At 35.2% G+C, this 72,089-nt stretch overlaps 2 protein-coding genes across 5 annotated transcripts; one reads left to right on the top strand and one right to left on the bottom strand.

The window, feature by feature from the left end:
• Window positions 1-24,409: 24,409 nt before the first annotated feature.
• On the bottom strand, window positions 24,410-60,587 carry crfb1 (cytokine receptor family member b1). Of its 4 annotated transcripts, none has more exons than XM_042730586.1 (11): window positions 60,244-60,587; window positions 59,795-59,834; window positions 55,931-56,021; window positions 55,489-55,609; window positions 51,527-51,696; window positions 51,177-51,334; window positions 45,411-45,570; window positions 41,984-42,108; window positions 28,214-28,396; window positions 26,193-26,809; window positions 24,410-24,900 (listed from the first exon to the last, which is right to left on the bottom strand). In XM_042730586.1, the coding sequence occupies exons 3-11, from the start codon at window positions 55,980-55,982 to the stop codon at window positions 24,765-24,767; spliced, it is 1,722 nt and encodes a 573-aa protein (XP_042586520.1). In that variant the 5' UTR covers window positions 55,983-56,021; window positions 59,795-59,834; window positions 60,244-60,587; the 3' UTR covers window positions 24,410-24,764. The 4 variants fall into 4 exon arrangements, with proteins under 4 accessions (XP_042586520.1, XP_042586523.1, XP_042586521.1 ...); XM_042730589.1 differs by lacking the exon at window positions 60,244-60,587 and adding an exon at window positions 60,115-60,133; XM_042730587.1 differs by lacking the exon at window positions 59,795-59,834.
• A 2,503-nt stretch (window positions 60,588-63,090) lies between these two features.
• On the top strand, window positions 63,091-71,811 carry crfb2 (cytokine receptor family member b2). The gene is made up of 7 exons (XM_042730585.1): window positions 63,091-63,391; window positions 65,276-65,408; window positions 66,221-66,393; window positions 66,937-67,085; window positions 67,473-67,623; window positions 68,260-68,369; window positions 70,105-71,811. The coding sequence occupies exons 1-7, from the start codon at window positions 63,343-63,345 to the stop codon at window positions 70,771-70,773; spliced, it is 1,434 nt and encodes a 477-aa protein (XP_042586519.1). The 5' UTR covers window positions 63,091-63,342; the 3' UTR covers window positions 70,774-71,811.
• The last annotated feature ends 278 nt before the right edge of the window (window positions 71,812-72,089 follow it).

Below are 72,089 nucleotides of genomic sequence, written 5' to 3'. Positions count from 1 at the left end.
TAAAGATGTATCTAACATTTTAAATGAAATGTTTCAGCAATGCAGATAACAGATTTCAGTGAGTTACTAGTTTTATCATGAACAAATGTTTGAGCTTCTAAGCATAAAACGCTCAGTTTAGCGCTTCTGTGAACAGTAACACTCTGTTAGTGCAGCTAAGCAAATGAACAGATAGAAAGCCCATAAGTGCTGAAAACCTTCTTTCTCTGTTAGAGAATGATAGTTTGTACAAAGTTAAGACAACAGCTTGCCCACATGACAGATGTTTCTAACATCTTAAATGAAATGTTTTAGCAATGCAGAATACAGATTTCAGCGAGATACTAGTTTTATGATCATGAACATATGTTTGAGCTTCTAAGCATAAAACGCTCAGTTTAGCGCTTCTGTGAACAGTAACACACTGTTAGTGCAACTAATCAACTGAACAGAAAGAAAGCCCACGAGTGCTGAAAACCTTCTTTATCTGTTAGAGAATGGTAGTTTGTACAAAGTTAAAACAAAAGCTTGCCCACATGAAAGATGTTTCTAACATCTTAAATGAAATTGTTTTAGCAGTGCAGAAAACCGATTTCAGTGAGTTACTAGTTTTATGATCTTGAACATATGTTTGAGCTTCTTAGCATAAAACGTTCAGTTTAGCGCTTTTGTGAACATTAACACTCTGTTAGTGCAACTAAGCAAATGAACAGAAAGAGAGCCCATAAGTGCTGAAAACCTTCTTTCTCTGTTAGAGAATGACAGTTTGTACAAAGTAAAGACAAAAGCTTGCCCACATGAAAGATGTTTCTAACATCTTAAATGAAATGTTTTAGCAATGCAGAAAAGAGATTTCAGTGAGTTACTAATTTTATGATCATGAACTTATGTTTGAGTTTCTAAGCATAAAACGCTCAGTTTAGCGCTTCTGTGAACAGTAACACTCTGTTAGTGCAACTAATCAAATGAACAGAAAGAAAGGCCATAAGTGCTGAAAACCTTATTTATCTGTTAGAGGATGATAGTTTTTTACAAAGTTAAAACAAAAGCTTGCCCACATGAAAGATGTTTCTAACATCTTAAATGAAATTGTTTTAGCAGTGCAGAAAACCGATTTCAGTGAGTTACTAGTTTTCTGATCATGAACATATGTTTGCGCTTCTAAGCATAAAAGCTCAGTTTCTTTTGTGAACAGTAACACTCTGTTAGTGCAACTAAGCAAATGAACAGAAAGAGAGCCCATAAGTGCTGAAAACCTTCTTTCTCTGTTAGAGAATGATAGTTTGTACAACGTTACGACTAAAGCTTGCCCACATGAAAGATGTTTCTAACATCTTAAATGAAATGTTTTAGCAATGCAGAAAACAGATTTCAGTGAGTTACTAGTTTTTATGATCATGAACATATGTTTGAGCTTCTAAGCATAAAACGCTCAGTTTAGCGCTTCTGTGAACAGTAACACTCTGTTAGTGCAAACTAAGCAAATGAACAGATAGAAAGCCCATAAGTGCTGAAAACCTTCTTTGTCTGTTAGAGAATGATAGTTTGTACAAAGTTAAGACAAAAGCTTGCCCACATGAAAGATGTTTCTAACATCTTGAATGAAATGTTTTAGCAATGCAGAAAACAGATTTCAGTGAGTTACTAGTTTTATGATCATGAACATATGTTTGAGCTTCTAAGCATAGAAATCTCAGTTTAGCGCTTCTGTGAACAGTAACACTCTGTTAGTGCAACTAAGCAAATGAACAGAAAGAAAGCCCACGACTGCTGAAAACCTTCTTTCTCTGTTAGAGAATGATAGTTTGTACAAAGTTAAAACAAAAGCTTGCCCACATGAAAGATGTTTCTAACATCTTAAATGAAATGTTTTAGCAGTGCAGAAAACAGATTTCAGTGAGTTACTAGTTTTATGATCATGAATATATGTTTGAGTTTCTAAGCATAAAACGCTCAGTTTAGCGCTTCTGTGTACAGTAACACTCTGTTAGTGCAACTAAGCAAATGAACAGAAAGAAAGCCCATAAGTGCTGAGAACCTTCTTTCTCTGTTAGAGAATGATAGATGTACAAAGTAAAGACAAAAGCTTGCCCACATGAAAGATGTTTCTACCATCTTAAATGAAATGTTTTAGCAGTGCAGAAATCATATTTCAGTGAGTTACTAGTTTTATGATCATGAACATATGTTTGAGATTCTAAGCATAAAATGCTCAGTTTAGCGCTTTTGTGAACAGTAACATTCTGTTAGTGCAACTAAGCAAGTGAACAGAAAGAAAGCCCATAAGTGCTGGAAAACCTTCTTTCTCTGTTAGAGAATGATAGTTTGTACAAAGTAAAGACAAAAGCTTGCCCACATGAAAGATGTTTCTAACATCTTAAATGAAATGTTTTAGCAATGCAGAAAAGAGATTTCAGTGAGTTACTAATTTTATGATCATGAACATATGTTTGAGCTTCTTAGCATAAAACGCTCAGTTTAGCGCTTTTTGTGAACAGTAACACTCTGTTTGTGCAACTATGCAAATGAACAGAAAGAAAGCATTCTAGTGCTGAAAACCTTCGTTCTCTGTTAGAGAATGATAGTTTGTACAAAGTAAAGACAAAAGCTTGCCCACATGAAAGTTGTTTCTAACATCTTAAATGAAATGTTTTAGCAGCGCAGAAAACAGATTTCAGTGAGTTACTAGTGTTATGATCATGAACATATGTTTGAGCTTCTAAGCATAAAATGCTCCAGTTTAGCGCTTTTGTGAACAGTAACATTCTGTTAGTGCAACTAAGCAAGTGAACAGAAAGAAAGCCCATAAGTGCTGAAAACCTTCTTTCTCTGTTAGAGAATGATAGTTTGTACAAAGTTAAGACAAAAGCTTGCCCACATTAAAGATGTTTCTAACATCTTAAATGAAATGTTTTAGCAGTGCAGATATCAGATTTCAGTGAGTTACTAGTTTTATGATCATGAACATATGTTTGAGCTTCTTAGCATAAAACGCTCAGTTTAGCGCTTTTGTGAACAGTAACACTCTGTTAGTGCAACTAAGCAAATGAAAAGAAAGAAAGCCCATAAGTGCTGAAAAACCTTCTTTCTCTGTTAGAGAATGATAGTTTGTACAAAGTAAAGACAAAAGCTTGCCCACATTAAAGTTGTTTATAACATCTTAAATGAAATGTTTTAGCAATGCAGAAAACAGATTTCAGTGAGTTACTAGTTTTATGATCATGAACATATGTTTGAGCTTCTAAGCATAAAACGCTCTCAGTTTAGCGGTTTTGTGAACAGTAACACTCTGTTAGTCCAACTAAGCAAATGAACAGAAAGAAAGCAAATAAGTGCTGAAAACCTTCTTTCTCTGTTAGAGAATGATAGTTTGTACAAAGTAAAGACAAAAGCTTGCCCACATGAAAGATGTTTCTAACATCTTAAATGAAATGTTTTAGCAATGCAGAATACAGATTTCATTGAGTTACTAGTTTTATGATCATGAACATATGTTTGAGCTTCTAAGCATAAAACTTTCAGTTTAGCGCTTCTGTGAACACTAACACTCTGTTAGTGCAACTAAGCAAATGAACAGACAGAAAGCCCACAAGTGCTGAAAACCTTCTTTCTCTGTTAGAGAATGATAGTTTGTACAAAGTAAAGACAAAAGCTTGCCCACATGAAAGATGTTTCTAACATCTTAAATGAAATGTTTTAGCAATGCAGAAAAGAGATTTCAGTGAGTTACTATTTTGATGATCATGAACATATGTTTGAGATTTTAAGCATAAAACGCTCAGTTTAGTGCTTTCTGTGAACAGTAACACTCTGTTAGTGCAGCTAAGCAAATGAACAGAAAGAAAGCCCAGAAGTGCTAAAAACCTTCTTTCTCTGATAGAGAATGATAGTTTGTACAAAGTAAAGACAAAAGCTTGCCCACATGAAAGATGTTTCTAACATCTTAAATGCAATGTTTTAGCAATGCAGAAAACAGATTTCAGTGAGTTATTAGTTTTATGATCATGAACATATGTTTGAGCTTCTAAGCATAAAATGCTCAGTTAAGCGTTTTTGTGAACAGGAACACTCTGTTAGTGCAACTAAGCAAACGAACAGAAAGAAAGCCCATAAGTGCTGAAAACCTTCTTTCTCTGTTAGAGAATGATAGTTTGTACAAAGTTAAGACAAAAGCTTGCCCACATGAAAGATGTTTCTAACATCTTAAATGAAATGTTTTTAGCAGTGCAGAAAACAGATTTCAGTGAGTTACTAGTTTTATGATCATGAACATATGTTTTGAGCTTCTAAGCATAAAACGCTCAGTTTAGCGCTTTTGTGAACAGGAACACTCTGTTAGTGCAACTAAGCAAATGAACAGAAAGAAAGCCCATGAGTGCTGAAAACCTTCTTTCTCTTTTAGAGAATGATAGTTTGTACAAAGTAAAGACAAAAGCTTGCCCACATGAAAGATGTTTCTACCATCTTAAATGAAATGTTTTAGCAATGCAGAAAACAGATTTCAGTGAGTTTCTAGTTTTATGATCATGAACATATGTTTGAGCTTCTTAGCATAAAACGTTCAGTTTAGCGCTTTTGTGAACATTAACACTCTGTTAGTGCAACTAAGCAAATGAACAGAAAGAAAGCCCATAAGTGCTGAAAACCTTCTTTCTCTGTTAGAGAATGATAGTTTGTACAAAGTAAAGACAAAAGCTTGCCCACATGAAAGATGTTTCTAACATCTTAAATGAAATGTTTTAGCAATGCAGAAAAGAGATTTCAGTGAGTTACTAATTTTATGTTCATGAACATATGTTTGAGCTTCTAAGCATAAAATGCTCAGTTTAGTGCTTTTGTGAACAGTAACACTCTGTTAGTGCAACTAAGCAAATGAACAGAAAGAAAGCCCATAAGTGCTGAAAACCTTCTTTCTCTGTTAGAGAATGATAGTTTGTACAAAGTAAAGACAAAAGCTTGCCCACATGAAAGATGTTTCTAACATCTTAAATGAAATGTTTTAGCAGTGCAGAAAACAGATTTCAGTGAGTTACTAGTTTTTATGATCATGAACATATGTTTGAGCTTCTAAGCATAAAATGCTCAGTTTAGCGCTTTTGTGAACAGTAACACTCTGTTAGTGCAAACTAAGCAAATGAACAGAAAGAAAGCCCATAAGTGCTGAAAACCTTCTTTCTCTGTTAGAGAATGATAGTTTGTACAAAGTAAAGACAAAAACTTGTCGACATGAAAGATGTTTCTAACATCTTAAATGAAATGTTTTAGCAGTGCAGAAAACATATTTCAGTGAGTTACTAGTTTTATGATCATGAACATATGTTTGAGCTTCTTAGCATAAAACGTTCAGTTTAGCGCTTTTGTGAACATTAACACTCTGTTAGTGCAACTAAGCAAATGAACAGAAAGAAACCCCATAAGTGCTGAAAACCTTCTTTCTCTGTTAGAGAATGATAGTTTGTACAAAGTAAAGACAAAAGCTTGCCCACATTAAAGATGTTTCTAACATTTCAAATGAAATGTTTTAGCATGGCAGAAAACAGATTTCAGTGTGTTACTAGTTTTATGATCATGAACATATGTTTGAGCTTCTAAGCATAAAACGCTCAGTTTAGCGCTTTCTGTGAACAGTAACACTCTGTTAGCTTGCAACTAAGCAAATGAACAGAAAGAAAGCCCAGAAAGTGCTGAAAACCTTCTTTCTCTGTTAGAGAATGATAGTTTGTACAAACTGCTTAAAGACAAAAGCTTGCCACAATGAAAGAGAAGTGTTTCTAACATTCTTAATGAAATGTTTTAGCAGTGCAGAAAACATATTTCAGTGAGTTACTAGTTTTATGATCTTGAACATATGTTTGAGCTTCTAAGCATAAAACGCTCAGTTTAGCGCTTCTGTCAACAGTAACACACTGTTAGTGCAACTAAGCAAATGAACAGAAAGAAAGCCCATAATGCTGAAAACCTTCTTTCTCTGTTAGAGAATGATAGTTTTTGAGAAGTAAAGACAAAAGCTTGCCCACAGTAAAGATGTTTCTAACATCTTAAATGAAATGTTTTAGCATTGCAAGAAAACAGATTTCAGTGAGTTACTAGTTTTATGATCATGAACATATGTTTGAGCCTTCTAAGCATAAAACGCTCAGTTTAGCGCTTCTGTGAAAACAGTACACTCTGTTAGTGCAACTAAGCAAATGAACAGAAAGAAAAGCCCATAAGTGCTGAAAACCTTCCTTTCTCTGTTAGAGAATGATAGTTTGTACAAAGTAAAGACAAAAGCTTGCCAACATGAAAGATGTTTCTAACATCTTAATGAAAACTTGTTTAGCAGTAGGCAGAAAACAGGATTTCAGGTTGAACTGTTACTAGTTTTTATGATCATGGACCTATGTGTTTGAGATTCTAAGCATGAAAAACGCTCAGTTTTAGTCGCTTTTGTGAACAGTATACACTACTGTCTGTAGTGCTTAAACTAAGCAATGAACAGACAAGAAATGCCCCATAAGTGCTGAAAACCTTCTTTCTCTGTTAGAGAATGATAGATGTACAAAATAAAGACAAAAGCTTGCCCACATGAAAGATGTTTCTACCATCTTAAATGAAATGTTTTAGCAATGCAGAAAACAGATTTCAGTGAGTTACTACTTTTATGATCATGAACATATGTGTTGAGCTTCTAAGCATAAAACGCTCAGTTTAGCGCTTCTGTGAAGAGAAACATCCTGTTAGTGCAACTAAGCAAATGAACAGAAAGAAAACCCTTTATGTGCTTGAAAACCTTCTTTCTCTGTAAGAGAATGATCAAGTGCTGTACAAAAGTTAGACCAAACCAACGCTTGCCACACAGGACAAAGATGATCTACATCCTCCTATCTTTAAAACATGTTTTATAGAAATGTCGACACCAGGAGCCAACAGATTATGCCATTTCAGTGAGAGTTTATAAGTTCATCTATGATCATAAGAATCATATTTCTGTGCTGAGCTTTCTAGTTTTTCTGATCCATGCTCATATGTTAGAGGTTTCTGTGAACAGTAACAGACCACGTAATAGTTGCTTCTGGGAACCAGTAAAACGCTCATACGCCCAACTAAGCAAAATGAACAGAAAGAAAGCACTCAATAAGTGCCTGAAAACCTTTGTCTCTGTTAGAATGTAGTAGTTTGTGGCCTCAGTTAAGACAAAAAGCTTGCCCACATGTAACATGTTTCTAACCATTAAATGAAAGTGTTTTAAGCATACGTGCAGAAAAACAGATTTCAGTGAGCGTTACTAGTTTTCATGAACTCACTGCACATATGTTTAGAGCCTGTTTAGCATAAAACGCTCTGGCGTTATTGGAACGCTTTTTTGTGACACAGTAACCCTCTGTTAGTGCAAACCCAAGGTCTACGCAAAATGAACAGAAAGAAGATGGGATACCATAGAGGTGCTTGAAAACCTTCTTTCTCTGTATCGATAATGTATAGTTTGGTCAAGTTAAGACAAAAGCTTGCCCCACATGAATTAAAGATGTCTTCTAACCTCTTAAATCGCAATGTTTTAGACCATTATGCAGAGAAAAGAGATTTTCAGTCGAGTTACTAGCTTTTACTGATCATTCTACGTCATTATGTTTGAGCTTTTAGATTTTAACGCTCAGTTTAGCGCTTTCTGTGAACAGTAACACTCCTCTGTTAGTGCAAACTAAGCAAATTGCAACAGAAAGAAAGGCCACAAGTGCTGATAACCTTATTTGTCTGTTAGAGAATGGTAAGATTTTGGTAAAGTTAAGACAAAAGCTTGCCCACATTAAAGATGTGATTTCTACATCATACACTGGAGAATGTTTTTGCACTTCCTAGAAAACGATTCAGTGAGGTTACTAGTTTTTCTGATCATGTACCCAAGCCCTCGAGCCCCGACCCAAAGCCCGTTCAGGTTTAGCGCTTCAGTGAACATGGTACAAATTCTTGTTAGTGCAACTTTGCAAATGAACAGAAGAGAGGCCCCACGTGCTTAAAAACCTGCCGTTCTCTGTTAGAGAATGAGAGGTTCGTACAAAGTTAAAACCTAAAACGATGCCAAATGAAAGATCCGTTTCTAACATCTTACTCTGAAATGTTGTAGCCTTGCAGAAAAGTGATTTCAGGGAGTTACTAGTTTTTACTTGATTTTTTTTCCATGACATCATGTTTGAGCTTCTAAGCCATAAAACGCTCAGTTTAGCGCTGTCTGTGAACAGAACCACTCTGTTTGTGCCAACTCTGCAAATGACAGAAAGAAAGGCCCAAATCAAGAAAACCTTCTTCGTTCTTCTGTAGAGAATGATAGTTTGTACAAAGTTAAGACAAAGCTTTGCCCATCCATTAACGATGTTTTCTAACATTCTTACATGAAATCTTTTTAGCATGCAGAAAACTTAGTCAGTGAGCTTTCCTAGTTTTCTGATCATCGACCATATTTTTGAGCGTCCTGAGCATAAAACCTGCAGTTAGCGCCTTCTGGGAACATACACTCTGTTAGTGCAACTAAGCAACAAGAAACAGAAGAAAGCCCGAGTGCTGAAAACTTCTGTCTGGCGCCTCTTATAGAAAGATGGTTCTGCACTTTACCTCCTGACTAAAGCCTTGCCCACAGGAAGTTGTTGCTAACATCTTTAAAAGAAATGTTTTAGCAATGCCAAAAACAGATTTCAGTGAGCATACTAGCGTTGGCTGATCAGGACCATATGTTTGATCTTCTAAGCATAAAATGCTCAGCTTAGCGCTTCTGTGAAACAGAAAACTCTCTGGTTCGTGCAAACGAGAAAGGCAAATGATAACGAAGAGAAGGCCCACAAGTGCATGAAAAACCGTTTTCAGAGCTGTTAAGAGTTACAAGAGTTGTACAAAGTTAAGACAAAAGCTTGCCCACATTAAAGATGTGCCCTACATTCTTACATGAAATGTATAAGAAAGGTAGCAGAAAACCAGATTTCGAGTGAGATCTAGCTATTTTTATGATCATGCCCATTGGTTGAACTTCGAAAGCATAAAACGCTCAGGTTAGCGCTTCTGTGAACAGAAACACTCTGTTAGTTGCAACTAAGCAAATGAACAGAAAGCTCCCCGGCCCCAAGTGCTGAAAACCTTCGTCGAGCTGTTGGAGAATGATAGTTTGTACAAGTTAAAACTAAAGCTTGCCCCATGAAAGAAGGTTTTTCTAACATCCTATATAGGAAAGGTGTGAGTAGCAATGCAGAAAACATTTCAGTGAGTTCCTAGTATTTTCAGATCATGCACATATGCTTTTGAGCTTCTAACATGAAAACGCTCAGTGTAGCGCTTCTGTAGAACAGAGCCTCTCGGTTAGTGCAACTGGTGCAAAAGAACAGAAAGAAAGCCCAGGAGTGCTGGAAACCTTCTGGCTCTGCTTGCGGAAGAGAGTTGCTACAAAGTTAAGCACTAAAGCTTGCCCACATTAAAGGGGTTTCTAAAATCTTAAATGAAATGTTTTAGCAATGCCAGAAACCAGATCTCAGTGAGTTACTAGTTTTATGATCATGACACTATGTTTGAGCTTCTAAGAATAAAACGCTCAGTTTAGCGCTTCTGGGAACAGCTAACACTCTGTTAGTGCAACTAAGCAAATGAACAGAAAGAAAGCCCCAGGAGTGCTGAAAACCTTCTGTCTCTGATAGTGCAGAATGATAGTTTTGTACAAAGGTTAAGACTCTCTTTTAATACCCACATTAAAGATGTTTCTAACATCATTAATGAAATGTTTTTGCAATGCTGAAAACAGATTTCAGTGAGTTACTTGTTTTGTGATCATGAACATATGTTTGAGCTTCTAAGCATAAAAACGGCTCAAGCACAAAACTATTAGTTTAGCGCTTCTGAAAACAGAAACATTCTGTTAGTGCAACTATGCAAATGAACAGAAAGAAAGGCCACAAGTTTATATGTTATTGTTTGTTTGTTTGTACAAAGTTAAGACTAAAGCTTGCCCACATAAGAAAGATGTTTCCTGATACAACATCTTTAAATGCAACAATATTTTGAGCACATGCTGAAAACAGATTTCACATGAGTTACTAGTTTTATGATCATAAACATATGTTTGAAGCTTCTGAGCATAAAAACGCTCAGGTGTAGCGCTTCTGTCTGAACAGTAACACTCTGTTTAGTGCAACTACAGCAAAGAACAGAAAGAAAGCCCAGGAGTGCTGAAAACCTTCTGTCTCTGTTATAGAAAGTTGGTTTCTGCACTTTTAGGACTAAAGCTTGCCCACATTAAAGTGGGTTCTAACATCTTAAATGAAATGTTTTTAGCAATGCAGAAAACAGATTTCAGTGAGTTACTAGTTTTATGATCATGAACATATGTTTGATCTTCTAAGAATGAAACGCTCAGTTTAGCGCTTCTGTGAACAGAAACACTCTGTCAGTGCATCTAAGCAAATGAACAGAAAGAAAGCCCACAAGTGCTGAAAACCTTCGTTCTCTGTTATAGAATGATAGTTTGTACAAAGTGAAGACTAAAGCGTGCCCACATTAAAGTTGTTTCTAACATCTTGAATGAAAGGTTTTAGCAATGCAGAAAACAGATTTCAGTGAGTTACTAGTTTTATGATCATGACCATATGTTTGAGCGTCTGAGCATAAAACGCTCAGTTTATTGCTTCTGTGAACATGTAACTCTTCTGTTAAGTGCAACTAAGCAAATGAAACAGAAAGAAAGCCAAAAGTGCTGAAAACCCTTCTTTCTCTGTTAGAGAATGATAGTTTGTACAAAGTTAAGACTAAAGCTTGCCCACATTAAAGATGTTTCTAACATCTTACATGAAATGTTTTAGCAATGCAGAAAACAGATTTCAGTGAGTTACTAGTTTTCTGATCATGACCATATGTTTGAGCTTCTGAGCATAAAACGCTCAATTTAGCGCTTTCTGTGAACAGTAACACTCTGTTAGTGCAACTAAGCAAATGAACAGAAAGAAAGCCCACAAGTGCTGAACTCTTTATCTCTGTTAGAGAATGATGGTTTGTACCAAATTAAGACTAAAGCTTGCCCACATTAAAGTTGTTTCTAACATCATATATGAAATGTTTTAGCAATGCAGAAAACAGATTTCAGTGAGTTAATAGTTTTCTGATCATGACCATATATTTGAGCTTCATAGCATAAAACTCTCAGTTTAGCGCTTCTGAGAACAGATAAACAGTCAGTAACGTGCAACTAAGCAAATGAACAGAAAGAAAGCCCACAATTGCAGAAAACCTTCTTTCTCTGTTAGAGAATGATAGTTTGTAGAGACAGGTTAAGACTAAAGCTTGCCCACATTAAAGATGTTTCTAACATCTTAAATGAAATGTTTTAGCAATGCAGAAAAACAGATTTCAGTGAGTTACTAGTTTTATGATCATGAACTCATATGTTTGAGCTTCTAAGCATAAAACGCTCAGTTTAGCGCTTCTGGAAACAGAAACACTCTCTGAGTGCAACTAAGCAAATGATAACAGAAAAGAAAGCCCAGGAGTGCTGAAAACCTCCTCTTTTCTCTGTTAGAGAAAGTTGGTTTCTGCACTTTTTAGACTAAAGCTTGCCCACATTAAAGTTGTTTCTAACATCTTAAATGAAATGTTTTATCAATGCAGAAAACAGATTTCAGTGTGTTACTAGTTTTCTGATCATGACCATATGTTTGAACTTCTAAGCATAAAACGCTCAGTTTAGCGCTTCTGTGAACAGAAATATTCTGTTAGTGCAATTATGCAAATGAACAGAAAGAAAGGCCACAAGTGCAGAAAACCTTCTTTCTCTGTTACAGAATGATAGTTTGTACAAAGTTAAGACTAAAGCTTGCCCACATTAAAGATGTTTCTTGGCTAACATCTTAACATGAAATGTTTTTTGCAATGCAGAAAACAGATTTCAGTGAGTTCTACTTTCTGATTTCATGACCAGGTCATGTTTGAGCTTTCTGAGCATAAAACTCTCAGTTGTTAGCGGTTTCTGTGAACAGTAACACTTCTGTTATTGCAACTAAGGGCAAAAGAAACGAAAGAAAGCCCAGGAGTGCGAAAACCTTCTGTGTCTGTTATATAGAAAGTTGTTTTCTCTCACTGCACTTTTAAGACTAAAGCTTGCCCACATAACGATGTTTCTAACATCATATATGAAATGTTTTTATCAATGCAGAAAACAGATTTCAGTGAGTTACTAGTTTTCCTGATCATGACCATAATTTTGATCTTCCAAGCATAAAACTGCTCAGTTTAGCGATTCTGTGAACAGAAAACATTTCTGTTAGTGCAATTATGCAAATGAACAGAAAGAAAGGCCACAAAGTGCAGAAAAACTTCTTTCTCTTTTAGAGATGAAAAGAGTTTGTACAAAGTTAAGACTTAAAGCTTGCCCTCATTAAAGATGTTTCTAACATCTATAATGGAATGTTTTAGCACATGCAGAAAACAGATTTCAGTGAGTTATCTACTAGTTTTCTGATCATGACCTATGTTTGAGCTTCTGAGCATAAAACGCTCACGTTTAGCGCATTTCTGGGAACAGTAACACTCTGTTAGTGCAACTAAGCGAAAATGAACGAAAGAAAGCCACAGGAGTGCTGCAAAAAACCTTCTGTCTCTGTTTATAGAAGTTGGCTTAGTTGCACTTTTAGAGACTAAAGCTTGCCCACATTAAAGTTGTTTCTAACATCTTAGAATGAAACTGTTTTAGGCAATTTGACAGAAAACAGATTTCAGTGAGTTACTAGTTTGTTATGATCATGAAGACTCATGTTTGATTCCCTTATAAGCATAAAACGCTCAGTTTTAGCGCATATCTGTGGAACAGAAACATACTGTTAGTGTCTAACTAAGGCAATAGCAACAGAAACGAAAGCCCAGAAGTGCTGAAAACCTTCTTGTTGCATGTGCCCTAGAGTAAGAATGTTTCCTGTTGGTTTTGCACTTTTAAGACTAAAGCTTGCAGAGACTAAAGATGTTGTCTAATAACATCATATAGCAAGTGTTTCGATAGACATCTTGAATCGAACAGTTTTTCAGTGATACTAGCATCTGAGACCAGAATTAAAGTATGAGTATAGTGGTTTTGGATCAAACGCGTCCAGTTGTATTGCGCCCAAACTATGTTGCAAAGCTTAGCAATCTGTTAGAGCGAAGTGCTATTCGGTGCAATGTTTAAGAGCAAAGCTTGCACAGATGAAAGATGATTCTAACATCCGAAAAGAAATGTAGTATGCAGAGCAGAAAGACTGATATTAGTGGACTATAACAACCTTCTTCTATGTGCGAATGTTTGAGGTTTTAAGCTTAAAACCCTCAGTTTAGCAGCCTTCTGCCAACAGTAATGCTGAATTGTACCTAAAGGGAAATAAACCGACAAGAAAGCCCACAATGTTGCAGAAGCTTCTCTTTCATGTGATAGAATGGTTAGTTTTGTACAGAGTTAGGACTAAAGCTTGCCACGATTGCTATCTGTTTAGAATCATCATAAAAAAATGTTTTTATCAACAATGCAGACAAAGGAGAGTTCAGGTGAGTTAGAAGTGCCTCTGTGAACATGAAACAATATATTGTTAGCACTTCAAAGCACAGCCTTGCTCAGTCTTACAGCTTTGAGAACCACTACCATTGCTGGGCAGTCGCTACAGCAAATGAATAGAAAGAAAGCCCACTAGTGCTGCAAAAGCTTCTTTTCTTGTGTAGACTGCTATGCTTGTATACATATGCTGTAAGATAATAGCTTGCCCGCATGGAAATAAAGGTGATTCTAACATTCGAGTAATATGAAATGTCTTTGTTAATCAATGCAGAAAACAGATTTTAATGGAGTTTACGAGTTTGTTCTGATGCCATAAAGTTATGTTTAGAGCTTTCTAATGCACGGCCTTATCAGTTTAGGCGCTTCTGGAAACACCTACATGTGAGTTAGTTGCAACTGGGCAAAAGAATAGAAAGATGATGAGAAAGAAAGCCCACATATGTTGCAAAGCTTCACTCTCAGTGAGAGAATGTTGCTTTTTAAGCATGTTTTGAGAAAATGTTGATTGATTGTGAATTGTTTATGTCTCATGTTTATGAAATGCAGAAGCCTGTTTCTAAATGAGTTAGCCGTTTATGCTCAGAAATTTATGAAACCAGATTTCATGCACAGCCACAGTCAGTTTTACAGAATAACGTGAAACACTAATGTTTGAGTTAGTGTTAAGCAAAATGAAGAGAAAGCCTCAATATGATGCAAAAGCTTCTCTTCAGTGAGAGAAAAGTGCTTTTTTTGCAATGTTAGGATCAACGCTTTGCCAACCATGGAACATTGAGTCTGACTTATGAAAAAGCCATTTTTATTTGCAATGCTGAAAGGACAGACTTTAATGTGGTAAAGCGTCTATGGTTGCGAGACAAGTTCTGTTAGAGTTTTAAATAACCGCACAGCATTGTCAGTTACCAGCCTCGCATCAACTCACTAAGATGATCTGTGTTTCTGGTCAAAATGAAGAGAACACGAAAGCGCACCTGAGAACACTAAAGCTGAGTTAGTGTTTCTGGGCAAATGAAGAGAAAGAAAGCCCACAAATGTTGCAAAGCTTCTCTTTCATTGATTGTAAGTTGTGTTTTTGAAATGTTTTTGCAGAGAAGATTGCAATGATTTTAATGTGTTAACAGTTCTATGGGCGGAATGTGATGTTAGAGCTTCAACACAGTTTACAGCATCTGAAAACACTAATGCTGAATTAGTGCTTCTGGGCAAATGAATAGAATGAAAGCCCACATATGTTGCAAAGCTTCTCTTTCAGTGAGAGAAAGTTGCTTTTTACAATGTTAGGAGCAAAGCTTGCCACGATGCAAATTGATTATGACTCATGAAAAAAAAATGTATTTGCAATGCAGACAGAGAACACGTTTTTTAATGTGTTTAGCAGTTTCTAATGCGCAGAAAGTTATGGTAGAGCTTCACAAGCAAATCCTTGGGTCGTTTACGCTTCTATGTGATACACTTACATGCTGCATTAGTGCCGTCCTGGTCCAATGGAGAGAAGAAAGACCACATATTTGCAAAGCCTTCTCCTTTCAGTGAGAGAAAGTTGCTTTTTGCAATGTTAGGAGCAAAGCTTGAGCTTGACGAGAATTGATTTTGTTTTGTGAAAAGAAATGTTATTTGCAATGTCAGTGAGAGAAAGTTGCTTTTTGCAATGTTAGGAGCAAAGCTTGCCAACACGACAACCCCATGCCCACCGAATTACTTTCCACCCTAATTAATTCACAGAAAAAAATAATATATAAAGCGATACTACATAAACATTCACTAAGGTAAAGATATATTATATATATTTTATATATATATATATAAATGAGAGATATAAAATAAAACCTATAAAAATAAAAGGTTTCAAATTACATCATTGAGGTAACATTGGCTTTTTTTACTATGGTTAAAATTGCCTAAAACGGGGACCCCACTTTTTAAAGTTGATTCGCTGCTTTATCTATTATGATATGTATTTTCAAGAGCAAGATATCAGACATTTCTCTTTAACCCATTGGAAAGAAACTTAGGTCTCAGAAATTGTAGATTTCACGTCAATTGCACTAACAATGTCCCTTTAAACCACTGTATTAAACTGAAAATCTAATTTAACTTCTTTGGTACTCGGGCATTTATGACCATTACTTCAGGATATATATGTAATAAACAACGCTTTTGTTTCAGTGCGAGATAGTTTCTTCCAGCATTTCACAGACCACACCAAGAACATCCTGCCCAGACATGAAAATGTCTGCATTTCTGACTTACATACAACGAAACATCGTCCCAGTTTTCTTTACCATGAAAGACAACCTTCCAGATTGTTTTGAAGGTAATCCCATGTAATTTGACAGAAAGTAATTTGATGTTCTTCATCACAGCCTTGTCCATTTTACCAGCAATCTGAGGAACCCTCCACTAAAAAAGGGGATGAGTTTAGTTGGTTCTGGGCAAATGAAGAGAAGAAAAGAAAAAAAGGGGCTCACAAAATGTTTTGCAAAAGGCTTCTCTTTTTCCATTGAGAGAAAAGTTGCCTTTTTTTACCAACATGTTAGGGAGCAAAGGCTTGCCAAAGGTGGAAAACCAATTGATCATTCCACTTATGGAAAAAAAGAAATGCTATTATTTGCAAAAGGCATTCTGAATAAGGGAATAACTACTTTTAATGGTGGTTAAAAAGTGTTTCTATGGCGGGAATGTATGAGGTTACAGCTTCAAAGGGTCACCTGAGTTTACTCAAGCCATATTCGTTTTGCAACATGTTAATGCCTGAATTAGCCAGCTTTGGGGCCAAAAAATGAAGAAGAAAAAGAAAGCCCACATTGGTTGCCAAAAAGCTTTCTCTTTCAGTGTAGGGAGATGGAAAGTTGCTTTTTTTTGGCAATGTTAGGGGAAGCAAAAGGCCTTTGCCAAGACTGAAAATTTTTGAGTTGGGGGGGGGGGGAAGGGTTAACAAATTTGGGGTTACTGGGCAATGAGCGAAAGGCAGTTTTTAATGTGTTAGAAGTTGGTCATGCGCAGAAAGTTTATGTTTAGTGCTTTTAAAAACCGCACAGCCTTGTCAGTTTACCAAGGCTTCTGAGAAAAACAATAATGGGCTGGGAATTTAGTTGCTTCTGGACCAAATGAAGAAGGAAAACAAGCCCACATCCGTGCCAAATGCTTTCGCTTTAAAGTGAGAGAAAAGTGTTTTGGGCTTTTTGCAATGTGTTAGGAGGCAAAGCTTGCTGCCCAAAGACGACTAAAAATTTGGGATTCTGGACTTATGGAAAAGATCTAATGTTATTTGCAAATGAAGAAAGGGCGTGTTTTTTTTTTTTTAATTTGGTTTATGCTTTTTTTTAATTATTTATTAATTAAAAAACCCCATGGAACACAGAATATATACCTTTCCCACCCATATATTTATATGGTCAACACAGTAAAAAAATTGTTGTAAAAGGCTTATAAATTTTACTAAAAAAACATTTCCAAAAATGTTATATATTGTATAATATATATATGTGGTATTATAAATATTTTGTTGGACTATGTATATATATAATTGGCCTAAAAAAAAAAATAATATTGTTTTAAAAAAAATAAAAAAGTTTCAAAAAATTTTTACAGTTCATCAATTGTAACAAACAGTTGTATTTTTATTTCTAATATTTTTACAAATTGCCTAAAAAAAATGGGGGGAACACATCACTTTTTGGTTTTATGTAAAAAGCTCTATGCTTTATCTCTTACTATGATATGTTTTATTGTTTTTTTCAAGAGGGCAAAAGGTTATCAGAACCCCTTTCTTTAAACAAATTGTGAAAGTAAACATGAACAAGGGTCCTTTGGGATGTTTGGTGTTTTTTCATACTGGTAAAGCAATACACCATTTTTTTTTTAGCTTTTATTTAAAACTGAAATAACTCTATTATTTATTCTTTTTTACTTTGCATTTACTTGACATACTTTTCAGGGGATTATATTGTTAATAACAACAAAGCCTTTTGATTTTCAAATGGACTGTTTTCTCCAGTCAATTCCACAGGACCCCCACCACCAAGAATCCTCCATTTTTCCAGAACCATTTGCAAGCTTCCTACCAACTCTACGTAACAAGGAAAAACAAAATGTACCGTTTGTTTTCATCTTTTACATTTTTGTAAAAACAAAAAACACTATTCCAGAAATGGTTTAGGAAATTTAAACTTTTGCCCATGTTAATTTGAAACAGGGGGAAGTAAATTGTTATTGTCTTCATTTCATTGTTATTTGTATTGTTTTTTTTCATTATTAAAAACATAGGTTATTAATAATTTGTTGGTTTGAAGCTTCAAAAGACAAGACAATGCTCCCATTTTCCTCCCAGGTTATAATTTTTCGCAACTGAAATGTTCTCGTTTCCATGCTGAAAAGGATATTGATTGGGAAAAGGCCTTTTTTTATGTCCAAAGTTTAAATGTCTTATTTAAAAAAAACAAGGGGGATATTTTATTTTTTCCTCTTCTAAAAAAAATAGGAGGTTGGTTCTTCTGAAATAGGTTTTTAAATAATATAATAATTCTTTTTATAAATTTTACTAATTAGAAGTTAATTGTAAAAAAAGTGGTTTATTTTGTGGAAGCTTTTCTTTTTTGTAAAACCAAACTTCTGGAAAGGGTCATGAGTCTTGTACCCTCTTCTTCAATATCAGTTTTGTACCATGTGTTTAATTCCTTTTTTTGTACATTTATTGCCATTTTTGTTTTTTAAAATAAACCCCAATATAAATTTCTCTTCCAGGGTTCATCAAATAGTTTATTGGCCCTATAATCGGTGAGGGGAAAGATTTGAGGGGGATTTGGGTTTATTCTCCCCGCCTCCAAAAAAAAAAAATGGGGAAATGGGTTTCATATGCCAAAAAAAAACTGTTATTCTCTCCGATTTTAAAGTATGTTTCTAAGGGAAGGGATTACACAGTGGATTTTGTAAGGTATTTTAAAAAAACAGGGAAAGGCGTTGTTTTTTTTATAAAATTGTGGTAGGGAAAAAACGGTTTTCTTTGCTCGGGGGAAAAATTTTGTTAGTGCTTTTAATGCCACAGGGGGGCAAATGTCAGTTTTTAAGGCTTCTGTGGAACAATTAAGCTGAGAAGGGGGTTTAGTGCTTTTGGGCTAATGACGGGAAAAAAACAAAGCTTCACACATTTAGCAGTTAAAAAAATGTTTTTTTTCTTCTCACGTGAGGGAGGAAAAGTTGACTTAAATAATTTCACTTGTTGAGCAATTTCTTTCCAACATGGAAAAAGAGTAATTCTTGAACTATGAAATGAAATTTTATTTTGTAATGCTGAAAGACAGATTTTAATGTGTTAGAAGTTCTATGCACAGAAAGTTATGTTACAGCTTTAAAAACGCAACGGGCCCGTGTCAGTTTTACAGGCTTTCTGGGTGAAACACTAATGCTGAGTTAATGCTTCTGGGCAAATGAAGAGAAAGTAAGCCCCCGTATTTTGCAAAGCGTCTCTTTCAGTGATATAAAGTTGCATTATTTAATTTTTAGTTATTTTATTTTAGTTGTGAAAATTATAGTTATGAGTTAAGTTTCTGACTCATGAAAAGAAATGTTATTTTTCCAATGCAGAAAGACTGTTTTTATTGTATTAGAAGTACTATGCATAGAAAGCTATGTTAGTGTTTTTATGATATTGTGCTATGATTGACTAAATATTCCTGCTGGAATAGAACAGTGTTAGTGTTTTGGAATAATAATTTGATTTTGAGACATGTTTGCAGTGTTTTAGTGTATTATTGTATTTTGAAAATTAGTGTTGGAGTTTAGCTTGCAATGTGTGATTTTGAGCATGAAATTAATTGTTTTGTCGATTGGGGTGACATTGTAAGGTTGTGTTTGATTGCATTAAAAGACATTTTAGGAAAATTGTTTAGAAGTATTGTCCAAAAAAAGTTGCCTCCGCGAACCATAGCGGATCGTTACTTAAAAAAAACGTAAATAAATTCTTGCTATCACTGCATGTCAAAATGCTTCAAAGGATAAAAAAAAAACGTATATTTTTTGTTATTTTAATCTTTGTTTTTTTTGTTTTTTTGTTTGTAGCGTGTTGTACTGATTTTGTTTAACGGGGGAAATTCAATGTGTCTGATGAATGAAATGTATATTTTTACTGTGAGAAATGAGAATGTTTGGCCTTATGAATTCTGATATAGTTGGTAAAAACAAGCTTATTTGACACGGGGGGGGTTTACCGCGTTTGAGACAATATGCATAGAGTCCAGCTTACTTTTTTTTTTTTTTTTTGGTGATCCTGAAAAATCCAGTTTTGGAGGTGAGATAAACACATCTGGCACACTGGCCAAGATTCAAGTTGGTCCAACTGCACGCACGACTGTATGAAAACAGCGTGTATAAAAATAACATGCTTGGGTGCTTCAGATATTGAAAAACAACAAAGGCTGTTAGCAAATTGGAAAAAAAATTAAAAAAAATAACAAATAATAAACAAAAATTAAAAACTGTTAAAAGTAAAAAAAAAAAAAAAAAAATAATGTCTTCATACTGCGTCAAGCTACACAACATTCCTCGATGAATTACAGTTTTTTTACACACAACAAAAAATCTTTACTTCAAACAATTTTTGAAACAACTTGAACCCACTCAACACACCACCCCCAACCAACACACCAAATCTGCAAAACCATACACTAATTATCGGCCTTTGACTCAGTTTTCAATTTCGTAAAACACTCTATGTAACACACAAAAATCTAACAGGAATTAATATTGTGGCAAAGGTGTTTGCAAATGTTTGCTTTTAAGATGTGTCTGTGATATTTTGAATGGAGTGCTTCATTTTGCAAGAGATGTGAGTCAATTTGCATTTTGTGTGTGCAATTCTTGAATTTGTGTGTAAAGTTTTGAGAAAAAAAAAGAGGCAAAGTTTTGAGTGAGTCAATTTTGTATAAAGCCACGATGAAACGTGCAAAAAAAAAAATTGTGAAAAAGTCACTCACAAAATTTTTGTTTGTCACTCTTCCCTAAGGTGCTTCCACCCAGATGCTGGTACCTATAGGCCATACAACATGGGGGGAAATTGTTAACTTGGGCTGTACTCAAGGTACACTCTTGGACTGAAACATGAAAGGTGCTTCACAGTGCCATAAGAGTAACAGTATTCCGGCACGAAAAACTTCTTTTTTGCGTCTAAAAAGTGGTTTTCATGCAGGGAAGAAACCTTGAAATCATCATGAATGAAAACTTCTGTACTGTATCTGAATTCACAAAAAACGGGCACGGTTTGCGTATATGGTGGGGCAAAAGAAGTAGGGTTCTTATTCAGGGGTTATGAAAAAAAGGTATAAAAACGATATACAAAGGGAGGTGGATTCTTCTTTAACGAAAAAAGAACCTTTGACTGAATGGTTCTGTTGTGGAACAAAACCCAACATAAAAATGGTCTTCTATGGTACATTGCTAACTCGTGAGAAGGGGGATACTTCTAAGTCTTCTTTGGATAGAGCTTATTGAAAGCATCTTGTTATTTTTTTAAGTAGTCGCTTCATGATTTATCATTTATGAACGTCCAAGACAGACTCAATTACTTGAAAGTATTTTTAGCATGTATTAAAATACTTATTATTAAATCATATTAATGTGAAAAATCTGGGGGGCACCAGCACAAAAAAACAGTCATTTTGTAATGGGGTCAATTTTAACATTTTTTAATTGAGGATCATTATACAGGTATACTGAACAGCGACGGGGAATCATATGCTTAGGCATAAGTAGAACAAATAATTTGGCCGAGCTAGATATACACAACTATTGAAAAAAATATGGAAAAAATCCTGGAAGGGTGGCAAAAGCACAAAAAAAAAAAAAATCAAACTATTAGGCAAAAAAAAAAAAATTGCCTTTTAAAGCATCGTGTCAAGGGAAACTATAGTTCTTAAGAAATATGAGAATAGTTTTACAAAAATCAAAAATGAAGCGTGTTAGTTGATATTTTTACGATAGGAAAAATCGTACAGCAAAAGAAAACAAATTATTGGGGGGCACAACATGATCTTTAAACTTAATATCTTAATTAGTTTTTTTGGCATTAAAAGAAAAAAAATCGATAATTTTGACCCATACCCCCCCAAGTATTGTTTGCCTTTTTTTTGCTACCAAAAAATTTTATAAACTACTTTTATTTTTGTTTTTGCTATTGATATAAATATACCTTAGGTTTTGTTATTATTATAATAAATATAATTATTTTATTTTAATTCTTAATTATTGTTATTGTTATTATGCATGTTCTAGCCTGGCATTCCCAGTTTAGTTTTGAGATTTTGAGGCTTCAAAAGTTTTTTGCATTCCCATTTCGACTGTAATAGATACAACTTTCTTTTGGGTTTTATTATAAAATAAAAAATTTCCACCCAAATGTACAAAGAACATTAAAAAAAAAAAATTCTATCCACATTAATAAAAATAAAAACTTTGTCACAGAATAAGAAATATGTGAATAACTCAATTTTTTGACCAAAAAATGTAAGGGATAGGAACCTTGTAATTTCCAAAAAAGGGGGGGGGGACGAAATATTTATCTTAAAAATTTCTATTTTGTTGCACATTTTTTTCTGTGATTTGGATTTTTACCTGGGTTCCCATGAGTTCCTGCTGTGTTGTGGTTTCTTTCCTTCCTGCTGCTACACACAAAGCTTTCCAGGGGACATTTCTGCTAAACTCTGTTTCAAAATAAAACAAACATGTTTTCCATTTTATAGGGGGAAGAAGCCATGTTTCCTTATAGGAAGAGCTTGATGAGATTGTCTTAGCTTGAACAATCACACAATACGGCCCGTCCACAACTCACGGTCACCACATAGCCAACCATCTATCATGTATGCAGTGTCTATATTGCCACAGGGGGGTGAACAAACCTGTGTCCAGTTCATGAGTGCATGTGAAGAAGGTTCAAGTCTGTTTAGAAGAGTGTGTTTTCAAGAATTTTTCATGCAAGGGAGACATTTTTAACACATGTTGATTTAATGTCAGAGCATGATTTGAACCTTACAAACGTGTTTGCAGCAGTGGACTTGTACATAACAATTGTACAGCTAATTAACAGTGATTTGGAACCTCATAACTGGCAAATGTGTTGCTGAAGACTTAACATTTGAGATATGTATATGGGTCAGTAGTGGAGGTAATTAAGATTATGTTCTTTTTTAACAAAGGGAAAATGGTTTTAAAATTGTCCCAAAATAACATATTCCAAAATTGCATTAAAAAAAAAAAAAAAAATGATGAAACTCTGGATAGTTATCATAATTAAAATGTGGATAGTTGTTATAGTTAAATGTGTGTTCAATGTTTCATTTCTGTAAGCCTTTAAATTGTGTGAATTAAAAAAACCAAGCTAAACAGTGGAATCGTTTCTTTCCCAGAGGGAAAAACAAATATGACACCGTTTTGCAAAAAACCCGAAGAAGAGGGATCAGGTGTTTTGTTAATCTGCTTCTCTAAGGAAAAAATGTACTTTTTTAGGTACTGTACCTGCAAAGTTCTGTTTTTGTACATTCAAATTTCATAAACCGGGTTTAAAATAAGCTATTGATTTCATGACCATTTCTTAGGTGGTTGGTTTTTGGAGTTTTTTTGTGATTTTTTTTTGTTTTTTTTGGATTTTTATTATGAGGATGTGATGTGATGTGGATCTTTTATTTAATTTTATTTATTTTTGTTGGTTTTAGTTATTAGTAGGTGGATTGAATTGGAGCTCAAATGCCACTGCTGTTCCAAAAAACAGTGTATGATGGATCCATGTCCTCAAACAACTCATCTTTTTCCACACCTTCAAAATGAGAATTGCATGATTTTAGGATCGCCCTGTCTGATTCTAACTCATACATTATTCCGAGAAAATCAGTCAACAAGACTTGGTTCTGGGGACACATCCAGAATTGGGATGCCTTTTTCCAGCATTACAGGTGCTATTTTTACCAGGGCAGGTACTTCTCTTTTAGCCAACCAAATGCAATGATTCGGCCAATGCTTTCCCACTCTTATTGACCAAAGTCATGTTAGATAAGGGATAAAAGTCTGCTAGTTGGTTAGATAGTTGACTTATGCCAAGGGTGTCAAACTCAGTTCCCGTAGGGCCACAGTCCTGCACAGTTTCCCACTCTAACCCTTAAAAATTTAAACACACCTGATGCAGCTAATCTAATCATTTAGGCTTATTTGAAAACTACATGATATGTGTGCTGGAGCAGGGTTAGAACTAAACTCTGCCGGGCTACGGCCCTACAGGAACTGAGTTTGACACCCCTGACTTATGCAGTTGTAACCCCTTCTCTTCCGGGTCCAATGTTAAGTGTAAAAATTGCTCACATGAAGCAAGTTTTTAAGTTATGAAATGAAATCTTATTTGCAATGCAGAAAGATCCTTTTCATTGAGTTACAAGTTCTAGTCACAGCAAGTCATGTTAGAGCTTCAATGCACAGCCTGCTTAGTTTAGGACTTCTATGAGCACTAATGTTGTGTTAGTGCTTCTGCGCAAATGAAGTGAAAGCAAGCCCACATATGCTGCAAAGCTTCTTTCCCAGTGAGATGGTTTATGCAATGTTAAACACCTTTTCTTATACGGTTTTATCAGATTATTTCCATCTGATATTCAGCAAACCTTGGATACTTTAACAGGAGCCTGAGTACTACCTAAGTGGGATCATCAGTTACAGGTCAACTCTTAGTTGATTAGTTAGTTAATTGCATTGCCTTTTTTTTGGAATCTTTTCCTTTTTTTTTTTTAATAATTAATGAATTTTTTTGAATGATTTTTATGAGTTGGGTGTAATATATTGTAAGACCTAATATAGGTTAATAATAGAGTATTCATTGATTTTATCTTTTTTATTATTATTATTAAAGAAGTCGAACAGTACATCCTTAAAAAAACAAAGAGAAAACCAGGAGCACATTACGATTAATAACATTGGAAAATTTTATCCAAAATAGCTGTGTGTAAGGAAAATCCCAGAAGATAAATATCAGTTTCATTAGGGGCACCACAAAAAGAGCAGCTTGTATCTATGTCTGATTTTAACCTTTTCAAAATCACTATAGCTGGGTTAGATCTGTGTAATAATTTGAATGATTTCTATTTCAAAGGCAGTGTCCATACTTTTTTCCAATCAATATGATCAACAACAAAGCACCATATATGCTGGGTTTAAGCATCACCATTGGTCCACTAGTTCCAGATTGACAGCTCCTCCTCTAGCCAATCAGTCGAAGGGGGTTTATGTCACTCTAATGGACCTCATTAGCTGCCGATGCTGTGTTCTGTTCACTTGTACAGGTGAAATTGGATAACTGTGAGCTGGGGTAACATCTTTCCCAACAGGACACCGTTATATGCGCCCATCTGTCACTGCTATATGCCCACCTTAAAAGATAATCTGTCACTGCTATATGCCCACCTTAAAAGATAAATGTATTAAATGTGCTTTTCAATGAATGTTATGGTTTTTGTGTGAAAATTATTTAATATGTATAAAACATTGGTTTTAACTGGTAGAACTGTCTCAGTCCTCTCTGGGTGGATCGAACCTGTACAATTATGTGTTCATTGTACAGGTTCGATCCACCTGTTCCTTTCATTCCTTTTCTCAGTAAATGTTATCACAATTAAAGTTTCTTACACTCAAATACCATCATAAATATACAGAAATCAAAGACTTTTACTGAATTAAGTGTAATGTGGAACTGTTTTCTGAAGCATTGAATACGCAGAACTATCAATTCAGAAATTCTGATTCAAGCTAATAAAAATATGACAAGACAAAAAGGGGAAAAAAGCTCATTATTTCAGAACATTCTTTTTTTTTTTTTTGAAGGTCATCTTTGCTAGGCTGATTCAAAATTCATCAATTTCATTTTACATACACTCATTGCCACTTACATTTAGAATTATATAAGACAAAAAGTATGTTAAAAAGTATGTTATATTTAGTTTCCATTTCTTACTCTTCTTTTTCTAACTGTTCCAAAATTTAGGTTCATACCGAGTCAACACTATGTCAAGCTTCAAAGTTACAGATCCAGTACTGGGCTGAGTGACAATACACAATGTAATTACGGAAAAACAAACAAACAAAACAGTAATATTGTGAAACATGATTATGGTTTGAAATATTTTCTATGTGGATTTATTTTAAAATGTAATTTATTCCTGTGATGAAAAGCTGAATTTTCAGCATTACTCCAGAATTCAATTGTCACACAAATAATGATTCTTATTATCATCAATAATAATAATAATAATAATAATAATAATAATAATAATGTTTTTGCTGCTAAATATTTTTTGGAATTTTTTTCAGGATTCTTTGATGAATAGAAAGTTAAAAAGAACAGCATTTATTTGAAATAGAATAATTTGTAACTGCTTTTACTGTCAAATTTGACCAATTCAATGCATATTTGCTGAATAAAAGCATAACATTTCACAATATTAGTGTAAATGCAGCCTTGGTGAGCAGAAGAGACTTGATTAAAAACATTTAAAATAGTAATGTTCCCAAACTTTTCAAAAGTACTGTTTTTTTCTTTTCTCATATACAGTATATGCATATATCAACATTTTATTTTACATTTTACCATTTTTATTATGAACATTTTATAAACATTTTTATTGTGAACATGTTCAACATGTCTTTAAATAAATATTGTCTTTACCGTGACATATAGTCTGTATCACAGTCTGTCCCCTCTGGAAAGGACCTGTTTTGTTCATGCATGTTTCCTGTATGGGTCACCATATATCCTGACATTGTGTCATGCTCAGTCCTCATGTCCAAATCAGAAGAACATAGAAAAAGGAGATCTTGGCTTTCGGATTGCTGTCTCTCCAGTAGACTAATGTGAGAAGTCGATAATTCTTGAACTTCACTTTCCACTAACTTGGGAAAGAGAGGTTTACAGGCCTCCTCATCCAAATCATCCTTTGGTCCCAGAGGCCTCAAAGTGACTGAAAACAAGTTGATGTTCCCTGAGACATCCGCTGAACCATCTTGATTTCCCTTCAATTCTAACTCAGCATTTTTGTCTTCAAGATGGCTGCTTCTATCTGCAGGCATGTGTAATACAAATAGCTTTTTACAATCAAATTCATCATGATGGATTTTTTCCATGGCTATTTCTTTTGTATGGTGGATTCCTGAACTGTTATGGAGAGTCAAAACTGAATCTATAGGCTTCACTTCACTATTATTAGTTTCCCAACCACTTCTGTCATTTACACAATCAGCGTAGTTGCAGTTGCCTTCATCTTCTTCCTCATCCTCTGTATCTGCCTGTGAGAACAACAGTAGGTGAATTTGCAATAGAAAAATGTTTCATGGTGGCAGTGTACATTTTTATAACAAGTTATTGAGTGACTAGAAATAGTCTGTGCCATGGCTGGTGCAAGTAAAGCAACCAGAATTGTAATCAATGTCGTTAATAACTGCTTTCAGATCATTTGTACTTCAAAGCTGAAAAATAATTCACAAGACATTAAAAACTCAAATTTCAAGCAATGTGCATTCATTTGCTCCTATAAGACCTGGTAAATCAGCTCTTCTATACAACCCAACAGATGTTTTTCTTTAAAAAAAAAACAAAAAAAACTTTTCTTTAAATCTTAAAAACTGACCTCTCGGAACATTTTAGATGTCCTCCTGTTCATCGCAAAAGTAATATAACAATTTAAGTCTTAATATTATATATATATATATATATATATATATAATTATATATATATATATATATATATATATTAGTGTTGTCAGTTTAACATGGTAACTTAATTAATTAGTTATGAATACAATGACACGATTAAAATATTTTAATGCAGTTAACGCACTGACCCCGCCCCCAGACCTGCATGTCATCTTATATTTCATACAATTGACTGTTGACAAATATGATGCAAGGCAACGACCCCGTAAACGAAGTCATGCCATAAAATTCAAGATACTAGGACAAAAATGCCCCTTTAAGAGTTTTTGTCTCTTATTTACATTTTACTTATTTACAGCAATGTTAAATCAACGATGAACTGATTTTAAACTGAAAAACTGACTGTTTACTATTGAAATTGTAAACTGTACATTATTATGTAAACACATATGTGCAGCGTGCTGAAGAATGTGTGATCCCCGTCATCCTTGTTACTCTGTCATTAATTTCATAAAATTGTAAAAATTCTATCTGATACAGCCTTCCAGGTTTTTCCATTGTAACTTTAAATATACTTTTTAATATCTCTCTTGTAAAAATATAATTTTTTCTTAATTGATGTGGTCATCCTTAAAATTAGGATGTTTTTGGTTGTCTGAATGACAAATGTAAAAATATATTTTTTAATAATACAAAATTTGAAACAATCCCAGAGTAAAGAGGGACTACAATGCTGCTCATATATGTGAAAACTATCACACAATTCTAATTAAACTATAGTATCTAGTAATGCTTGGGTCGGTAACAGGGTTGACAAAAATACCAAAACATGAAGTTGAAAAATAGTCATAAAATAATAAATTACATAGCCTGAGATGGCACAATACAATTTCTTGTCATTTTAAGGTGTCTTCTTTTCATGTATATTTAAAAAATGCTGATTAAACATTTTATTTTGTTTTATTTTTAAAAGAAAAGGCATTGATTTCATGGAATGACCAATATATATGTTTTGAAACAGGTAACATCAGACAGACCTTGTTGACATAGTTTTCCTCGTCTTCAATTTGCTTGCTTTTTGGATCTTCCACTGCATTCAGTGGGTTGTTGTTTTCGGAGGGATGATTTTTAGATGCAATGATTAACTGTGAATCAGTCAGTAATAATCTCTCAGATAATGTCTGTTCAGGAATCAGAAAGTACGCTTCAGTGATGTTACCCTACATAAGGAAAAAAAGCAATACAGAGAGATACATGAGACATAGTCAAAGAAAAATGGTAACACTTTACAATAAGGTTCCATTAGTTAATGTTAGTTGATGTATTAACTAACATGAACAAACAACAAACAATACATTTGTTACAGTACTTATTAATATTTGTTAATGTTAATGAAAATACAGTCGTTCATGTTAGTTCACAGTGCATTAACTAATGTTAACAAGCACAACCTTTGATTTTAATGATGCATTAGTAAATGTTGTGATTAACTTTACGTAAGATTAATAAATGCTGTAGAAGTGTTGTTCATTCTTAGTTCATGTTAACTAAAGCAGTTAACTAATGAACCTTATTGTAAAGTGTTACCAAAAAAACTCTTACTTGACTTGTTTAATAAAAGGTTTGGACGCACTTGAATGAATATATGGTTTTCATTATGTACACTGCATTTGCTCACATAATATTGTAATAGTTTGTGTTAAAGGGGTCATATGATGCGATTTCAAATTTTTCTTTCTCTTTGGAGTATTACAAGCTCTTGGTGCGTAAAGAAGATCTGTAAAGTTGCAAAGACTAAAGCCTGAAATCCAAAGAGATATTCTTTATAAGAGTTAAGAGTCAACCACACTTACCTAAAACTGCTCATTCTAATGCGCCCCCACATCTCTACATCACTATGTGGGAAGATGGGGGTCAAAACAAGATGGCGACCAAAGCAGACGTATGTTGAAATGCTCTGTAGGGTTTTTGCTTCTATCCTCTTAGAAAAACATATTTTAGTCTATTCTTTTTTATGAAAGAAATCTTGAAATAATTTATATTTAATGTATTTGGTATTTTTGTATTTTATTCTTTTAGTATATTTTTAGATAAGCTGTGATCTAGACAGCCTTAATGGCCTTGCTAACAAGCCAATGATGAGTGCCAAAGATAAACGAAAGAAAGTTATATTAGATCATGTCTTCTCATCTGCTGCCACAGACTCACCTCCTACTGATTCGTCTTCAGGAGACCTACCAATAATTCTCCCTCCAGCTCCTGACACTCCACTAAGCAGCTCCATGCTGAAGAGAAACAAAGGTGAGCCTTCCCTGTCTGAGTTACAGGAAAATATTATTACTGCCCTTACCCTGAAAACTAATCAAAGGGCAGAATCACTCGAGCAAATGATAAATAACAACTCAAACTCAATTGAGGATCTAAAAAAATCTTTAAATCACCTATACGTTGAGATTCAAGATCTTAAAAAAAAAAAAAAAAAAACAAGCTTGCTGAGAAGATTACCAGCAACAACAATCACTTGTCAATCTGGAAGAGCGAATCACTGTTGCTGAACATTACAAAAGATGCTGGTGCCTATGCCTCTATGGTCTCTCTGAACAACCAAACGAAGACATAAAAGTGAAAGTTCTTGAAATTTGCAACGTCGTTTCTCCAGAATCTTGCCGGAAAGGATTTGATGTCATTGACATTGCTCACAGGCTCGGCAAACCACAGCCAGACAGGATTCGTGCTGTCATTATTCTGTTCGCGTTGTGTTCTGTGCGAGATGCCATATGGAGGAATGCCAAAAACAGCGAATTCCTGAAACAACGCAAGCTTCGCTTCGTGGAGGATCTGACCAAAGAAGAAAAGGAAAAACGATCGCTTCTGTGGCCTCATGTGAAGAAAGCATGTGAAGACAACAAGAAAGCCTGCTATATCGGATCCAAAGCTTTCATTGAAGGCATAGAGATCAAGCTTAATGTGGAAGGCCAAAAGATAAACTGAACAATGCGGATGAACTGATCTACATACCCCTTAGAGGCATGCCTACAAACAAATAACTTTATTTCGTTTTGTTTAAATTTAAGTCAACAAAGTTCTTTGTTATTGCTATTGTTCATAACCTATGTTCATAATATGTATATTGAGTTCATATTGTAGGCTAGTAATAATTTATTGAACCTGTTTCAAGAATTACAATGTTAAGACCATCTCTCTTAATGTAAAGGGCATTCGAGATATTGTAAAAAGAAAACCAATATTTTTGTTTTGCAAAGAAATGAAAGCAGATTTATTTTTTTATTTTTTTACAAGAATCCTATGGGATTATTATCCTGCCATGATTCAAAACTGAAAATAAAGTTCTGAAAGGTTGAAACTGTGTTCGAAAACTCAAAATCTTACAAAAAAAAGTTTTGCAAGATCGAAAAATAAGATTTGCAAGCTTGCAAAATGTAAAAAAAATAAAAATATCTCTGCAAACATTGTTGTTTTTTAGATTTCCTTCTTCAGAACTGCAACATTTTTTTTTTCGATGTTGCGCAAAGAATTTCTCAGAGTTTCAAATTTGTCAGTGTTTCTCCGCTGTATTAGTTTGTTTTCCAGGTTTGAAACCTTGTAAATGGTGATCTGAAAACTGGTGTGCGAATGTGTGAAAAAAAGTTTTGCAGGCTTGCAAAGTGGAAAAATAAAAATAAAAATAAAATCTCTCCAAACATAATTTTGTTTTTGAGTTTTCCTTCTTCAGAAGTGCAACACTTTTTTACAGTGTTGTGCAATCATTTTTTCAGAGTTTCGAATTTGTCACTGTTCTCCCAGTGTACAATTTGTTTTCCAGATTTGAAACCTTGTAAATAGTGATCTGAAAACTGGTGTTCGAATAGGTGAAAAAAAGTTTTGAAACTCTGAAAATTGAGGTTCGAAAGGGTGAAACTTATTACATTACATTTGCACTCCTATTGCAGACTATTTTTTCAGAGCCGAGTTTACAACACCCACTTTGCGGAGATACGCCCACACAGTTGCGAGCTTGCGACTTACGTGATTAGTGGCAGCGTTGTCACGCAGCTCTGCTCTGAAACTCAGACTGAGCGAAAATGAAGCTTCGCAACCTTGCAACTAAAAAAAAAAGCCTGGAGGGAGGGCCTTCTATTCGAACACCAGTTTTCAGATCACTATTTACAAGGTTTCAAATCTGGAAAACAAATTGTACACTGGGAGAACAGTGACAAATTCGAAACTCTGAAAAAATGATTGCACAACACCGTAAAAAAGTGTTGCACTTCTGAAGAAGGAAAACTCAAAAACAAAATTATGTTTGCAGAGATTTTATTTTTATTTTTCCACTTTGCAAGCCTGCAAAACTCTGTTTTCAGAGTTTCAAAACCTTTTTTCACACATTCGCACACCAGTTTTCAGATCACCATTTATAAGGTTTCAAACCTGGAAAACAAACTAATACAGCGGGAGAACACTGACAAATTTGAAACTCTGAAAAATTCTTTGCACAACATCGTAAAAAAAATGGTGCAGTTCTGAAGAAGGAAATCTCAAAAACAACAATGTTTGCAGAGATATTTTTTTTTTTTTTTTACATTTTGCAAGCTTCAGATCTTATTTTTCGATCTTGCAAAACTTTTTTTTGTAAGATTTTGAGTTTTCGAACACTTAGTTTCAACCTTTCAGAACTTTATTTTCAGTTTTGAATCATGGCAGGATAATAATCCCATAGAATCCCACTCAAGTGCAGAAGACGTTTTGTTTCGGAAGAACCAGTGGGGTGATAAGCTCTGGTTAGCACATGGAACTAATCATTCAGCTGGTGTAATCACTTTGAAAGGCAGTTTTAGAGGGACAATTCTTTATAACCAATGTGATGTCAAAGGGCATTGGGTAATTTTAGTTATTGAAATCGGCAGTAATATGCTTATATTATGTAACATATATGGATATAATTCTTGTGTTTTGAATCATAATCTGTTGGACACTATAGAGGAAAATGTAAATATTCTCTCAACTAAATTTCCAGTGGCAAAGGTAATTATTGGTGGAGATTTTAATATGGTTCATGATAATGCTCTAGATAGAGAGCAACATACCTCCTGTCTTCACTTAGTGCCCCAAAGGTTATCTGCTCACAAATGGATAAAATACTCTCTAATTTCAAACAAGCCCAATAAAATAAAAGTGTCCTTATTAATAAAAAATAAAATCTGATGGTGGGTTAAATGTTCTTAATTTTACAATTTTCAACCTAATTTAAAAATTTATTGGCTTAAAAACTTTTTTAAAAAAATCAAAGGAGTATTTTCAATATTGTCCCATATCATTTATTTGAAAAACTTGGGGGATTACATTTTTTGTTGCAGTGTCCTTATATAACTGGCAAACTTCCCATTGCTTTGGCCAATTATCACAAACAAGCATTACTAAACTGGTCACTTTTATACAAATACAATTTTTCTCCTAGCAGGTGTTTTATATGGAACAATGGTAATATCACTCATATTAACAAGTCATTGTATATGGAGAATTGGGCTCGGCATAACATATTAATTGTAATATTGACAATAATGGGCAATTATACACTTACCCTAATTTTATTACAAAATATGGCTTTTTTTGTTAATGAAAAAGAATTTAACAAAGTAATCAAGGCTATTCCTAGTGGCATAATAATTTTAACCAAATTCTCTGATGTAAATATTAATAATACAAGCCGACAAAATCTCCAACTTTTTGTAAATGGTCTCTCCTTTTTTGACAAGCGTTTTAATAACAGTTTTATAAGAAACTCCCTTAATGTTGCATCCAATCCTCCATGTAAATCAAAATGGCTTAAACCTCACTGTATATCTTGGCGCAGCATCCGGATGTTACCATATAAATATGTAATTTCTAATAAAGTACTTTACAAAATTATTCACAGATGTTATCCTGTAAATGCAGTTGTTAGTAGATACAGTACAGGTCAAAAGTTTGGAAACATTACTATTTTTAATGTTTTTGAAAGAAGTCTCTTCTGCTCATCAAGCCTGCATTTATTTGATCAAAAATACAGAAAAAACAGTGATATTGTGAAATATTATTACAACTTAAAATAATAGTTTTCTATTTGAATATACTTTAAAAATAATAATTTATTCCTGTGATGCAAAGCTGAATTTTCAGCATCATTACTCCAGCCTTCAGTGTCACATGTAACATCCAGTCTATCACATGATCATTTAGAAATCATTCTAATATTCTGATTTATTATGAGTGTTGGAAACATTTCTGCTGTCTAATATATTTGATGAATAAAAGGTTAAAAAGAACTGCATTTATTCAAAATAAAAAAAAAAATTCTAATAATATATATTCTAATAATATATTTTTTCTTTACTATCACTTTTTATCAATTTAACACATCCTTGCTGAATAAAAGTATTGATTTTATTTTAAAAAAAAAAGAAAGAAAAAAAATGACTGACCCCAAATTACTGACCAGTAGTGTATATTGTTATTACAAAATATTTATATTTTAATTTATATGGTTTTTTTTTTTTTTTTTTACTTTTTATTCATCAAAGTATCCTAAAAAAAGTATCACATGTTCTGAAAAAATATTAAGCAGCAGAACTGTTTCCAACTTTGATAATGAATCATCATATTAGAATGATTTCTAAAGGATCATGTGATAATGATCCTAAAAATTCAGCTTTGCGTCACAGAAATAAATGATAATTTAAAGTATAATAAATTTAAAAACAATTATTTTAAATTGTAATAATATATCACAATATAAAAAAAATTTTCTGTATTTTTGATCAAATAAATGCAGGCTTGATGAGCAGAAGAAACATCTTTCAAAAACTTTAAAAATAGTAATGTTTCCAAACTTTTGACCTGTACTGTATATTCATAGTGTTTGTGATAAATGTACCTTTTGTAATGTATCTGTTGAAGATATTGAACATTTATTTTTCTATTGCCCTTTTTCTATTTCTTTTTGGGTTGACTTTAAAATAGACATTAAAAAAATAACAAAGCCCTTAATTTAGAACCTCATGATATTTTACTTTGTTATCAAAACCCATCTTTTTTGATAAATATATGTATATTATTAATCTGTTAATTACCTTAGCAAAGTTTTATATTCATAAGTCAAATGTAATTCAAAAGAAACCATCATATATTACATTTTGTAACACTGATCTTAAAATATATTTTGAAACCCTTTCTAATATGAGATCACAAAATAAGAAGCTTATAAAAACAATACAAATTCTAAAGCTATTCAAATTTATGTAACTGTCCTAATGTATGCATTTTTTATCCTGTTTTTTTATTATTATTTTTATTGTTTTTGTTTATATGTACTTTTTTTTTTTAAATTTTATCTGTATGTTTGTATTCAGTTTGAATTTTTGTTGCTGCTGTTGTTCTGTTTTTCATTGTTTGAGTTGTGCATTTTTTTGATGGTTTTGAATGGGGGGTGGGGGGGACTATGTGGGAAGATTTGCATAACGCCGCCCAAATGTTCACGCAAAGAAAGAAGGCGTAACTTTTATTCTCGCTGTTGCCACCACTGCCATGTCGTGGAGACGCTGTGTGTTTCCTTGTGAAAGCTAAACTACTTTGTTTGGTCTTCCAAAAGAGGAAACAACTAGAAATCAGTGGTTAAGTTGTATTTGGAATATTGTTCCAGAACAGTTTAACCCAAATATTCAGATATGTGCAGCGCATTTTTATGGAGGACTGCTTCCTGATCCTGGAAGAGAAGACTACAATGCCGGCTGTCCTGACTAACAGTCCTGTAAGTACATTTGCATATTTAAAGGGTTTGCCACTGATGATTCAAACACGAGTTTTGAGCAGTGTAGAGTAGGCTTGTTGTTTGTCATTTCTCCTGTTGATTCTGCCAGACACATGGTTTTATGTTTACGCGGCGCGATGACAACCACGTGGTTAAAAGACAGTATAAGTCAGCGGTTCTCAATTCCAGTTCTCATCCCCCCCTAACAGCTATTACCCGAAGCTTATAAAAACAATACAAATTCTAAAGCTATTCAAATTTATGTAACTGTCCTAATGTATGCATTTTTTATCCTGTTTTTTTATTATTATTTTTATTGTTTTTGTTTATATGTACATGTTTGTATTCAATTTGAATTTTTGTTGCTGCTGTTGTTCTGTTTTGCATGCTTTGAGATGTGCAACTTTTCCCTGTTTACATTGTGCTTTTGTGTGATGGAACTGAATTGTGTTCAGTTTGAATTTTTGTTGCTGCTGTTGTTCTGTTTTGCCAAATGTTCACGCAAAGAAAGAAGGCGTAACTTTTATTCTCGCTGTTGCCGTTGCTGCCATGTTGTGGAGACGCTGTGTGTTTCCTTGTGAAAGCTAAACTACTTTGTTTGGTCTTCCAAAAGAAGAAACAACTAGAAATCAGTGGTTAAGTTGTATTTGGAATATTGTTCCAGAACAGTTTAACCCAAATATTCAGATATGTGCAGCGCATTTTATGGAGGACTGCTTCCTGATCCTGGAAGAGAAGACTACAATGCCGGCTGTCCTGACTAACAGTCTGTAAGTACGTTTGCATATTTAAAGGGTTTGCCACTGATGATTCAAACACGAGTTTTGAGCAGTGTAGAGTAGGCTTGTTGTTTGTCATTTCTCCGATCACAAATGCAGACATGGTTTTATGTTTACGCGGCGCGATGCAACCCGTGGTTAAAAGACAGTATAAGTCAGCGGTTCTCAATTCCAGTTCTCACCCCACTGCTCTGCACATTTTGTGTTTCTCTTTTCGCTTCAGACGTTTGTTCTATTCGAATGTAAGTGCCCTGCGAAGTGGACTTCGCAGTATAATCCGCCATGATTCCAGTTCGAAGCGAACGTATATATTCCATTCAAAGTCCACTGAAGTGTGCAAGATGTGAATTTAATTTATATTTTTTCACAGAGGTATATGATGTCACACACATTTGTCCATGTGTGAGGACGTTGCACAGTGCAAATCTGTGAATGAGTGTTTCGAAGTGAAGTAAACTTCAACAGATTTCCCCTGCTCAGGGAGTAGGGAGCTACGAACACTGTGTAGTAGGGGTGGGAGAAAAAAAAAATATTTTCTGATGCATTGCAATTCTCTTTTCAACGATTCTGAATAGATTCTGAACATTTCAGAATCGATTCTGAGCTTGTTTATTTTTCCTGCATATGGCAATAATAAAGTTAATTTTGCACAAAATAAATTTGATATAAAATTTATATGAAAATGTAGCCATGTGCAATAATATGAAAAACTGAGTATGTGACGCATCGTGATATTGAGTCGATATTGATAATGATAATTGTATCTGAACTGTGAAACCAGTGAAGATTCACACCCCTAGTTTTAAGATGGAAGTACTGACATACAGAAACTCCAACTATAAACAAAAAGCATATAACTGCAATTTTATTTAAAGTGTAAAGTTTTAAAGATGTAATGCTCAGCAGAAGAATTAATTGGGGAAAAAATATAGATCAATAATCGTTTCGGAATTGGATCGTGACTCCCAGAATCGGAATCAGATCGGATCATGAAGAGCCTGAAGATTCCCACCCCTAATAGATGTACAGGATGTATGAAACATTGTGATGCATCAATGCATCGTTAATCGTAATCGAATCGAATCGTGGGCCTCTGAATCGTAATCAAATCGAATCGTGAGATACCCATAGATTCCCACCCCTACTGTGTAGGGACCAAGTCAATCGGAACACAGTTCATGCATGGAGCTCATTTCTAATGAGCTGATTATCTGAATCAGGTGTGTTAACAAAGAGAGACATGCAAAGTATGCAGAGTTGGGGGACACGAGGACTGGAATTGAGAACCGCTGGTATTGTCATTATAATCCGTAATTATGTCCCCACTGGATGCAACAAATGCCTTGTTTATAATGGGTTTTAATGTTTTTTTCTCGGTGCTCCGGGACACACAGTATTAGTAAGGGGCGTAACATTTCTGTCACACGCTTGAGGTATTCGGCCAATCACAACACACTGGATAGCTGGCAAATCAGAGCACACCTCGCTTTTCAGAACGATGAGCTTTGTAAAAATCAATGCGTTTAGAAAGGCAAGGCATAGAGGAGAAACAATAATGTACAGTATGTGGAAAATAATGTGTTTTTTTGAAACTTAAACCGCATAAACCCATTTCATTACACCAAGTACACAAAATAATGTTCTTTTTAGCAGCATCATATGACCCCTTTAAAAATAGTGTAATCAGACTAACTAATAGCCACTAATATGTTCTAACTGAAATTGTGCACAAATGCTGGGGGATATCAAAACATCTTTAGTGTACAAAACAAAACAAAAAAAAAAAACCTTCAGACTCCAGAGGAGACTTTAAAGTGAACTTGCTCACAATCATTACCAACGCAGTTCAACAATTCAGTGTTTCTTGAAATCATAGTTCCAACAAACAAACAAACAGCAGTGCAAAGTTGTGTGGTTGGAATACGGTATGGAATACTCTCGTCCATAGAAGGTTAATTTTATTATTTATAATAAATTCAATTTGCCACAACAAACATTCAGCAGAATTGTGAAGGTGGATCATGAAGGGGTATGTCTCGGTTTACTTGACTGTAACCCTGTTCCCTGAAAAAGTAGGAACAAGATGCTGCATTTCAATAACACTAATTCTTATTTAAAACATTCTTTGTTAGACCGGTTGTGAAGAATGTGTGTCAAACACGCCAAGAATTGGCTTAAATAACCTCGGCAGGTGACATCATTTGATTATGTGCACCTGAGGGTTATAAATAGACATGAAACAGACACATCTTCAGGTTACTCCTTTGTCTGAAGAGACGTCCAGGCATGCCTACAGTGCGGCATTGAGGCGCAGCATCTCATTCCCACTTTTTCAGGGAACAGGGTTACAGTCAAGTAACCTGAGACATTCCCTATCAAAAGCTACTCTTGATGCTGCATTTCAATAATGCTAATGGGAACGAGAATATTATTGTCTCTTTGTTTGATGTGTGTGGGCACTTACAGAGGTGAGGTGTTATTGGTCCTCCATGTCCAGCAGAATTTGCAATTACTGTGTCAACAAATATGTTTGTTTCGGTTTCACGGTAGTGGAGACCACGCCATTGAAATCCAGAGCGTGATACACAAACCATATTCTGTAGCCCTTTCTACAGTCCTTACAACCCAAGAAGAGATTATTTGGCGGTAACTTCTACACTGCCAACTTCTCTGAAAGGGACACTAATCGTGACACTTCGTTTTGCTGGGGGAGATGTTAAATGTTTGGTGTCCTGAAACACGGCAGGCACAACAAAGCATGTAACATTTCACTGGAGACCGCTGCTTCCCAAAACACTGGTGGTGGCGGAGGTTGTACAGTGATCCACTCAGGGTGCCAAGAAGGAGCCCTACTCTTCTGTTGGAATTTTCCGTGGCCCTCCCCGAGGGGACACACCCTTTTTCCTAAGCACAACCTCAGGACCTTTCTTTGGTCGCAATGACCGTTCTTAGGTCCGGCTTCATCTCTGGCTATTAAGTGCTACAAGCTGCTCCCCAGTCTTTACGAGGGGGCGCACGACTTGCCACACTCTCTCTTTGAGCCTCTTGCCCGAGAGGAGCTGGACTGGGTCGGGACTGGGTGGCGGACGCCCCCGACACTTGAGCACAGTGAGTGAGAAACTCATTAAAAGCCTCCTCCTGCAGCTCAGATCCTTCAGAAAATCTGCCTAATATGCATGCATAACCCCCATGGTGTGCAGGGCAGCACCAGTCTGACCCACAGCATGAAACACTTTTCTTCCAAGTGTAGATGTTGCTCCACATGGTTTGGTAGGGAGCACTGGCTCTTTTTTTTTTTTTTTTTTTATGAGCGATGATGCTCCTCTAGGGGAAAGATAGCCAGCTAGCATCTCTTTCGATATCTCATCATGGAGATCACCAAAGAAGGTGAAAGACCATCACTGTAGCCTCTCCCTCTGACCACCTGACAGAAACCTGTCATCTAGTTTGGAGCGTTTTTTTTTTTTTTTTTTTAAACTTTAATCACTTTAAGGCTTAAATTTGGTCACTGCACGAGTAACCACCACAAGTAACACCTCATATGCTTATAATCGCAAGAGGCAGCACTCTCAATCTCCATCTCAACAGAAGCAAGAGCTGCATCATCCTCTGCCCATTCCAAAAAAGGAGGCGAGCGTGAGAACCTTACAATCTGGCAAGAACACAAGAGAGGGGAACACCCAGTTCTTAATCCTCAGCCAGATCAAAGCGTGATCTTAATGAGCTCATATCTGCCGTTCTGGAATGGGCCAGTAGCTTGCTTTTCTCCTAAACACTCTGTCTGGACAGCGAAATTGCTTCCACATTCATATGCCCCAAAATGTAATTGTAAAAAACAGGCTGTTGCGCTGTTTTATGTTTATTTTTTTGGGTTTTATTTGTTACACTGGTGCCAAAACCCGGGAGGAAGGAGGGACGCACTGCTGAAGATCCCTCGCCCCTGGGGTGAATCCGCGGTGCCATCGAGCAGGGCGAAGCAGCCTGCCGCCGTGGACACTCGAGGCAGTGGGCTGGAGTGAGTTGCCGGGGACAGACGAACTCGCTGCCAGCCGCCCGCGATGTGGAGGGGCGGCTGACGTCTGTGAGGGAGCGGAGGAGTCAGCGCCATTCGCCAGGTGGCCGGAGCCTGCTGCCATCCGCCAGAATGGGGAGGAGCAGGGAATGGGGGACTCCTGCCGGCTACCCGAAAGCGGAGGAGCCATCGCCGTCCACCGAGGGCCATCCAGTGCCACCGCCAGGCACCGCGGAAGAGTTCACACAGCTGGTGGGGGGCCAAGCGGCAGCGTTTCTGGGAACCGGAACAATTTTTTTTTTTTTCTCTCCTCTCTCGTCTCTGTTGCTCCTCATCCTTCCATCTCCTTTTCTCTCACCTCGTCTGTCTGTCCTTACCCCCAGGTTCCCGCAGCCACCGTGAGCGATGAACATGCTTCAACATGCTTTCTAACCCCCCCCCACTCCCTCCGGGGGGGGGGATAGAGCGCAGTCTTGTGGGTACCCCCGGCCTGCGAGGGGCGATGGGGTTATGTGACGAGTGGGGCGGAGCCGAGAGGCGTGGGAACGGAGGGAGTGAGGTGGAGTGATTTGGAAATGAGCGACACCTGCTCCACTCACCGGTCTCGAGTCCCACAAAGGAGATCGGAAGGATACAAAAGACGAGCGATGACAGTACAAGGACAAGAGAGGACCAGGCCTGGGTTTTATTTTGTGGTTTGGTTTTTGTTTGTGCACGCCAGTCGTCCGCGAGGGGCTGTCGCACTGTTTTATGTTTATTTGGTTATTAAAGTTTTATTTGAGTGTCCGCCGGTTCCCGCCTCCTCCTTCCCGTGATTATGAAGGGTTTTTATATTGTAAAAAGTTCTCTTCAGAGATTGGCCATGAAGAGCGAGGCACGCATCTCTTAAAGATTCACTCAACAAGAATAGTAAGTTTAAACTTTCACTTTCAACATGCTTTCTTTTGAATGATACTTCTTTCAGCAGCGTGACACACACACACACACACACACACACACATACACACACACACAATGCAGTCTCTGAATATATATCCCTTTCACATCTATTTATAACCCTCAGGTGCACATAATCAAATGACGTCACCTGCTGAGGTTATTTAAGCCCATTCTTGGCGTGTTTGACACATATTCTTCACAACCAGTCGAATAAAGAATGTTTTAAATAAGAATTAGCATTATTGAAACGCAGTATCTCATTCCCCCTTATTTAGGGAACAGGGTTACAGTCAAGTAACCCGAGACATACCCCTTCATGATCCTTGATGAATGTTCTCATTAGCGTTATTGAAACGCAGCATCGAGAGTAGCTTTTGATAGGGAACTTGGTAAAAAGCCAAATTAATAAATATTGTTAAAATATTAATTTTATTAATCAAAATCAATACGTTTTTTTTTTTACTTTTTTATTTTATAACACTTTCTTGTGCTATAATATGTGACCCTGGACCACAAAACTAGTCATAAGGGTAAATTTCTCTAAATTTAGTTTCATACACAGCAATAGCAATACATATTCCTAATCAAAAATTTAGTTTTGATATATTTACGGTAGGAAATTTACAAACTATCTTTTGGAGCATGATCTTTAGTTAATATCCTAATGACCCATACGATGTATTTTTGTCGATTGCTCCAAATATACTTGTGCTAATTAAGACTGTTATTGTGGTCCAGGAACACACATAGTTATGCAATTTTGCAAGTACAATTTTGCCAGACTATCAGCATAATTGCAAATGTGATTTTGAGTTTATACAACAGTTCAATTAACTTGCATTTTAGACACAATATTGTCAATATCTGTTTTTGCTAATGATAAGTTTTGATCAAAACCAAAGTCTCTGATTAACACAGTGGTGTTTCGTTTAAGTAAATGATTCAAACAACATACGGTAAGGTTTAGTAAATGATGACAATTTTTGAGTAAACTATCGCTGTAGCAGAAACTCTTCCAACGGAGGAAGCCTGATGAGCTTTGCATACACATTGCTTTTTGGTACAATGTGAAACAGGTGTCTGAATAAATTTACTGTTATTGTAATTTACTGACATTTATTAGCCAGGCAACCTTACTACTGTATGCTCAGTAACATAATTTCTTGAATATTCTGGGTAAGAAAAGGTAAGGTAAGAAAAACTAATGTTGTAAATAAAGAATTAATGTCAAATTACTAATGATAGCAAATGCAGAATGGGGCAAATGCTGTGTTTGAATGTAGAAAAGGCTTACCAGTGTTTTAGGAAGAGGGGTCTTGGGTTTACATATAGATCCAGTGTAAACCAGACTCACAGCAAGCACCAGCAGACCTAAACCTGACACTGACACTCCCAGTGACCAACTCATTAAATAAAGCACTGCAGAAAGAGAAATGTACAGTACAATCAAAAACATTATACAATATCTATGCAGTAGCTACTGTTTTTTTTTTTTTTTTTCATGGATAAGTGTCCATGGCAGGCCACAGAACCATATGGTAAATAGTTGTCATTTGGCACACTTACTGGGGTGGGACTAAAATTTTGACCTCAGTAGTTTCTCACTAAAACCATACAGCATCACATACAGCTCTAAATTCCATTCTCAATCATTTTTTTTCCATCTAATTTTTGCCTCGTGAATGCTTAATAGTGTTATGAATCCAATTCATGAGCTTGACAAAAATATTTTTACTCAGAATATCCATATGTAGAACAATTTATCTGCATTAAATTTATCAACATGTTTTTGATCACAATAAAGGCAGTATGACTTTTCACTTCTAAAAATTGTCAATTTTTATTATTAAGCTTTGCAACTTGCATTTTTAATATTAACAACTCTGATAATACATCCTTTCTCTTTTCAAATCCACATGGTTTTTCCTAATACTGCTGCTGAGGAACTGTTTTTCACTTTGACATTATTTTCTTATCTGCCATATCTCTTTTGGAAAGTTGTGGAATTACAATAGTGGATTATTAATCTTTTTAATTACACTTACACATGTAATAATGAATTTGCACACACAGGTGCATCTCAATAAATTACAATGTTATGGCCAACTCAAATTGTGAAACTTGTGTATTAAATAAATTCAGTGCACACCGACTGAAATAGTTTAAGTCTTTGGTTCTTTTAATTGTGATGATTTTGGCTCACATTTAACAAAAACCCAACAATTCTCAACAAATTAGAATATGGTGACATGCCAACCAGCTAATCAACTCAAAACACCTGCAAAGGTTTCCTGAGCCTTCAAAATGGTCTCTCAGTTTGGTTCACTAGGCTACACAATCATGGGGAAGACTGCCGATCTGACAGTTGTCCAGAAGACAATCTTTGACACCCTTCACAAAGGAGGGTAACCCACAAACATTCATTGCCTAAGAAGCTGGCTGTTCACAGAGTGCTGTATCCAAGCATGTTAACAGAAAGTTGAATGGAAGGAAAAAGTGTGGAAGAAAAAGATGCACAACCAACAGAGAGAACCGCAGCCTTATGAGAATTGTCAAGCAAAATTGATTCAAGAATTTGAGTGAACTTCATAAGGAATGGACAGAGGCTGGGGTCAAGACCCACCACACACAGACGTGTCAAGGAATTTGGCTACAGTTGTCATATTCCTCTTGTTAAGCCACTCCTGAACCACAGACAACGTCAGAGGCGTCTTACCTGGGCTAAAGGAGAAGAAGAACTGGACTACTGACCAGTGGTCCAAAGTCCTCTTTTCAGATGAGAGCTAGTTTTGTATTTCATTTGGAAACCAAGGTCCTAGAGTCTGGAGGAAGGGAGGAGAAGCTCATAGCCCAAGTTGCTTGTAGTCTAGTGTTAATTTTCCACAGTCTGTGATGATTTGGGGTGCAATGTCATCTGCTGGTGTTGGTCCATTGTGTTTTTTGAAAACCAAAAGTCACTGCACCCGTTTACCAAGAAATTTAGGAGCACTTCATACTTCCTTCTGCTGACCAGCTTTTTGAAGATGCTGATTTAATTTTCCAGCAGGATTTGGCACCTGCCCACACAAAGTTGGTTAAATGACCATGGTGTTGGTGTGCTTGACTGGCCAGCAAACTCTCCAGACCTGAACCCCAGAGAGAATCTATGAGGTATTGTCAAGAGGAAAATGAGAAACAAGAGACCAAAAAATGCAGATGAGCTGAAGGACACTGTCAAAGAAACCTGGGCTTCCATACCACCTCAGCAGTGCCACAAACTGATCACCGCCATGCCACGCTGAATTGAGGCAGTAATTAAAGCAAAAGGAGCGCCTATCAAGTATTGAGTACATGTTAAGTAAATGAACATACTTTCCAGAAGGCCAACAATTCACTAAAAAAAATTTATTTTGCTCTTATGAAGTACTCTGATTTGTTGAAATAGTGAATTGGTGGGTTTTTGTTAAATGTGCGCCAAAATCATCACAATTAAAAGAGCCAAAGACTTATACTACTTCAGCTTGTGTGCATTGAATTTATTTAAAATTTATTTAATTACTGAAATAAATGAACTTTTCCATGACATTCTAATTTATTGAGATGCACCTGTATATAGTGTTTTGTTTTGTTCTCTCTCCGCATTCGTCACTAATCACGTGACACCGACGTCCTAAGTCATCTGCTGGAATGGCTTTTGCATATGACAGATACCGGAAGTTAGAGAAAAGTGTTCATCAAAATTTATTAAAATTGGATATTTTTCATACAAAAACACATGGATTCGCTACAGGAGGCCTTCATTAGAAGCAGCGAGTGTGCCTTCGGCACAGCTGGAAGAGTTAAGAAAGGATTATTATGTTAATTGTTTAATTCATTGAATTAATTGTTAACTGAATTACTTAAATATATACCATAATGAGCCTTTAATATTTAGGTTAGCCTATTCCATGCTCAAGTGCAGGCATGAAGCTTGCCGCAAAGCACTGGCAAAAGTAATGTCTATTAATGAGTCATGGAAGAAAAAATAGTAAGGACATATTTTAATTATTATATTAGAGAACTAGTGCTCTCTGTGTGAGTGTCAGCTGCAAAGATGCAACTGACAATTGGTTTGTTTTAAAGCATTCATATTTTTATAGATACATTCCTCACGTCAGTGAGGCAAGCACCCTGTATGCTATGTTTCAGTTCATTTTTGTGCATATTTTTAAAGTTCTAACTAGTCAGCCCTAGTACTTTCCTTCCTAAATCACAATGAAAAGAATGTATTTATTTTTTTAAATGGTGTCATTCATTACATATTAACAATATGTACTTACTATAGGGTTATGTTTTGGTTTAGGCTTGTTGCTTGTTGACTTGGTTTTATTGACATAATTTTATACAAGAATTAAAAATTTTAGTCTATTTGAGCTTCATAATTCTTCCTAACTCTTTGCTTGACAAGCAAAGTTCAAGTGTTTTCTTTTTAAAGGGACCAGAATTATACCTGTAGACCAGAGGTTTTAGGAGCTACATCCATTTATTTTGGATGATATTTTTGACTTTCATGATGTTTTTTTTATGAACAGAATTTTAAAGTCTGAAAAAAAAAAAGCTGGCATCATACATGGCAAATGTTTAAATGACTGTTAAATTGTTCTGCTGAATTAATTCCAGAGACAATAAAAAAAATAATAATAATAAAATAAGGAGAATATAGCTATATAGAATATAGCTATTGTTAAAGGTATTTTTCTTACTTCCTCTTGGCTCCTTTTTACTAGTGTATTCACACTGCCAAGCAGATGGTTTAGTGTTGCGGTTGAAATTGATTTGGGGAAGTACTTTAACACAGTACTGATTACCAGGCTGAAGATTCTGCAGGACATACTGTTTTCTTGATGTAGAGATCAGGTTGGCCTATATGATTAACAAGACAACAATAAAAGACTTTAGAATTCAGCTGTGATGTTACAAATATACATTTTAACATAATCAAGGAATGTGTAAGCATTAGGTAATCAACAGTAATTAAATTAAATTAAATAGAGTATTAAATATATATATATATATATATATATATATATATATATATATATATATATATATATATATATATATATATATATATATATATATATATATATATTTATACATCAATATATAAATTAAATTGTTGAATTTTTTTGCAATATCTTCAAATCGAGATTAATATGTATTCTTTACAAAGTGATCTCAACCAGTCTAAAGCAACTAATAAATGATTAAATCTCATGAAAACTGTAAAACATAAAATTAATTTGTAAATAAATAAATAAATGTTGGAATAACACACAGTAATTAAGAGGTGTGGTGACCAATGCTGGCCATACAACCTTAACCTTAACACAACAATTTGCAATATCAAGCAGCAAAACAAGCTGTTTTGTACAGCTAAAATAGCTGGAAGTGAATGAGACCAGAAGCAAGACCCATAAAGTTTACCAATGGCTGCGCCCATTTTTAACGGGAAAAATAAGGTGGATATACTTAATGCATCAACACAAGGATAGCACAAATAAAATATTTTTATTCACTAATTGTACAAAATGGATTAATGCATGTCATTGATTTAGGCTTTGATTTGTCAGTGCTGCATTGTCTTTGTTGTCAGCTGATCCCCTTGAAGGACCCCTGAGATTTTCAGCTAATATTACAATATTTTCGATATTTCTTACACTTGTCATCCTTGTGTTGATAATACAGTAAGACGTTATGCGATATCTCACAAATTCTTCAGTTTGTTCAGCTGACAAACTCTCTCCAATTCACATAATTTTTAATCATTCAATAATCCTCCGGGATTGTACTTTACTGTTAAGGTGAAATTGGAGTGGTAAACCTATTTGATTAAAGGATAAATTAATGTTTTATGCCTTCATTTGGTTACCAAATTTGGTTTAAAAAACAGGTCTGTGGCTCTTAATTTCTTTTTATTAATTCACCATTTGTAAACTGATGTTTACTGTTAATTTTTCAGAAATATCAATAGCATTTATATTAAATTTATATTCACTGAAGTTATTTAAAAAAATAGAGAAACAAATCAATAATCGAATCAAATCGAGAGTTTGCAAATCAGAATTGATTGGAATCGGGACATCTGAATCAATACCCAGCCCTAGTGTCCTGACTGAGCCTAGTTTCTCCAAAGGTTTTTCTTTCTTCACCATTTCTGTAACCTGATGTGTTCCTTGCCACTGTCGCAACCTGGCTTGCTTAGTTATGCATATATCGCAAAAACGCTAGCCCGACGTCCCAGGGCTATTGTGTTTTCCAGTCGGGCTACCAAAATGTATCAGCACTCTGCCCGACAGGCTACCTTAAATGAAGATCTCCTGTGAGTCCTTAACTCCTAAAGTGAGTAGTATCAAACTAAAGGGCATAAAAAGCTTAAAATATGTTAAATGGTATAAGAAATGTCTTAATTATAATTTCAAGAGGTCTTACAGTTAGGGACGGAAAGAAAGGAGTCGTGAAACGGCTGGATTAAACTTAAAAAGGCAATGATATCATTGAATAATATGAGCGCTGCACGTTTCAAGTCAAAGCGCGGCATGGATGTCTTTATTTGAATGTGTATGAAGGAAACCGGCTGTACAGCCATTACCAGGGAAACCGCAATATTTCAACCCTCCTAAAGCACCACCTCTTGGCAGAGAATGATTTGGCATTTCCAACAAGCCTTTCTTGCTGTTTATGGTCAGATCAATGCAAATATCAACTGATGTTTTTACACAGCAAACACAGAGTTGTAAATGAGAAAGAAGTTAATGTGCCTTCTAAAAAATAAATGACAATGTTTAAATTGACAATTTATATTCTTGATTTATCCCTTTTCATAAAAATTTCTATATTTAAAAAAAATGTCTTTCTTTTTATTTGGGCTAGTTAAATTAATTTTTGGTCTACCAAACTCTTAAGAGCACCTGCCCGAAGGGCTACCAGGGATTTTGAAATTTTGCGAGCCCTGGAGTGGACCAAAAAATCATGGGAGAAAACAGTCCCACACAGGGCTCTATCATCCATATCAATGCCATCAAAAGCACCTGGTAACGTGTCATGTTAGAAAATACAGGGCTGGTTGCACTGGTGCACCTAACTTTTTTTCTTTGATGCACCAGCACAAAAGTTAGGTGCCTCTAAATTCTCGACTGCATCCCATTTAACACCTCATTATTACAAGTTCACGTTTTTTTTTTTTTTTTTTGAAAGATCGCCTACAGTTTGTACAGACTAGCAATATTGACTTGTAGCCAAAATGATTAACTAACAATCTGGTCAACATAATGTTCTTTATTTGAAGCACAATTCCAGAAGAAAGGTAACTTACTGAAAAAGTGTTGGTACTTAAAGTGCTTTACTGAGCTGAAATTTAAACTTAAAACATCTCAAGATAAATTAAATAAAAAGAAAATCTAAATCAAGTGTTTTAAGGGCTTCAAACTGAACATCTCATGGCTCAATGTCTTATGGACTATACTCCATTGCAGTCACATGCCCCTCGGCTGGCCAACTCCTGTAGTTTGAACGCAGAACTTGTCGGCTGCGCTGACAGCACACACCATACCATTGCTGCGGGACACTAAACACCGTCCAGCCGCTCCTGACAGTCGCGGAAGCACGATCTCGTGTTGTTTCCACCAGCGCGGCAAACAGGTGGGATGCCCGGCCCGAGACTTCAGCTGTTTAGATCAGATCGCGATGCAGAATCAACAGGGAAATCGCGCGACATGAACGGTGGTGTACAGATGTAACTGTGTTAAAGTAGATGTGCTGTTCAGATCTAGAAGTGCTCTGTGTTAACTGCAAGCCATTCTATTCACTGCGGGAGTTTCACTCGTTCATTCTGGTGAGTGTTTACATCCCTCCGCAAGCGACCGTAAGCCTGGCTTTACAGAAACTCGCTGATCAGATCACAGAGAGAGAACAACAACACCCGGACTCTGTTTTAATTATTCTTAGGGACTTTAATAAAGCCAATCTCTCCCGTGAACTGCAAAAATACAGACAGCATGTTACATGTCCCACCAGAGACAGTAACATACTAGATCACTGTTACACCACAATAAAGAATGCATATCACTCTTTTCCATGAGCAGCTTTTGGGTTTTCTGATAATTGCTTGTTTGATCTTATAGAGAGATACAGGCAGAAACTAAAATCAGCTAAACCTGTAGTAAAGACTGTGAAGAGATGGACCAATGAAACAGAGCAGGATTTACAAGCTTGTTTTGACCTCACTGATTGGAGTGTTTTTGAAGCTGCTACCACCGATCTGGACGATTTATATTCTTGATTTATCCCTTTTCATAAAAATTGTCTAAACGCTGAAATGCTGTTGTATAAGATTTTTGTTTTTGTGAAAACCTGTATCTGAACTGTAAAACATGTATTTTATGGCTCAATACTGTGTTACCATGGACATTGTCCAACACCACTCACACGGTGTTCATTTTACTTGTGCAGCTCTTAAAATGGGTCATAAACTGCCTTAAATTTATTTAAAAAAATTCTGCAGATACCCTGTAAATAGTGAAATAAAATTCCTTCCTTCATATTTGTTGATATTTGTGTACTAAAAATATTTTTTATTGACATTTAAACTCCTATCAGAAAGGATTATTGGTGCTCCCCTGCCCACCCTTCAAGAACTGTATACATCCAGAGTGAGGAAAAGGGCTCAGAAAAGAACTCTGGATCCCTCACATCCAGGTTACCCCATCTTTGAACTTTTGCCATCTGGCCGGCGCTTCAGAGCCGCAAATACCAGGACAGTCAGGCACAAGAACAGTTTCTTCCCCCAGGCAATCTACCTCATGAACAGTTAAATGTTCCCCACTTATGCAATAAAAATGTGCAATATCTTTCTGTTTATACAATTTATTTATTTGCATTTTTTTTTTTTTGTCTGTGTTTTTGTTGTCTCTATGTACTGGAAGTTTATGTCACTAAAACAAATTCCTTGTATGCGCAAGCATACTTGGCAATAAAGCTCTTTCTGATTCTGATTCTGATTAAGAATCTTGAATGTGAACTGGCTCCATAGTTGAGTTTCCATAATTAGCCTACTTCTGCCATTTTCTGTTTATCTCTGTGAAGCTGCTTTGACCCAATCTGTTTTGTTTGAAGCACTAAAGAAATAAAGGTGACTTGATTTAGCTAGTGTCCTGTGAAAAAAAAAAAAAAAAGAAAAAAAAAAAAAAAAAAAGAAGGATGGAAACACTGACACTCTCATTAGGACTATAGAAATTGGTAATGGCAACAAAAATACTGATAAGAAAATCTTTTGTCTGTCTGTCTGATTCACTACATCAGAGGTCCCTGACCACTGGGTTGCGACCCAGTACTGGGTTGTGGAAGAGTTGCTACCGGGTCGCATGAACATTCTGTAAAAATGTGTATAGATATGACACTATGTTATTTACTGGGCCTTAATGATTGTTTTAATTATTCTGTATTTTTGTTTGTTGTATGCAATTGCTATGAAGTAGCAATCACACGCATGTGATTCACAGATTCATTTCTCAATTTACACGTTCTGGCGATTTTAAACCACAAGAAGAAACAAAAGAGAACTCTTATTACTCTTGCACTGTTCTCGCACACACCCAAAGCATGCACAAGCATAGAGACGTGTTTCAGACGGCGCTGAAATACTGAGTTTATTCCTCTTTCATGTCTCCCTGCATTTAAGATACATACGCATAAAATTATGTAAAAATAAAATAAAATCCTTCTTGGCTCTCTCATTCTCTGTGCTTTAAATATTTCTTCTTGCTTATCCAAAAAACATCCAATCCGTGACTCAAAAACCACAATATAATCTGTTGTACCACAAAAAAAAAAAAAAAAAAAAAAACACTATATAAATGTTTTTTTTAACCATTTCTTTTTTTACGTAAACTAGTTGGAACTAGTTCAGCAATAGCCAACGATACATAATATGGGTCAAAATTATCGATTTTTCTTTTATGCCAAAAATCATATTAAAACATCATTTTTGTTTGGTAATATGCATTGCTAATAACTTAATTTTGACAACTTTAAAGGCAATTTTTTCAGTATTCAGATTTTTTTGCACCCTCCGATTCCAGATTCAAATAGTTGTATCTCAGGCAATATTGTCCTAACAAATCATACATCAAATGGAAAGCTTATTTATTCAGCTTTCAGATGATGCATGAATCCCAATTTACAAAAAAATTACCCTTATGACTGTTTTGTGCACCAGGGTCACAGATAGATAATAATGGTCCTAAAATATGCCTCAAATTTTTACACCAAAAATCAGATTTTGTGGAGAAACTTGACTTGGACATGTTTTCATGAGATTCACCCATTCACTACACCTCACAGCATTAAACAAGAGAAAGTTTTCATGCTGAGTATCAAGGAAAAAAAACTGTAATTAGCAAAGTCTGCGATAAAGCTTATCTTAATCTGTTTGAGCAGATACAAAAGACTCCTTTTACAGGGATACTTACCTCATTCTCTCCAGCTTCCTTCCAATTTATATCGAAGTTCACAGAATTATAAAACTGATGCAGTTGATCTACTTCACTTGATTCACTGGGTAGAGAGATGCTGATATTCAGACAGTCTCCACAGCCAGACAGAAATATAATGGGTGGACCTATGATTGCTAAAAAAAATAAAAAAATAAATACATACTGTAAATACAATACATAAAATGAAATCCTTTTTATAAAACAAAAACTACAGTAGATCTTGACAGACCTGCACATGCAAACTGACAAAGATATGACTCCGTAAATGCATTAACTGTAAAACTATCTTCACATCACAAACAACACATAGATATTCAAGTACTTACTGTCTTCATATGGTGTAAATCTTTTATTAACTATCGATGATGTCATGTTGTCAACCGATGCCCAAAGAAAGAATGTGCAGGATGTATAGATGTCTTGAAATGTTTCAGAGACATCTACCGTCATATTTCTTATGTTCTTATGCAGACGTTGAGGTTTTTTTTCATTACAGCTATAAAAACAATAAATCAATAAATAAATTCTCTTTAGTAAGATGGTCATAACAGTAAAAAATGCTGAAATAAATGTGTTTGACAGTTTGCACTAGGAGAAACTTCTTCAAATTTGTATGATACTGACAAAAGGAGATTTGTCTTTTACAGTTACAGTGGGTTCAGGAAGCATTCACACCTTTGAAAATGTCGGTGTGAGCTTTGCTTTTTGTGGACTGTGGAATTTAAGCTTCAACATTCCAAACTGAATGGAGAGCACTGGTGGAAAGTGACATCTGAACTCTAATCTAAAATACTGAACTTTCTCTTAGGTCCTGCTGGAAAATGAATCATAGCACTATATCCTAGATCTCTGGCAGTCAGAAACAATGATTCTTCAAGGACACTACTATATTGTGGCTCTATCCAAGTTGCAAACTCTGGGCATAATGTTGCCCCTAGGGATGCACAATATAATAAAATAAAATCAATACTGCAATATGCCTTGTTGCTATGATCAAATCACAAAGGCTGGAATTTAAATAAATAAAAGCACTGTGGGTTTCACAGTGAACTGTGTGCCACACTGTGTTCATTTATAGATGTGCGACTCATGATACAATGTTGAGCATCTCAGAGAAGCTCAGTTCATTTACTGTGAAACGAGCCACTCTGAGTAGATGCCTGGTTAGCAAACAAACTAATTCTCAACCAGTGCTTTTGTGAATTGTTTCAAAGAATTTGCATCTCAAGTTAGCATTTCTTGAGTCAACAGTATACTCAACATATCCTGTCTCTTTCAGACAGGTTATGATACTGAGAACCAATGATTGAGCTGATACCAAGAGCATGAGTGCACCAGGGTTTGACTGACATGTAATGTTCTAATGCATGTAAGCACAATTACAGAAATAAATAAATTGAATAGAAAATATGTTTGTTTATGTCTCGATTGTATGGGACTAATTTATTACTTGAAAGGAAAATTTAATTGGAGGCATTTAAAGAAAACACTACACTGTCATTTGTGTCAAATCAACCAAATTGTCGACTTGTGTGGCTCACTTTTCAGGGGTTCAAGAAATCACACTCTTGGGTCAATATCATAAAGTATCATAAAGTTACTTTTACACAGAGATTGGTAGGTCTGTTAGTAAAATCTGTTGACTTTAGCAATCTTTATTGCTTTATGTTCCAATGGTGACCATTCAAAAATTGGGAAAGAACACTTTTCACGTTTTCTCTCCAAAGTTTGCAGGCCTGTAACTCAAAAAGCATTAAAGATATCTTAACTATCCAAAATGTTAGTATTTACTGTCTGTCTCCAAGATCTGCCTAAAGTAAGCATCAGCGATGTCCATCTTATAGTTGATGCCTGGTGGCTGCTCCAACACGCAAGTGGGGCAAAGGATTCAAGATCTAGGCCTACATATTTGCACATTAACAACTAGTTTAATCTAATGTGTTGTGATGGCAGCTAGCCTTTTTTGTGATAATTGCATAATCCGCTGTATTAACTTTCTCCCCTTTCCCCCCTTCTAATAAAGATCAGGGCACATGTGAAGTCATTGTGCTATACACTGTGCTACAGGTCCATGAGGAAAGCTGAGAAACCACACAGTTCGACTGTATGGTGAAGCGATTGATAAGCCAACAATTATAAGCGTGTTACTTTAATAACCCGCCATTTCTAATGTTCCCAGGGGTTTTGCTAAGGTAATTCATGTTTGATATAACACTTAAATTAGTATGTAATGAAAAGAGTGGCAAAATTGACAGGTGAGTTTACCTTTCTGTTCCCCATTCGGGTTACTGTATGCATTCTTGTTCATGGTATAAGCTTGTTACTTATTATAACCTGGTGTTCCTGATGGTTTCACTCAGGTGGTTAACGGACTCATTTTCCACAGCTGCATTCTCTGGTTTCTCTAATTGTTTCACTCATCCACTTTAACTACCCTGTATATGTATGCGTAAGTGTGTATGTTTGATAGACTAGTTTGCGTTAGTGTTTAGATAATGGATTAGTTGGTGCACAAATTCTGGTTCTGTTATTGCTTGTGGATAATGCCCCCTTAACAATTCCTGATGTTGCTACATGCTCTAATAGTACTATAAGAAAGTTATTTTCTAAGGCCACAAAAATATTATTTTTTTTAGTGTTTAAATTTTTTTAGAGTTTATGTGAATTTACAATGAGTGAAAGTAAGAGGTTAACAGGTATTGGTTACAAGGTCTTAAGAGAAAAGTGACACCTGATATTACTTAGAGACACATTTCATTTTCATTTATTTCATTGCATTACATCTGCACATGCAGACCAACGTGCTGTACCATCAACATACAAATAAATAAAATACAATAAAACAAACAAGATAAGCCAACTAGTGTATCAAATAGTGTAGCCAAATGATACACAAGTTGAGTTATCTTGCATTACAACTTATGAAAATAGATTTTGTTTAACGCAAACATTAAAATTGTTTACAGTTGTGACAGCTGTAATTTTACATGACAGGCCATTCCAGAGCCTCGGACCGGCAACAGCAAAGGCTTGATCCCTTTATAACTTAGGAGCTTATTAGTTTATCTTAAAGACCTAGATGTTTGGCGAAATGTGATAAGCACAGACACATATGCAAGAGGCAAACTATGCGCTGCTTTAAAAACAGAGCAATACCTTATATTTTATCTTAAGGGCAAACGACAGCCATCTAAGTGAAGAGAATAGGAGATGGAGAAAATCAAGTTTCTTTACACTCACAAGCAGCAAGTCCACCATATTCTAAATTAACTGCAAGGATGAAAAAAAAAAGTGTAACAAACATTCGTAGGTCGGGAAGGAGGAGGCGGGAACCAGCGAACATTTAAACAAAACTTTAATAATAAAATAAACACAAAAGTGCGCGACAGCCAGCGGATGACTGTGGCACACAAACAGAACTAAAACACAAAATAAAATCCAGGCCTGGTCCTCTCCCGTCTTACACTATCGTCACTTCTCCTTTTATCCTTCCGGAGCTCCTCTGTGGGACTCGAGACCGGTGAGAGGTCCAGGTGTCGCGTATTAACATCAACTCTATCGGCCCCACCCCTCTTGTCACAAAATGCCTGAGAGGACCCCACACAAAGAACATTACCCCAGCCCCCCCCTGAGAGGACCCCACACATGAAATCAGTTGCTGACAGCTTGGTCCCCCCCCATTAAAAAATACCATCTGTGCCCCTGCGTTAATGCACAACAAACAAAAAAATAATAAGATGCTTTTGAAACACATTGTTAGCAGTACATCACTCTCTAGACTAAAAACCGTACATTTCAGACATGAGTTTGAGCATGCAAAATGTCTAAACTATGGGATGACATTAAAATAACTACTACTTTTTTGAACCGGTTAACTGCAACAAACCATTTGAAAGAACCAGTTTAAATCAACCATCACTTACTCAGATGCACAAACACTGTATCATGAGCTGCATGTGTGCAAACGTACACAGTTTAAAATGCTTGAAAGGAAAGGCTGGAAAGGGTAGTATCAAAGGATTTGTTTGTATCAAACATAATGACACAATGACAAATTCCATCCCTAGTGTTAGAAGTGATCATGCTATGTTTTGCTAACTTTTTACAATGTTTCTAGAAAGATTCAAGACTTGGACAACATAACCTTTTCCAACTGTTTTGACCTTAATTTCATTGTGCAAAATAAAGTAACTTCTTATTCTGTCCTTCACAATGAGGTTTTATCAAAGGTTTTATCTACTTGTTACAGAATTGCTTCCTGACTTATTTGCTCTTTGAGAACACTCACCTTCGATTTACACTGAAAACAGTCTGTGGAGGAGAATTTATTCCAGGGCTCCACTGTAAAATGTGCTTGAAGTTATGAGACAATATTGTAAAGTTGACAGGGGCCGGAATTGTGTGAAGCACTAGAAGAAGAAAACCGTAAAGAAATATGACATACCACAAACAATCAATGTTTATCTTTTACTTTTTGTCTTGTCTCGTCTTGTTTATCAAAAGTACCCACAAGACCTAAAATTGTTGGAAATGAAAAAAAAAAAAAAAAACCTTAAAATGAGAATAAAAGCTTCTGTGGTTTATTTCTGAGCAATTATTCAATCTTTAGTCATGGACTAAAACAGTATCTAGTTCATGATTAAATATCATAAAAAACGACTTTGAGACAAAAGACACTGGCTGCTAGATTTCACACAATGTGCCCCCCCCCCCCCCCCCCCCCATCATACCTGTAAAGTAGAGAGACATGAGGAAGAACTGCTCTGTGCAAATGGTCCTCATTTTGACTGTTGATCATAATTCACAAATAGCAGCCTCACACTGAAATAAAAGTACAAAACAGAAATGATTCAGATGGGCCACCAAGAATATTTGGATACATTTTTTTTTTAATGGTAGTGTAAAACAACATCCTTTTTAACCTGTCAAAATGTTTCACATTTCTCAGTCATGACTTTATGGCCAAGGCCCTAAGTCTATGTTTGCACAAATCATTCATGATCCAGCTTCACCCCACAAAATTAGTAATTACATTCTTTGTCTTCAAAATTCTACATTTCTACCAATAACATACAGTAGTTCTGCTTCTGCCTCACTATTTGACCAAAATCTACATGAAATCACAATTGAAAGTTATTAAAAACATTTAAAGCTTTAAGCCTTCTACACACTGCATGATTTTTGGCTTTCCCAGACGAAAGCCTGGCATGAAACAATGTCTCCTAATTGGTGTTCCTGTGATGTACAGTGAGAGAGCTTCAAAGACCGCTGTTGTCATGATCTTGTGAACAAAGATAGCCTGCAATAATTTCCTGACAATGTCAGAAATACAGCATGATCATCGCACAGTGTGTTCGCTGCTATGACCCACGTTTACTGACCAGCCAATAAAAATGCAACATGAAATTGCATGTTGATCAACGCAACATGGTGCTAAAACATAAAACTGCTTACCTCAAACTCTTTTAACTTCCTCTTTCTGACTAAACTGACTTGAACACACCTAATTTTATATTTTTTTTTGATAAAAGATAAATGTTGTGGCAATACTTCCAATTGCTAAATATAGCTAAGCTTTTCCATCTTTCAAGCTAGTAAGCTAGCAAATCAGTAAGGGTTGAAAAATGCTATTTCATATAGATAGTAACTAATATTGTTAATAAAAGTCTTGAGTACTATGTTACACTACTTGATACTGGGGATAAGCAATTATTATTGTAACATGTTAATAGTAACACATTACTTATTAACACTGGTAATAATAACATTTTGCAAAACAGCAGATGCTCCAGGGTGTATTAATGTTTGCGTTCTGGAGAGTGTCAAAGGTTTTCATTTACAATATGTTTTTTGCAGCATTAAACAATGTAGCCAATCAGAGACATATGTATTTGATTTCGTTAAGAAAATAGCCAATCAGAGGTGTTTAGGTTAGTCAGAATCCTCTCAATACGGCTCAAAAAGCCAGATTTTTCGGGGTTCGATTTTGGGTATCGACAGGGATTGTTGGCAGGGGGGAGTGAATGACCAGCGCTAGGGCTGGGCGATATGACAAAAAAAAATGATCACAACAATGATCAGTCGATATCGATAATTATCACGATAAATGTCAAGTCAAGTTTAAAGCCAGATTTTTGCTCCCAAGTGAGAGTTGTAGAAACCAGACCATTAATTGAAATAATAAATATAAATATCTAAATAGAAAAATTTATTTCTTAGTTTCTGCATGTTCTTATGAGTGATACTGATTCAAATTCATAAACAGGTTTGGGTTGCCTGATAATATTAATAATAATAATATCACTTTTTGTCTCTTAGAAATGCAGAGGTAAATTTTTATTCCTTATCAGAATCAGTAACATCTGTAAAAGTTGCAGCAGCCTCAGTTTTATATGGTTACATTTATTCTCACCAAGTTTTTATTTATTTATTTTTTAAATAAGCATTGGTCTCCCATAGTAGCATATACATTTAAATCATGATAAACACAGTTAAAACCACACATATAGCACCTCAATACCATGGTAAAAATATAACTGTATGGTTTTTAGGTAGCCTATTTGAATATGAATAACAGTAGTCTAAAAACATTCAGTATAAATGCAAAATTCATGTTTACATGTTATAGCTTAATATTATTTACGTTTTATATTTTGTATTAATATTGTGTTTGAATTTACTGTGTTTATGTCAAATTTCTGTGGTGATGCGAGTGTTACTACAGTAAATCCATGGTAAATGATGGCGATGTGTAGACTGAAAAGCCTTCTGACTGTCTAGTTGCACTCAGTGTTTTTCACTCATTTGTGTTCAATGCTGAATTCAAGTGCTTCACACTGGATCTCACAGCACTGTTTAGAGCTCACGTGACCGAGTGAACACATCTTTAGTAGTGAGCTCGCGCTGCGCGGCAGTTTGAACTAGTATCCGAGTGGATAAATGGTCCGAGTGGCATGCTTCAAATGAGCCGTTTCATTCCGCTTTTGGCACATAAACATTATATTGAACATTTATCGAACGCTTCATATCGTTTTATCGAGGAAAATCATATCGCGATAATTATTGTTATCGAATTATCACCCAGCCCTAACCAGTCCTCTCCTCCACCTTCAGTAACCACAACTGAGGTGAGAACCTTCAGCAAGGAACCAAACCCCAAACTGCTCCCCGGGCGCCGCAGCAATATGGCTGCCCACTGCTCCAGGTGTGTGTGTTCTAGGGCTGTCAATAAAATAAATACATTTGAATTTCGAATATTCATCGAATTTAAAATAAACACCCACATTCAAATCCAAAAATGTTAGGTGTGTGTTAAGGAGGCAGCCAAAAGCTTTTCTTCACCCTAACTGAAATTATGCATTTTAAATTCGAATACAATTCAAATTTTGATAATATTTAAGTACAAAATTCTAATTTAGTTTTTCAGCCATTTTGACAACCCTAGTGTGTTCACTACTCACTGCTGTGTGTGTGCACTTGGATGGGTGAAACGCAGAGCACAAATTCTGAGTATGGGACACCATACTCGGCCACATGTCCTTTCCTTTTTAATGATTATAAAGGGAGCTCTATTTGCACACTTTCTAGACTATATATAATCCATTCCTAATTTGAATCCTCGTACAAATTTTTGGGAGCAACATTCTCATAAAAATGTGGGATTCACTCTTGAATTGTATAATGACAGCCATAGTGATAACCATAGCAATGGATGAGACAAAAACATAATTTGTGAAAATATATGTGCATTATGCAATGTAAATGCAAACTAACAGATTAATATGAAATTGAATATGTTTCTTAACCTTGTTGTAAACATTAATGAATCTGAAGTCTTGTAATTGAGTGACTGCATGCCTGGGGTTAGTTATTTGCATTAAAAATAAAAAATAAATAAAATAATAAAACCAGCTCCAGATAAGGGTTTTTCACACAACTCTCCTTGATGGCCTTCAGTCACTTTCAGATAACATATGACGCTCTAACTTAAAACCAACATAAAATGTATGTAGGTAGATTTCACTCACAAATCTCAGACTACATTACTGTTAATCTGAAACATTGAGTTACCAATAATGTCTCAAGCGCTGCCACCAGCCCATAATTCAGCCCAAAGTTCTGTTTTATTTGAAAAATATGCATTTTCATTCACACGTTTGCAAAATCCATTGTGTTATTTAGTGGTAGTGTTTAATAACTTATATTGTAACTATATCTCACAGCTACAATATTATTCAGTTAAGATATAAATTCTATAAAATATCTAGGTCAGTAGTAATTTTGACTGTATGGTTTGTTTAATATAGCCTACCTATAAGGATATTTGGATTTAAAATCCTCAGTTTGACTGGTGTTGCCTAGCTACACATCTGTATCTTAAATATTTCCGACAAAAACTGAATAATGTTAAAATCATATCCTTGATATTAAAGTTAGCAGTCTATGAACTTCAGGATCACAAGTGAGTTTAACAGCCAAAGAATAATACACAACAGAAATACTGTACAGACGAGGATGCCTTCCTAGGTCTCCCATTAGAAGAAAAGTAAAGTCTTTTCTTGTACACATTACATTCAAAGAAGTTTAATAAATACCTTTAGTGGATGGGGTCTACACCATGATGACTGACAAGATCTATGTAAGGAAGACGAAAAACAGTTTAACACTACGCTACTTAAAAATGAATGTCTTAACATGGATTTTTTTTTAAAAAATGTACCATGTAGCTCCACGGTATTCCTTTAAGTAGCTATATTGGTGCATCTACATCGTACAGTAGGCTATATCAAACAACCATACTATACTTATACTATCACTGTACCACAGTAACACCACAGTAACGCCACAGTAACGCCATATTGCCTTAAAAAAGCTAACTAAATAGAAAATGTTAAACACAGTAGTATAAAGCGACCTGAATTCCCCCGGAATACGCTGCTTTGCATTGTTCGACGATTGAAACATTGCAAGTGAAATGTATCAAGTTCCAAGTGTTTCTGAACACTCACTTAAAAACAAAAGTAAAACAAACTCTTCACAGTACCTGTAAATCCGTGATGTTATATCCTATTCCTTTGTCTACGAGAGCGCAAAAAATTAAACGTTAAGTGAAACACGTTTGTACTTGAACAAACGTTTGAGGAAGTTCCCAAATCTGCTTTCCATTCGTCATTAATGAAAAACACCAATAGTATTTTTCTGCACAACCCTTCTCGAAAAACACGTGATTCAAGATCACTTGACACAGGCAGGAACGAAACATGTGATGTTCATTGAAAAGAAAAACAAATGGGTTACTTGTGTGTACGCTAACTAAATTATAATAATTGCCTATATTAGAAGCAGACTCGTTATGTTTTGGGGCTTAATATCAAGTAACAGCCTAAGATTACGTCATCTGCGCTTCAGGTTCATTGCGCGTCTACTCGGCGGTGTGTGGTAGATTAAGGTGTGCGCGTGTTCAAGGCGCTACCGTCTTCTTCTTTAGTAAATACTCCTTCGGCTGTCATATTTATTCATATTCGTATTCATATTCACGGCCTTCTATTTATGTTTGTAAAAGTTTGTTTTACTATAATTATGTTTTATTAGCGGTTGGCAAATCAAGCCACTCAAAAATCATCATTCGGTTGTAGTATTTATTCATATTCGTATTCATGTTCACGGCCTTCTATTTAAGTTTATTTGACTATAATTATGGTTTTATTTTATTTTATTTATTTATTTATTTATTTTGGTTCAAAGCTGTATACTTTTTCCTTTTTTTCATGTGGAATGCTGCTAAATGAATGCATAATTTGGATTATGTGTTGTACAACTGTTTTCTTTTCTACTTACACTTAACATTATTCTATATCAATTGGATCCATGTTTTTTTTTAAGAATAACGCAATTCATTCGTTTTAAGTGTTATAAGTGCATATGTTATCATTCAGTCTGTACCTGCTATTGTATGGTGTATCCTGCTTATGTGGAGAAAATAAAAATAAAGTGAGGGAGAAAAAATTATGAAAAAAAGGACAAAACCAAACTGTTTTCATGTCATTTCACTGTTTCATTCTTTAATAATTGCATGCCGAAATCAGGAACAAAATAAACAAAACAACAACAACAACAAACAAAAAAAATCATAAGAAAAAGAAAATCAAATTGTTTTCTGCAAACTCCACCAGACCGCTGAGGAGCACATCAACAGCCTCCTCAAGTTCGACCAAGTTTGTTTACTTTTCTTTCTTAAGTCAATGTATAATTCAATGTAGGTGTTTGATTGTGCTATTTATGTGATGACACATGGACTGCGATAAAGGCCTATGATGTTGTCACATTAAAATGTTATTTTAACAGTGAATATCTCATTATCACGGGAAAACATTGTTTTTTATGATATAATATGTCATTATTATAAGAAAATATACCAATTTAGCGACACATTATACTGTTATTACAACAGAAGCGTATCGTTATTACAAGAACATGTGTTGAAGAAGAAGAAGACTTGGATTACTAGAAGACAAAGAGACAGCATTGCTGAGGATCACTGCAGTAGGTTACTTCCAGGTAAGTCTCTAGGTAGGCAAATGTGTGTTCTCTTGACATTCAGTTAAGGTGAATGCTCTTTATAATGCTCATGATGAGAGCTGATGAGTTGCAGGTGCATGTGTTAATACTCTGGTCACTTTGCGTTCCAGTCCTCTTGGGACATTTGTACTTATGAGTTGAGTAATTACGATGTCAGGTGTGTTCAAATCACTTTGACTGGAACATCGAGTGCAGCTAGAATAAGGGGAAGTGGGTAACAAGTTTTTAAAGTTATTTTATGGAGTGAGCAGTAATCAGTGCAGGGCATTGTTTGTGAAGCGGACATCATTCTGGACCCTTTGCATGAGACTATTATATTATATTATAATATTATATATATATATATTTTTTTTTTTCTTCAAATCCATGATCCTTATGTGTTCTGTATCCGTCACACTGTTTTGTGGCTCAGATCCAGTCCCTGTGATACCTCAGGGGTGAATCCAGTGTAGAGTCAGTTTGTCATATAGGTATTCAAACACATTTTTAAATTAGATTTCATAACTTTTTTATTTTATTATTATTATTTTTTTTTTTACCCCTTTTAATAATTAAATTGATAAACTAAGAAATCATGCTGTTTTATTATCTAATACTGATTCTGTCCTGTTGGGGAAAAATCATATCGGGAAATCAAGAGTGACAGCTTACTTTTTTCCATTTTCTGACAAAGAGTTTTCTTAAATTTTGACAAATGACAAAGAAATAATAATAACAACAATAATAATAATATGTTTAGATAACATTATTTGTGCTCATTTAATAGATACAATCTGGTGGTTGTAATTCTAATATGTTTAATATTCAATTTTGCATTTATTATTGTATGTTGTTTTATTTTATTATTATTTAATGGCTAACAGGGCGCGTGTAAACCGCGCATGCTCCCTGATCTTGCGAACAAACCACGCCCTTGATGATGTCGTCAGACAAAAGCTGTTTTAAAGCCAGAGGAGAGGCTTCACCACGCTGAATAAATAAACTGCTTTCGTGGAGAAAGAAAAAAAAACCTTTTATTTATTTTCAATAAACACCCTATATGCAATCAATCAACATAACCTTACTTGCCATTAAACATTTGTGTTGGACTGATCTATAATTTAGAGCGTATATTTACAGCGAGGAAATGCTGTTTTATATCAGAAGTTACGGCACTGTTTTAAATCATTTCTATGGTATGCACAAAAAGTGACTGACTTTTGCTTCAATGACGCTAAGGCTGTAATGAATGTGATTGGTTATGATCCAAGTTGACCGGTACGCTTTCTCTAATGGTAGAGCCGCGGAGGTTGATCTCTCCCCCAATTTAGACCATCTCTGCTCAGACTCGAAACAACAGGAAGACAAAACCGGAAATGGTATTAGATTAAAGAAAATGAAAGTGTGTGAACACACTGTGAATTCTTTTTCAATTGAATTTCAAAAGAAAGTATATAATGTGGCAGTATTTAAAAAGTATAATGTGAGAAAGGGGAATAGAACCTGTGAAAAATAAACTACGGGATGTATCTGGCAGAACAGATGAGAAACAACTGATTGATCAATATCACGCAACCGTTGCAAAATGTATGTAATAGCAAGGATACTAACAACCATCGCTTTGTTTCACCTGGGTAAGTATGCTATTGCATTTATATTTGTCTTCTGTTTAAAACTGGTCGATTAGTGTTCTTAGATGAGCAATTCTCATTTGGGCTATAGTTTATTGTTACAATCAATGGGCACACTATGTAAAATGTAAAAGGGGTTTTCTATGGCAAATCAACAAACTCACAAAACAAAACTTTCCTAGCTGAATTTTTATTATCCTGTGAATACGTGTGCTATTTTTGTTTGAAAATTGTCTATTTTTAAAATCTGGAAAATCAAGATTTGTATTTATTTATTTACTACAAATAAACAATTTATTTAACACAACCAACATTATTTGATTAGACATCTTAAAGTATAAATTGAAACGTTACAAATTTTTGGTAATACTAAGTGGTGAGATCACTTAAGCTATTCTTAATTTTGATTCAATGCAAATTTATATTTGCATTGAATGTATAAATAAAGTCTTTCGGATGAGACGTTAAACCGAGGTCCTGACTCTCTGTGGTCATTAAAAATCCCATGGCACTTTTCGTAAAAGAGTAGGGGTGTAACCTGGCCAAATTGCCCCCCAGGCCTTTGTCAATCATGGCCTCCTAATAATCCCCAACCACTTGATTGGCTCTGTCTCTCTCTCCTCTCCACCTGTAGCTGGTGTGTGGTGAGTGCACTGGGGCCGTTGTCCTGTGGGTACTGTTGCATCATCCAAGTGGATGCTGCACACTGGTGGGGGTTGAGGAGAGACCCCCCACATGATGTAAAGCACTTTGGGTGTACAACAATACACAATAAAGCAGTATATAAATGCATCATTCATTCATTCATTCATTCATATATATATATACACACAGTTATCCAGATATATTTGCTCGGTGCAACTTATAACATCCAAGTGTAAGATATAACACCAACATGTCAGAAAACAAAAAAACAAAACTGAATCACTAAGTTGGAAAAAAGGTTATCTTGTGTCAGTATTTTGTTGAACCGCATTTTACTTTAATTACAGCTTTTAGTTTGTTGGTATATGTCTCCACTAACTTTGCACATCTAGACTTTTTAATTTTAGATTTTACTTTGTTGGTATATGTATAAAATAAATTTGATAATATTGATTTTGCAATATTTTTTAATTGTTGTTTTATATTGTAACACAAGATTTCCATTTTGAATAAATACTGTTCTTTTTCATTTTATATTCATCAAAGAATCCTGAAAAAAAGCATCACACAAGTTCCAAAAAACATGAAGCAGCACAACTGTTTCCAACACTGATAATAAATCAGCAGATTAGAATGATTTCTGAAGGATCACGTGACACTGAAGACTGGAGTAATGGCTGATGAGAATTATATTTTAAAGTATATTCAAAAAGAAACTGTTATAATACTGCAATAATATTTCACAAAATTACAGGGTTTTTTTTGTATTTTTAATCAAATAAATACAGCCTTGAAGCCTTGATAAAAATTGTGTCAGTGTCCAAATATATGCAGTTAGGTCCATATATATTTGGACAATGCCACCGTTTTCATAATTTCAGCACTGTATGCCACCCGAATAGAATTAATCAAGATTAAATTGTATTTAAACTGCACACACCCATACCGAAATGATTTGAAGCAGTTAGCCTATGTTTATTTTTGAAAATGTACGTTTCCTTTCCAGAAAGTAACTAGATAAGACAGTTTGGAGTGTGCAGTTTATGTTGTAGAACAAAACGTATCGTCAAGTTATTTATATTTATATGTCACAAATTGAAAATCTCCTGCTCTGAAGCGCACGTTTAGAACTGCCTCATCAGACTAAAAAACATTTGGATGTATTAGACTGCCCTAAAAAATTAATTTAAAATGTTACTGTATTTCTTGAGTTTATCTAAATGTTTTCATTTTTACTTCTAGGATTGTGCATGGACTTACCTGCCCCTGTACATCTGGTCCTGTCTTCACGATATTTTGTCCACTTGTTGTCCTGGAAAATGGGGCCAGGCTCTCCTGATGGTGTCCACTATACAGTCAGCGTGCTTGCACTCAAGTATGTGATGTACTGTTGTCACACATGGCATGTATATAATATATAAAATTTATATAATGGAATAGATGGAAATATACATGACTTTAGAAACAATACAACAATATAAAGATATGTTGAGAGGGTATTCCTACTTCTACCTTTAAACATTTTCCAGAAATATGTACAGTATAAAGTTATTCTAAAGATTTGGATTATAGCGCACAAAACTAATTGCTTTTGTGATTTTTATGTTGTGTATTTTATGGTTCTATTGTCAGTCACAGCATGCCTTTTGTGTCCCACACCAAATAAAATAAAAACTACATTATAAGTGATGGTTAAACCATTACAGAAATGTTATTTATTTTAAGCTTTTAAAGTATAATAAAGTAATCCTTTGCAAGGAGTTGGAAGCACACAGAAGTCACACAGAATAGAACGAAATGTTATAATTTCATATTAAGTAAATGAGTAAACTACGTTTAATAAATGCAGTAAACAATGCCATTTATATGACAACTGAACAATTTCAGTATTCATGTAGCTTATTCTGTGAAGTTGCTCACACGAAATTAATTTACATTTTAGAAGCTGTCGATATGGAAATACTATGTTTATATGTCACTATTGTACGTTTCAGTGTAAATGTGTGGTAGTTCCACACTTTAGGTAAAAATACATATGAAAACTCATCAGAGCACGTTGCAAAATCAAGTTCAGTTCAATTCTGAATTCATGTAAACTGGTTAAACTTTAATGTATTGATTTGGCTCAGTTTAGATGATGCTCAGATGGATGTTAATTCTAACTCTGATTCTGTTCTGTGTTGACAGCGGGGGGGACGTGGTGGTGAAGGAGTGTGAAAAGGTCACGTTTCCTCTGCAGTGTAATCTCACAGAAGCCTTTTCTAATGTGGACGACACCTATTACGTCAGTGTGTCTGCTGCTCTGGGCAACCGCACCTCACCAACTTCCTCCTGCGACCCATTCAAACCCACTCTTAACAGTAAGAGAGAGGCAGTTTTATAATAAACAATGATATAATTGGTAAAATTATTTGTCAGTGGCAAGGAAAGACAATTAAAACTTTGAAATTACTATAATTTCATTTGGTGCTAATAATGAGAGTGTTTTGATTATTGTGTACATTGTGCAAAATATTACAATTGTCCAGACTTAAAGAGGAAATCCTTGATCAGATGGCCTTTGCCATACATAGTGTCTAAATGTAATTAGCCTGGAAAAAAACATATTTTAATAATCATTTCTAGTTGGGCTCAGCTAATGAAGAATTTTTTTTGTATAAAAATCCTCTGACACCACTGCTTTGGTTCTTGGGGCCCAATATCCTCATCTTTGAATCAAGTCAAGTCACCTTTATTTATATAGTGCTTTTAACAATACAGGTTGTGTCAAAGCACTTTACAGTATTAAACAGGAAAACAGTGTGTCAATAATGCAAAATGACAATAGTAAACACACATTTTTCAGTTAAAGGCAGTTTATTATTGATAATTATTTTGACCTTTTCTTTTTCTTCCACTTACAGCGACCATTGAGCCTCCGCTGCTGACAGTAACTGCATATAATCAGGCGCTCTGTATAAGTCTCAGAGCACCTGCTGAGAATCTCCACAGTGTCTACGATTCAGACAGGTTTCAATATAGATTGACGGTCAGCAGTGAAGATGGAACAGAGGTGAGAGAACAAACTTGTCATGGTTTAATTTGAGTAATATGGTGCATTTTAAACACCAGAGGTGTACTGTATACTTTGAAGGAAGAGATCACGAAAAAATTAAAATTTGCTGAAAATGTACTCGCCCTCAGGCCATCTAAAGCTGCTTTTCCACTATTAGGCCAAACAATTTTAAGAACTGTAAGGAACAGTTCCAGTTATACTTGAGCTTGTTTCTGCTAGAATGTAGTGCAGTCGCCTCTCAGGATTTGTCACTCGTATGTTGTCTGGCTACCAGTTTCTCTCTGCAGCTGGCCAATTGTGCTACAGTATTACAGTAGTGTAATGAAAGTAAACTTTTTAACAACTGCAAATGTTGTATTTGCTGCTCTTTGTGTTCAATTATAGTTTCATAGGATTACAGGAAGGTTACAGAATGTGACCATAGAGGACCTGGCCCCTGGCCGAAGATACTGTGTGAATGTCAGTGTCATTGATCACAGCCCACCCAACAGACCAGCAGTATGCGCCTCCATCCCCAAAAGAGCAAATGTTAAAGGTACCGTATTTTTCTACAAAATGTAATAGACTCCCACAGTATTACATTGATACTATAGATAAAAAAAATGTAGTGGCTAAGTATAATGCATCAGCAGTTTTAATTTCAGTGAATGTTCTTGTATTTGACGTATTGCAAGAGACTGCTAACCAGATCGAGGTGCGCACCAAAAGTGCTAACGTGAAAGCACTTTAATTTATATAGTTTTGTATCGCAAATCATCAAGTCAAGTCACATTTATTTATATAGCGCTTTATTTATATAGCAATAGAGATTGTGCTTTACAGTGTTAAACAGCAAAATAATGTTTCACTGATGCAAACAATATTCAATTCTGCTGTAAAGCAGCTCTAAAACGGCAAGTCATTCTGTAGTTAGATCAGCTGCTGCTAATACAAGCATTGCTGTAAACATACTGTGGTCCAGAACCAAAAATATAATATAAACTGAAAATAGAGGGAAGGGGGAATTGAACTCTAGTTTGGACCAAGCAATGGCATCAATTGTGAAAGCGCCCTTCGCTAGAAAATTGGTTAAACTAGACATAGCCGAAATACTGAACATGTGAACGTTTTGTGAATTGTGAATGTTTTGCCCCAAAGTATGCTAAAATCCAGTGTTGTATATTTGTTTTAGATGCCATAATCTCTGTTTTCCTGTGTCTGCTGATGTTGCTGTTAGTGATGTGTACACCAAGATTTTTTCCTCGCTGTTTCTGTCTAAAAAGAGATCTTCCTCCAGTTCTGGTAAGTCCAGTCATTTGTAACTCAGAAGGTCATGGCAGACATTTTTCATTTCAAGAAGTGATGCAAGAGTCTCAGTTTGTGACTAAAGTACCTAAACAGAGGAATAATAAAATAAGCTCTAGCTTCACAAAAACACAACTATCTTAATTACTGTTTTCAGAAAGGTTTTAAAGGAATAGATCACCTAAAAGTTCTAAAAATTTACTCACCCTCAGGCCATTCATAATGTTAGATGAGTTTGCTTCTTTATCTGAGCATATTTGGAGAAATTCCCACCACTTGCTCACCAGTGGATACTCTGCATCAGGGGTGTCCAAACCTGTTCCCGGAGGGCCACTGTCCAGAAGTGTCCCCTGAATCAGCTAATCAAGGTCCTCAGACTCACTAGAACTTCCAGGCAAACTCTGCAGGACGCTGGCCCTCCAGCAACAGGATTGGACACCCCTGCTCTGCAGTGAATGGGTGCCATCAGAAAGAGTTCAAACCCCTTATAAATACATCACATGACTCCAGCCCATTATTCAGCATCTTGTAAAGAGAAAAGCTGTGTTTGTAAGAAACAATTCCATCATTTTAACTTCCACAGTCCATCAAACTATTTTAGACATTTCTTAATCTGTGCTTATTTCTCAACTGGTTCAGACAAAACCATTGGAGAATTTCAGCCGGAAGCAATTGTTTGATTTAAAAACGAAATGATGGATTTGTTTATTACAAACACGCAGCTTTTCACTTAATTAAATGTTAATTGATGGACTGGAGTGGTGTGGATTATTGTGATGTTTTTATCAGCTGTTTGGACCCTCATTCTGACGGCACCCATTCACTGCAGAGCATCCACTGATGAGCAAATAATGCAATGCTACATTTCTCAGATCTGTTCGGATGGATGAAGAAACTAATTTTTGTTGGGTTGAATGGGGGTGAGTTTATTTATATATATATATATAAATATATATATATTAAAAACTTTATTTTTTGGGGAAAAAACTACAACAGTTTAAAGCAGTATTACACTTTTTTTTTATGCTTAAACACTTTTTCGTCTTTGACCCATATATATATATACATATATATATATATATATATTAGGGCTGTCAAATGATTAATCATGATTAATCACATCCAAAATAAAAGTTTTGTTTACATAATATATGTGTGTATACTGTGTATATTTATTATGTATATATGAATACACACACATGCATGTATATATTTAAGAAGAATATGTTATGTTTATATATTAAATATATTTATATATAATATAAGAATATAAGAATATAAATATATAAATGTATATACATGTAAATATTTTCTAAATATATAATTTATGTGTGTGTATTTATAAATACATAATAAATATACCCTGTACACATACATATATTATGTAAACAAAACTTTTATTTTGGATGTGATTAATCGTGATTAATCATTTGACAGCCCTAATATATATATATATATATATATATATATATATATATATATATATATATATATATATATATATATATATATATATATATATAATATATATATTATATATATATATATATATATATATATATATATGTATTGTCGTCATAATTATAAACACAATGGTTTTTAGTGCAAATAGTTTGATTGGATTGATTTCACTAAAAAATCACTGCTCTGGTATTTTGTCCTATCATCTCAATTTCTGTAATCTTTGACATAATCACTAATACAGTATTTACTAATGCGTGTTCTTTTCCAGAGTTCGTTTCAGAGTGGGAATAAAGTTCTTCTTGTCACTGATGGTGAATCGATTACCAAGCTCTGTGAGGGGAGAAACTCCATCAACAAGATAAAGACAAACAGAGAGGAAGATGACATGGAAGAAGAAGAAGAGGAAGTTTTGAAATATGAGAGACTAGTGGCACAGTATCTGAGCACTCGAGGTTCCCCACTCTCTGTTTTTCCAGTGTCACCTAGCTCTGTTTTGCCTATGAATCAAACTCCAGATACAAGCCTCGCGTCTTCCACAGATGCTCAGAGTGGTAGTCTGATAGTGTTTGAAGGCAACCATATCCATACTGAACCAACAGCCTCTCCTAGGCTCGCTAAAGGAACGAGTGCACTTCAGAATTTAATTTCTATTTTACCCACACAAGTGGAGAATGAAGACGGAGACAGCAGTACAGATGTAAACCTGTTTTCTGTGATGTTAGGAGGAGCTTCTGATAAAGCTGAACCTGATAAAATCTGCAATACTGAAGATGTGCAGGAATCATGTCCTCAGCACCTGGTACAAACCTGTGCTACATCTACCTGGATTTCAGATTCACAGTCCCAAAACTCTGAGTCCATTCAGATGAACATTTTAGAGGAAAAAGAAGAAGAAGAAGATGATGATGATGATTCAGGGTACTTAAGTCGAAATTAGATTCCTCAGGAAACGAACAGTCTGAGAGTAGATATGGGAATCTAAAACCACACACAAGCATTCTGAAATACTGGTTATATAAAGAGATGTATACTGTATTTTTATACGTTATTGATTTTTTGTATTTTAAGTGTTTTTATTATTTTTATTATTATTATCTTTCAATATGCATTTCAGTCTGATGAGATCATGGCATACCAACATGTATTACTCTTATTTTTCTGGATGAGGAACAAGTGTTTATTGAAGACATGTTGACCCGCCACCAAGTTTTCTTAGGGGAAACACTTTGCTCTTAGGTATTTCCAAGTGAATAAAGATGCGAATTAGTGTAGTGATGAAATATTTTTCATTAACAGAACATCTGAGTTGTCATCTCAGTCCTGTGGTCATTCTTACACAATGTGAATGCAATTAATAGGGCTTTTATTTTGAAATGTAGCACCACGGGCCAAGCAGGATTTGGAAAAGGAGATGGTGTAATCGAAAAACTAATGAATATGAGATTTTACTACGAAGAATATAAATGTAAAGTGCTGTTATTGAAATTCTTAATAGTAAGAAATAAACTGGAGAGCTCTCTTATTCAAATGTAATAGCAGTACTAGTAATAATCAAATTACTGATGAGAATTTAGCTCTCTAATTGATGGACACAGAGCCAGTGCCAATAACAGCACTATAGAGTGCAATATTCTCCAAATTAAAAAGCCGTTTATTTTCTTCATAGGAAAATAGATAAAAGTGTTGGATTAACTTCCTATTTTCACTCAACACAAACTGGTAAAAAAAAAAAAATGTATAGCCTGAATGCAATTGCCACTGAAAGAAATCGGCATCTAGAATGTTGTTACAGCATCTTGATCGTCTTGACTAATATTTGACTTCAAACTGATATCAAGGTGCCCGCTGGGATATTGTTTCTGGAGCCTATTTACAATCAACAACTTTAAATGGATCATTTTTTATTTGTCATTTGCAACGGTTCATGGGATTGAAGTTCTTCCCCTCATTAAAGCATTAAGTACACAGTCTTGTACCTTTGTCTTTTTGTCTGATTTTTAAAAACTTTTTGTTTCAAATCAAAACGTGTACAGTCGTGTTTCACCTCGTAGCTGTTTGGCTTGGTTCATGACTTGTAGCGCTTCAACAAAGAATTTTTAAATCCCTATGGGAATTTAAAATGAATGGAAAACAAATATGATGCATTCTTCGTGGCACAGGAAGTTCAACGTAACCTAGGCACAGGTGTTATTATTGGGAGATACGAGGGTACCATTGGAGTAAGCACAACGGTCAACTTTGGTTCACATGTGC

The sequence above is a fragment of the Cyprinus carpio genome, chromosome B9 (genome assembly GCF_018340385.1).
Source record: "Cyprinus carpio isolate SPL01 chromosome B9, ASM1834038v1, whole genome shotgun sequence".
NCBI lineage: Eukaryota > Metazoa > Chordata > Actinopteri > Cypriniformes > Cyprinidae > Cyprinus > Cyprinus carpio.
This window is presented reverse-complemented; position numbering and strand designations above follow the sequence as displayed.

What these genes read in the sequence shown, in the direction of transcription:
- crfb1 (XM_042730586.1), bottom strand. Translation starts at nt 55,982, where the DNA reads ATGAGGACCATTTGCACAGAGCAGTTCTTCCTCATGTCTCTCTACTTT. An exon ending in GTTTTCAGTGTAAATCGAAG is followed by an intron (nt 51,697 to 55,488) that starts GTGAGTGTTCTC and finishes TTGTTTTTATAG; the next exon opens with CTGTAATGAAAAAAAACCTC. An exon ending in AGGAAGCTGGAGAGAATGAG is followed by an intron (nt 45,571 to 51,176) that starts GTAAGTATCCCT and finishes TTAATCATATAG; the next exon opens with GCCAACCTGATCTCTACATC.
- crfb2 (XM_042730585.1), top strand. Translation starts at nt 63,343, where the DNA reads ATGTATGTAATAGCAAGGATACTAACAACCATCGCTTTGTTTCACCTG. An exon ending in GCAGTGAAGATGGAACAGAG is followed by an intron (nt 67,086 to 67,472) that starts GTGAGAGAACAA and finishes GTTCAATTATAG; the next exon opens with TTTCATAGGATTACAGGAAG. An exon ending in GAGATCTTCCTCCAGTTCTG is followed by an intron (nt 68,370 to 70,104) that starts GTAAGTCCAGTC and finishes GTTCTTTTCCAG; the next exon opens with AGTTCGTTTCAGAGTGGGAA.